At 38.9% G+C, this 72089-nt stretch overlaps 1 protein-coding gene across 4 annotated transcripts; it reads left to right on the forward strand.

Annotated features, from left to right (window-relative positions):
* Positions 1-13488: 13488 nt before the first annotated feature.
* TSNAX (translin associated factor X) lies at positions 13489-50543 on the forward strand. Of its 4 annotated transcripts, XR_001495323.3 has the most exons (7): positions 13489-13625; positions 14064-14168; positions 17273-17387; positions 23776-23906; positions 44970-45097; positions 47649-47813; positions 48709-48796. XR_001495323.3 is itself a non-coding variant. In NM_001076006.4 (6 exons), the coding sequence occupies exons 1-6, from the start codon at positions 13610-13612 to the stop codon at positions 49084-49086; spliced, it is 873 nt and encodes a 290-aa protein (NP_001069474.2). In that variant the 5' UTR covers positions 13489-13609; the 3' UTR covers positions 49087-50543. The 4 variants fall into 4 exon arrangements, 3 of the variants coding, with proteins under 3 accessions (NP_001069474.2, NP_001300991.1, XP_059738530.1); NM_001076006.4 differs by lacking the exon at positions 47649-47813 and having other exon boundaries at positions 48709-50543; NM_001314062.2 differs by lacking the exons at positions 44970-45097; positions 47649-47813 and having other exon boundaries at positions 48709-50543.
* The last annotated feature ends 21546 nt before the right edge of the window (positions 50544-72089 follow it).

The following is a 72089-nucleotide window of genomic DNA, read 5'->3' on the forward strand; positions in this document are numbered from 1 at the left end:
CACTGACTCAGTGGCCATGAGTTTGAGCAAACTCTGGAAGATAGAAGGGCAGGGAAGCCTGGCATGCTATAGTCCATAGGGTCACAAAGATTCAGACAGGACTTAGCAACTGAACAACAACAACTTATTAGCTTTTGTAAGTAATGTAAAATTTCATAGCTTGACAAAAGTATTATATTATAACTCTGTGATAAAAACACTGAAGTGTTTTTGTCAAACGTGTTTATAATGGTTACATAATTACCATTCCGATGGATACACCATAATTTATACAACTAACCCTTGCTTATTCTTACACAGAAAATTGTTTCCAAATTTAGCTAGTCTCTAGTACGTTGAATCCATATCTAAGTCTTTGTTTACATTTCTGAGTAGCTGCCTAGGATAAATTTTAAAAAGTGTAATTGCTCAGGTCAACTGGTATAAACATTTTTAAAAGTCTCTTTTTTAATTGAAGAATTGTTGATTTACAATATTATAGTGGTTCAGGTGTGCCGCTGGTGCTGCTGCTGCTAAGTCACTTCAGTTGTGTCCGATTCTGTGTGACCCCATAGACGGGCAGCACCCCGTCCCTGGGATTCTCCAGGCAGGAACACTGGAGTGGGTTGCCATTTCCTTCTCCAATGCATGAAAGTGAAAAGTGAAATAACTGAGAAGTTATTTCTGAGAAGTCACTCAGTTACGTCTGACCCTCAGCAACCCCATGGACCGCAGCCTTCCAGGCTCCTCCGTCCATGGAATTTTCCAGACAAGAGAACTGGAGTGGGGTGCCATTGCCTTCTCTGAGTAATTCAGGTGTACAACATAGAAATTCAATATTTATAGATTACATTTCACTTAAAGTTTTACAAATTAATTTCTATCTTTCTTTGTGCCGTACAATATATCCTTGCATCTTATTTATTTTATACATAGTATATTTTAACCCCCTCCCGCATCTTGCCCCTCCTTCTGACTCTCTCCCTATTGGTAACCAATAGTTCTTTTTTAATTGGGGAATAGTGAATTTACAATGTTGTGTTAGTTTCAAGTGTACAGCAAAGTGATTCAGTTAAATATTTTGTTCTTTATATCTGTCTGTTGCTGTTTCATTGTATTGATTTCTCTTTTAGATTCCACATATGCGACAACATACGTTTCTCTGTATGATTTATTTCATTTAGCATAATACCTTCCAAGTCTATCCCTGTTGTTGCAAATAGCAAAAAAAAAAAAGATGCTGGGAGAAATATCAACTACCTCAGATATGCAGATGATACCACTCTAATGGCAGAAAGTGAAGAGGAATACCTTCATTTCATTATATCACATTTATTTATCTATTCATCTATTTTCTGTGTTGATGGGCATTTGGGTTGCTTCCATATCTAGGCTATTGTAGATAATGCTGCTATGAATGCTGGGGTGCATGTATCTTTTTGAATTGGTGTTTTTTTTTTGTTTTGTTTTCTTTGGGTATATACTGAGGAATGACATTGCTGGATCATAAGCTCATTCTATTTTTGGTTTTTCTGAGGACTGTGTTTACTGTTCTACACAGTGGCTTCTCCAATTTACATTCTCACTAATAGTGTATGCGGGCTTCACATCATTTTAAAAAGTCTTAGTACCAATTGCCAAAGTGCTTTCTAGAAGAGTTGCTCCAAAATGTATTCTCATCAACTTTGTCTCCAACTCATTATACACATGTGAGCAAAACACATTAACATGTTTTTCTGTGTATTTTTTAATACTGCTTGAACTTTTTTTCACTTAACTAATATACACTTCTCTGTGTTACAATACCTTAATATCATTTCCAAATTCCCACTTCAGTCTTTCATTTATTATTAGACACTCGTTTCCCCTCTGTTGTACTGCAGCTATAAATATCTTAAACATCTTAAAAGTGTACCTTTGTGCATAACACTGCCCTCGATACTGCACAAGATAACTACACAGACTTAGTATTCAAGCTTTGCTGACTCAGAATAATGTCTACCTACTAGTCAGATAACCAGTTTAATATAAAAAAAAACCCCACTCATAGCACTTCAAAACTGTAAAGTTCATTAGCTCTGTTGCTCAGTCGTGTCCGACACTTTGCAACCCCATGGACTGCAGCACACCAGGCTTCCCTGTCCATCACCAACTCCTGCAGCTTGCTCAAACTCATGTCCATCCAACCAGCTCATCCTCTGTCGTCCCCTTCTCCTCCTGCCTTCGATCTTTCCCAGCATCAGGTTCTTTCCCAATGAGTCAGTTCTTTGCATCAGGTGGCCTAAGTATTGGAGTTTCAGCTTCAACATCAGTCCTTCCAATGAATATTCAGGGTTGATTTCCTTATGATTGATTGGTTTGATCTCCTTGCAGTCCAAGGGACTCTCAAGAGTCTTCTCCAACACCGCAGTTCAAAAGCATCAATTCTTCGGTACTCAGCCTTCTTTATAGTCCAACTCTCACATCCATACATGACTACTGGAAAAACCATAGCTTTGACTAGATGGACTTTTGTTGGCAAAGTAATGTCTCTGCTTTTTAATATGCTGTCTAAGTTGGTCACAGCTTTTCTTCCAAGGAGCAAGTGTTTTTTAATTTCATGGCTGTAGTCACCATCTGCAGTGATTTTGGAGCTCCATAAAACAAAGTCTCTCACTGTTTTCATTGTTTCCCTATCTATTTGCCATGAAGTGATGGGACCAGATGCCATGATCTTTGTTTCCTGAATGCTGAATTTTAAGCCAACTTTTTCACTCTTCTCTTTCACTTTCAAGAGGTTCTTTAGTTCTTCACTTTCTGCCATAAGGGTGGTGTCATCTGCATATCTGCAGTTATTGATATTTCTACGAGCAATCCAGTTTGTGCTTCATCCAATCCAGCATTTCGCATGATATACTCTGCATATAAGTTAAATAAGTAGGGTGACAATATACAACATTGACATACTCCTTCCCCTATTTGGAACCAGTCTGTTGTTCCATGTCCAGTTCTAACTTTGCTTCTTGACCTGTATACAGATTTCTCAGGAGGCAGATCAAGTGGTCTGGTATTCCCATCTCTTTAAGAATTTTTCACATAGCATAAAGCTAATAAAAATATAATGAACCTAGGAAGCAGATCAGATCAGATCAGTCGCTCAGTCATGTCCGACTCTTTGCGACCCCATGAATCGCAGCATGCCAGGCCTCCCTGTCCATCACCAACCCCTGGAGTTCACTTAGACTCACGTCCATTGAGTCAGTGATGCCATCCAGCCATCTCATCCTCTGTCGTCCCCTTCTCCTCTTGCCCCCAATCCGTCCCAGCATCAGAGTCTTTTCCAACGAGTCAACTCTTCGCATGAGTTGGCCAAAGTACCGGAGTTTCAGCTTCAGCATCATTCCTTCCAAAGAAATCCCAGGGCTCATCTCCTTCAGAATGGACTGGTTGGATCTCCTTGCAGTCCAAGGGACTCTCAAGAGTCTTCTCTGACACCACAGTTCAAAAGCATCAATTCTTCAGCGCTCAGCCTTCTTCACAGTCCAACTCTCACATCCATACATGACCACTGGAAAAACCATAGCCTTGACTAGACGGACCTTTGTTGGCAAAGTAATGTCTCTGCTTTTGAATATGCCATCTAGGTTGGTCATAACTTTCCTTCCAAGGAGAAAGTGTCTTTTACTTTCATGGCTGCAGTCACCATCTGTAGTGATTTTGGAGTCCAGAAAAATAAAGTCTGACACTGTTTCTACTGTTTCCCCATCTATTTCCCATGAAGTGATGGGACTGGATGCCATGATCTTCGTTTTCTGAATGTTGAGCTTTAAGCCAACTTTTTCACTCTCCACTTTCACTTTCATCAAGAGGCTTTTGAGTTCTTCTTCACTTTCTGCCATAAGGGTGGTGTCATCTGCATATCTGAGGTTATTGATATTTCTCCCGGCAATCTTGATTCCAGTTTGTGTTTCTTCCAGTCCAGCGTTTCTCATGATGTACTCTGCACAGAAGTTAAATAAACAGGGTGACAATATACAGCCTTGACGAACTCCTTTTCCTATTTGGACACAGTCTGTTGTTCCATGTCCAGTTCTAACTGTTGCTTCCTGACCTGCATACAAATTTCTCAAGAGGCAGATCAGGTGGTCTGGTACTCCCATCTCTTTCAGAATTTTCCACAGTTTATTGTGATCCACACAGTCAAAGGCTTTGGCAAAGTCAAAAAAGCAGAAATAGATGTTTTTCTGGAACTCTCTTGCTTTTTCCATGATCCAGCGGATGTTGGCAATTTGATCTAGGAATAAATATAATCAAAGTTAAGCAAAACTCAATCAGTGAAGGACTTTAAAAAAAGAAATAAATCAGGAGAAATTACCATAGTTAATAGAGTTAACTCATTGCCATAAATTCTCCCCCAATTACTCTATATACCCAGTGCATTTTAATTAATAGATTGACAAGTTTTTTCATAGACCTTGGAAAGCCAGTTTCAAAGTAAGTAGGAACCATATGATTTAGCAGTTCTATTCCTAGGCCCATACCCAAGAGAAGTGAAAGCGCACGTTCACACACAGACTTGCAGGCAAATGTTCACAGCAGTGGTACTCATAAGAGCCAAAAAGTGGAAACAACCCAAGTATCTATTATCTGATAAACAGATAAAGCACAGCACATATATATATATATTACATATACACATCTTTACAAATGAATATTATTCAGCCATGAAAAGATTGAAGTACTGACATATAGTATGAGGTAGATGAATTTGTAGACATTTTGCTGTGTGAAAGAAGCTAGACGCAAAAAGACACCTATTGTACCATTCCATGTGTATGAAATATCCGGAATAGGCAGCTCCACAGAGACAGAAAGTAGATTAGTGCTTTCCAGGCACTGAAGAGGGAGGATGGGAAATGACTGCAAATGTGCCACTGGTATATAGACAGACAGACCAGTGGGACAGAATAAGAAACTCGAGACAGAGCCAAGCATGTACGCAATACTGATGACCTCTGTGTTGCTCTAAATCAGTGGAGAAACGATAAAACATCAATATGTGGTCGTAAGATAATCATTTATCAATATATACACTTATTTCAGGTAGAATAAAAACATAAATGGAAATGCAAGTTTTATACTTTTATAAGAAAATATAGGGTGATATTTTCATAACCTAATGTGAAAAGTGAAAGTGTTAGCCACTCAGTTGTGTCCAGCTCTTTGTGAGCACATGGACTGTAGCCTGCCAGGCTCCTCTGTCCATGGAATTCTCCAGGCAAGAATACCTGGAGTGGGTAGCCATTTCCTTCTCCAGAGGATCTTCTTCACCCAGGGATTGAACCCAAGTCTCCTGTTTTGCTTCTTTACTATCTGAGCCACCAGGGAAGCCCCCAACCTGATACAGGAAAGACTATTAAACCAGGCATCCAATACACAAATACAAAGGAAAAAATTGATAAATTTGACTACATTGAACTTTAAAGCTTCCTTTCAACTAGTTACTATAACAAAACTGTTACCATCACAAAAGATGATCTACAGATGGGGACCATGTAGCTGCATATCATTTGCTCATTCTTTCAACAAATGTTGAATGCGCATGCTGTACCAGACGCTATATGACAGCCAGTTGTCTGGTGGTGGGAATGATGCAGAAGAAAACAAACAAAAAGTATACATAGGAGAGAAAGGGAAGAATTCCTGGCACACAGGGCAGGGCAAATACCCCAGATATTTGCATGGCCCATTTGTTCTGCTCCTTCAGACCTATAGCACATGCCCCCTTCCCAAGAAGGCCTTTTCTGACCATCCTCTCGCAGATGCAACTCTTAACCCCATCCCAGGAAACCTTCATCTCTCTTTTTTTTTTTTCACTTTTTCTTTATAGCCGTTATCACTTCCTAGTGACAAATACTTTATTTATTTCGTCCTTCACTCGTCTCCTTTCACTAAAAATAAACTTTATAAGACCAGGGATCACCAGTACTTAGAACAGCATCTAATAGGTTGGTGCAAAGGTAATTGTGGTTTTTGCATTGTTGAAATTTGCCATTTGATATTGGAATACTTTCTGTATAAATTTGGTTTGATATACATCATTTTAATGTGCATTTCTCACTTTATGTTTTTTTCCTAATGACTTATTATTTGCTGTTTATTTTATATTTATTTTAGATTATGGAAATGTTGTTAGACAAAAAGCAAATTCAAGCAATTTTCTGATTTGAGTTCAAAATGGGTCATAAAGCAGCAGAGACAGCTTGCAATACCAACTACGCATTTCACCTAGGAACTGCTAAGGAACATACAGTGCAGTGGTGGCTCAAGTTTTGCAAAGGAGACAAGAGCCTTGAAGTTGAGGAGCACAATGGCAGTGGCTGGCCATTGGAAGTTGACAATAATAATTGAGAGCCATCATCGAAGATGATCCTCTTACAACTACATGAGAAGTTTCGGCAGAATTCATCAACCACAGTTGATGTTGTGGTTTACAGTTGTTCAGTATTTGAAGCAAATTGGAAAGTTTAAAAAGTTCCATAATTGGGTGCCTCATGAGCTGACCAGAAATTTTAAAAAAAAATCATTTTGAAGTGTCATCTTTCCTTATTCAACATAATACAATGAACAATTTCTGGATCAGACTGTGATATGTGACAAAAAGTAGATTGTGTATGACAACCAGAGATGACCAGCTCAGTTGCTGGACTGAGAAGAAGCTCCAAAGCACTTCCCAAAGCCAAACTTACACCAAAAAATCATGGTCACTCCTTGGTGGTCTGCTGCCGAGCCACTGCTGGTGGTCCTCCGCAGCCTGCTGAACCCCAGTAAAACCATCATGCCTGAGAGGTATGTTCAGCAAATTGATGAGATGCACTGAGAACTACAATGCGTGCAGCCGGCACCGGTCAACAGAGGGGCCCGATTCTCCGCAGCAGTGCCCGACTGCACACTGAACCACCACCACTTCAAAAGTGGAACATTAAGGTTTTCCTTCATCCACTGTATTCACCTGACCTCTGGTCAATTAACTACCACTTCTTCAAGCATCTCGACAATGTTTTGCAGGGAAAATGTTTTCATAAAGAGCAGGAGGCAGAAAAATGCTTTCCAAGTGTTTGTTGAATCCTGAATCATGGATTTTTATGCTATAGGGATAAGCAAACTTATTTCTCATTGGCAACAATATGTTGATTGTAATGGTTCCTATTTTGATATAAGATGTGTTTGAGCCTAGTCATAATGATTCAAAATTCATGATCCAAAGCCACAATTATGTTTGCACCAACCTAATATAATATGGTAGGTGCTCAACAATACTTATTGAATAAATAAGAAAATACTTGTGTCCTTAATGGCACAAATCATATTGCTAGGAATAAGCTATGCACAGAAATATTTGTTGAAGATTACCTGATCCTTAAAGGAAAAATATTTTATATATATTTTATTACAATTATAACTGTGGTGTTGGAGAAGACTCTTGAGAGTCCCTGGACAGCAAGGCAATCAAACCAGTCAATCCTAAAGAAAATCAACCCTGAATATTCATTGGAAGGACAGTTGCTGAAGCTGAAGCTCCAATACTTTGGCCACCTGGTGTGAAGAACTGACTCACTGGGAAAGACCCTGATGCTGGGAAAGATTGAAGGTAGGAGGAGAAGGGGACAACAGATGATGAGCTGGTCGGATGGCTTCACTGACTCGATGGATGTGAGTCTGAGCAGTCTCTGGGAGTTGGTGATGCACAGGAAAGCCTGGCATGCTACAGTCCATGGGGTTGCAAAGAGTCAGACATGACTGAGAGACTGAAAAACAACAACTAATAACATTGAAGTATGTCTACATATCTACATGTATATATTTACAGAATCTGAACAGATTGTTTCTCTTCACTTTTCTAAAAAACTTTTCATAGCTTTATTGAAATATAATTCACCTATTTACAGTTCATCCAATACAAATGTTTTTACTATATTCACAGATATGTGCAAGCATCATTAGTCAATTTTAGAACATTTTCATTACCTCAAAAAGAGATCCAATGCCCTTTAGCTATGATTCTTCTATCCCCTGCTCCCCACTTCTCTCAGTCCTAAGCAATGAATTTTCTGTCCCTATGGATGTCTGTTCTAAACATTACAAATGAATGGAATCATATGTATGGGCTTCTGTGACTGACTTCTTTCACTTAGTATAATGTATCTGTGTAGTAGCATGGATAGTATTTCATTTCTGTTTGTTGCCAAATAATATTCCATTGTATTGCTGTTGTGCAGACACTAAGTCATGTCTGACTCTTTGTGACCTCATGGACTGCATCACACCAGGCTTTCCTGTCCTTCACTATAACCAAGAGTTTGCTCAAACTCATGTCCATTGAGTCAGTGATGCCATCCAACCATCATATTCTGTTACCCCCTTCTCCTTCTGCCTTCAATCTTTCCCAGTTTTCTAATGAGTTAGCTCTTTGCATCAGGTGGCCATGGTATTGGAGCTTCAGCTTTAGCATCAGTCCTTCCAATTCAGGGTTGATTTCCTTTAGGATTGACTGATTTGATCCGCTTGCTGTCCAAGGGACTCTCAAGAGTCTTCTCCAATACCACAATTCAAAAGCTCAATTCTTAGGTGCTCAGCCTTCTTTACAGTCCAATTCTCACATCCCTACATGACTACTGGAAAAACCATAGCTTTGACTACATGGACCTTTATTGGCAAAGTTATGTCTCTGCTTTTTAATACACTGTCTAGGTTTGTCATAGCTTTCCTTCCAAGGAGCAAGTGTCTTTTAATTTCATAGCTACAGTCACAGTATGCAGTGATTTTGGGGCCCAAGAAAATAAAGTCTGTCACTGTTTCCCCTTTTCCCCCATCTATTTGTTATGAACTGATGGGACCAGGTACCATAATCTTAGTTTTTTGAATGTTGAGTTTTAAGCCAGCTTTTTCACTCTCTTCCTTCACCCTCATCAAGAGACTTTAGATCCTCTTCACTTTCTGCCACTGGAGTGCATCTGCATATCTGAGGCTGACATTTCTTCCAGCAATCTTGATTCCAGCTTGTAATTCATCCAGCCCAGCATTTTCATGATGTACTCTGCATATGAGTTAAATAAGCAGGGGACAATATACAGCCTTAATGTACTCCTTTCCCAATTTGGAACCAGTCTGTTGTTTCAGGTCCAGTTCAAACTGTCGCTTCTTGTCCTGCATACAGATTTCTCAGGAGACAAGTAAGCTGGTCTGGTATTCCCATCTCTTGAAGAATTTTCCATAGTTTGGCGTGATTCCACACAGTCAAAGGCTTTAGCATAGTCAATGCAGCAGAAGTAGATGTTTTTCAGGAATTCCTTTGCTTTTTTGATAATCCAACAGATGTTGCAATTTGGTCTCTGGTTTCTTTACCTTTTCCAAATCCAGCTTGTACATCTGGAAGTTCTCAGTTCATGTACCGTTGAAGCCTAACTTGTACATTTTGAGCATTACCTTGCTAGGCATGTGAAATGAGTGCAATTGTCCAGTAGTCTGAACATTCTTTGGCATTGCCCTTCTTTGGGACTGGAATGAAAACTGACCTTTTCCAGTTCTGTGGCCACTGCTGCATTTTCCAAGTTTACTGACATCTTGAGTGCAGCACTTTAACAGCATTATCTTTAAGGATTTGAAATAGCTCAGCTGCAAATCTAACGCCTCCACTAGCTTTATTCATAGTAATGCTTCCTAAGCCCCACTTGACTTCACCCTCCAGGATGTCTGGCTGTAGGTGAGTGACCACACCATCACAGTTATCAGGGTCATTAAGACCTTTTTTTGCATATTTCTTCTGTATTCTTACCATTTCTTCTTAATCTCTTCTGCTTCTGTTAGGTCCTTGCTGCTTCTGTCCTTTATTGTGCCCACCTTGTATGAAATTTTCCCTTGGTATCTTCAACTCCATTGTTCTGATATACCATATTTTGTTTCTCCAGTCATGTGCTGATGTAAATGTGGGTAGTTTCCACCTTTTGCTTATTATGAGGAGTGCTGCTATGATCATTTGTGCACAAGGTACACACCTAGAAGTAGAATTATTGGGTCATATGCCAACTCCACGTTTAAGTTTTGAGACTGCCAAACTGTGTTCTATAGTGATTGCACCTTTTTACATCCTTCCTACCAACATATGAGACTTCTAATTTTTCTGTATCCCCACTAATACTTGTTATTTTCTGTAATTTTTTTTATTATAGCCATCCTAGTGGGATGTGAAGTGGTATCTCATTGTGGTTTTGCCCATCCCTATTACTCCCTCTAATATCAACTTCCTTCTTCAGTAAAGATCTAGAACATTAATTTCCTATTACTTTCTAGCATTGCTTGAAAAATATATCTGTGAAATGGTATGTGTACACTTCACGATACCACTTTAGATCCTACAAGTATCTTTTAAATATTGTAGTTATCATTTTCGAAATGGTCACTCAAGTTTCTGGCAGTTTCTCACAGCTCCCTGTCCCACCTCGTTCCCTGGTCCCCCGCCCCCCGTGCTTTATGTAATAAACACACAATAATGTAAACGCGGAAGCGCAGACCCTTGTGCTGGCCTGCGTTTCATCTCTTACTTGACTTTGTGCTTTCTTAAGTAACCAAAACCAGTTTTTGCATGCAGTACTTTTTCCTGTAAAGGTGACAAAATGTGAGGATTTATGGACTGAATAAAAACAGGTGCATTTAAAAGGTGTAGGACTTTATTCAGAGTCAAATATGGCCAGATAGAATGCAATATGAGGAGGAAAGAACACCATTCCAGATGTGGACTCCTACTGAAAATCTTTTACCTTCCTTTCCCCAACTTAGGGTGGTAGCTTTCCCTTAAAAACAAAAGAAAATATGTCCCACTAAGTACCAAAACTATGTTTATGCATTTGAAGCAATAAAACAAGGAGACACGGTGGAGATACCTTCTGCAGGTGCCACACAGGTTGAGAGGCATTTCCTGCCAAAGGAGTAGCTACGTTTGGGACACCTGGGGTAACGACATATGCAAATGAGTACTGGGAAAGTATTCCTGGGATTCACCTCCATTAAGTATTATACTCTGAGGCATCATTATAGGTTATGAAACATTATAGGTTAGAAACTAAGTTTCTAATGAGAAAGAAGTGAAAAGCAGTTCAATGAAACCCTGCTGTAGTTGAACAGATGAACAGGAGTGGTGGTTGGAGAAAGAAAAGGATATGATAGATCCAGGTTTTGGAAAGTTGAGGTCTTATAAGCTGCTATACCAGTGGAGTGGGGAAAAATACCCTTTTCCCACTATGTAGTTCAAGTAAGCACTGACTCTAATAATGTTGTAAATAACTGGCTTCCTTAGATGTAGAAGGAGTCACGTTAAAATGATTACAATTACATGAAAGTTGTCTCTCTCTCTCTCTCTCTTTTTGTCATGGTCAAGTAGAAGACCACTGGCAGATAAGGGTCAGTAGGATCAGACTTCACACAAACTCGAAATTTTATGACCAACATCATCAGCAAAGCAGTTCAGTACATCAGCAAAGCAGTTCAGTCCAGGTCTTCAGGAGCCTACTTTATTCACAAGAAATCTGGCTAATTGATGCTGCTGCTGCTAAGTCGCTTCAGTCGTGTCCGACTCTGTGCGACCCCATAGACGGCAGCCCACCAGGCTCCCCTGTCCCTGGGATTCTCCAGGCAAGAACACTGGAGTGGGTTGCCATTTCCTTCTCCAATGCATGCAAGTGAAAAGTGAAAGTGAAGTCACTCAGTCGTGTCTGACTCTTAGCGACCCCATGGACTGCAGCCCACCAGGCTCCTCCATCCATGGGCTTTTCCAGGCAAGAGTACTGGAGTGGGGTGCCATCGCCTTCTCCGTGGCTAATTGATACATGTATTCAAAGCTGCAGAGACGAAATGAGTGTTTCCCAAGCATCTTGCTCCAGAGCTGAAGAGACCCTAGAGATGAGCTAGAATAGAAAATCTTCCTATGACACAGGTCTGTCAGGTGCTTGAAATCACTGCCAAGTTATTTCATTTCAATCACTGTTCCTTTTGTTAGGTAGGTAGAATAGGGAAAAAGAGTCCAAAATGGCGGTGGCTAAAAGACAAAGGGAAAAGCCCGCGAAAATAGATCAAAAGAAGGTCCGAGGACCTGAGTGAGGACCTCAGGTAAAACAAATAACACTCCTGGCTGGCCCAATTTACATAGGACAGACCCAGGGAGAGAAAAACATATAAAAAGAGGAGCCAAAGCTAGCTCTCTCTCCCCTACACGCTGGGCGCTCTTCTCTTCGGGTCTTTGGATCTACATGCCCTTACGCCTCAAAGATGGATTTTCCTGCTATCTTCTAAATAGAGCTGTAACACTGATTTGTCTAAGAGCTATAACATGGCCCTTTTGAGACCTGAGAGCTATTAATGTCCGTCATTCCAAATCTTTGTTGTGATGAGACAAAGAACCGAGGAACATACACTCGCGTGACACTTTGTTACTAAATAAACAAGGAGCAAAGACTGTGTATATAAAGTGTCTACAATAAAGAGGTTATTTAGGGAAAACGTACTAAAATATAGTACTTGTGTTTTCCCAATCAGCCCCAGGCCGTCCAGCCTCAGCCTGAGTCCTACCCTAGAGGATGCTGTAGCACATGTTCCTTTTGGAAAGCGACGGTGGGAGAAGGGTATCAAAGCTAATCTTTAACTGAGACTTTACTATGTGAGAAACTCTTCTGCGGTTCTTAGTGGTAACTCATTTAAGGGTCAAATAATCCTACGAGGCGGGTCCAAATTTACCCCTATTTTTCAGATGAAGAAATTGAGCTAGAGATGAATTACTTCCTTAAGGTCACACAGTCACTCAGCGACGGAGACCACTGCGAAAGCAGGCATTCCGGAGAGGAGCATAACCGAGGCCACAAGAAGAGGGAGGGAAAGGGGGAGAGGAAGGGGCGGGAGGGGGACACACAAGGGAGAAATAACCAGCAACGTCTTGCACTTATTGATATGCATATTTTCATCACTTTAGCTTCTGGCGTCACCTCCCGAAACGGAAAAGACTTCTTTCTCTGTAAGGTTCAGCCTCGATAACAAAACCCTTGCAGAGGAGACGCAGGGAAGCTCCTTTCCTCATCCGCAGGTTCCCCGGCGCCGCAGAGCGGCCTCCAGCGGCGAACTACAACCCCCACTATGCACCGCGCGGGGGCCAGGGGCCCATGCGGGTGCGCACGCGAGGGTGTTCCAAAGGCGCCTTGAGAAAAAGAAAAAAAGCATACATCTTCCGTTCGCCTCCAGCCTTCACACTGCTCTCACTCTCAGAGGGATGCAGTCGTCTTTTTTATGATCAGTTAATACGGAAAAGCGTGTAAAGTCGCTTCTGTTTTCAGGCACAACAGAGGGCAGCTGGGACAACAGCACCCGGGAGCGAGGTCCTCGGGCCAAGCGCGGGGCAGAGCCAGCCGAGGCGGGGCGGGAACGCGGCCGGAAGTGTGCGCGGGCGGAGAGAGAAGCCTGAGTGGTTGCCGGCGCGCGCTTCCGGCTAGTGCGTTGACGTCGGCCGGCTGTACTGGGTGCCGCTGAGGGCTCTTCGGCCGCCGCCGCTCGTACCCTGTTCTCCCCCAGGCGCTTAGTCTCCTCTCTTCTCGCCGTAGGCCGTGACGACATGAGCAGCAAAGAAGGTGGCATCCTCAACAGCTTTGGGCGTGATTTATTTATTTAATCCAGGCTTTTTGTCGCATTTTCCACTTCCCACCCTTGAAAGATGCTTTCTCCCCGCGCAGACTCGGGGGGCGGCGGCCCTGGTGATTTCCCCGGCCACATGGGCCCTATTTACCTCTTTTCCTTAATCCTGGAGCCATTTTTATCTTAGTTCGGTAATTGCCCCACCTTGTTCCAGATCAGGGAACCTATTATGGGAGGTTTGGATGAGCTTAAGGTTTGGGAGGTGGTGGGGGAAGGTAGGGCTGCTTTTCTGTCCGTTTGCTGAGAAAGTCTCTGCGATGACGGCCCAGGGGAGGTCTGGTTTTAAGGAAGAAAGGGGTTTACCTCTATTATGTGTTGTCAAGTCCTGGCGATGGGAGAGCCCTGTCCAACCTTTTTTTCCTTCTCTATGTAAGGATCAGGAGGGTTCAGGAAAAGGAAGCATGACAATTTCCCACATAACCAGAGAAGAGAAGGGAAGGATGTTAATTCATCTTCACCTGTGATGTTGGCCTTCAAATGTAAGTTCTCTATCATGTACACTGGTGAAGGGAAGAGAACTAAAGACGTTGTAAAAAGGATCACTTAACTATGTTATGCTTCAGTCTCAATTTTCCCAGAGGTTTTGCAGTGGTGCTCGGTCTGTCATGAAAAATTGAGATTACAAAAGTCTTGACTTTATTTTTCCCTTTTAAGTTTCACAGGTAAACATTAACATCAGACCTGCCACATAACTGAAAATTACTGTGCACCTGATACAGAAGCATACATATCAACTATATATGTACGGATATTTTAACGTGTATTGGTTTTCTTTTCTCCGCTAGGCTTTTGGAGACTTTTTGGGTTTTTTTTTTTTTAAGATTTTTTTTTATCTGGAACATTTTTAAAGTTTTTATTGAATTTGTTATAATAACTGCTTCTATTTTATGTTTTGATGTTTTGATCATGAGGCATGTGGGATCCCCGACCAGGCATCGACCTCACACCCTCTTCATTGCATGGTGAAGTCTCAACCACTGAACCAGGAGGGAAATGCTGTATTTTTGTTTTCACTATATCTCTTTGCAGAGAGTGGGCACTCAAGTGCATGTAAATTATACGTGTATATTTATTCCCAGATTCTCTTTTCTCAGTATATTAACTTGGGAAAATTGTTCCTCATTGCAAAACAAAGTATAAAACAAAATTCACATAACTCTTGTCTTCTGTCCAGCATCCTATTTTTTTTGGACACATCGTGTGGCAGGCAAGATCTTAGTTCCCCTACCTGGTATTGAATCCATGCTCCTCTGCAGTGAAATCGCAGAGACCTAACCACTGGACCAGCAGAGAATTCTCCCAGCATCCTATTCTTTATAGTTTCTGTAGTTCAGGAATCCAAGACAGGCTTAGTTACCTGTTGGTTCAGATAACTTGGAGTCATCTGAAGACATGACTTGAGTTGGAGGATCCACAACTATCAGTCACTTAGGCCTTCTGCTAGCAGCCAGCTCTGTGTTCCCCCATGTGGACCCCTCCATAGTACTACCTGAGTGTCCTTGTGTTACAGAGTTTGGCTTCCCCAGATAGAGGGAGGGAGAAGACCACAGTGCTCTTATGTCCTAATCTTGGATATCATACATGTCACTTTTGCTATAGTTTATTAGTTAGAAAAGAGGCAGTTTTAAAACTCAGCCTCACGTTTGAGAGAGAGGGAATTAGGTGCCATTTTTTGAAAGGAGGAGTATTAAGTAAATTGTGGACATATTCGAAGATTTTCATAGCACATAACAGTGATCTTAAGTGGTGTAAGACCACTACTTGTGACTGAGGAAAGAGTGTATTGACAGAGCTATATGCACAGTGGAGAAGCTGCACTGGGTCAAGTGCTCCCTGTCATGGGCTCATGCACTCCATTGCTTGTTTCCAAGCATGTTTTGCGGTCTTATGTTTCTTCCTGCCTTTGTCTTTGTAGCTCGTTAGGCCTGGAATAGCTTGTAGCTTGGTGCCCCATTGCCCCGCTGATGTACTGCTCTTCAGGCCTGGAATAGCTTCTAGCTTGGAGAAGGCAATGGCAACCCACTTCAGTACTCTTGCCTGGCATATCCCATGGACAGAAGAGCCTGGTAGGCTGCAGTCCATGGGGTTACTAGGAGTCGGACACAACTGAGTGACTTCACTTTCACTTTTCACTTTCATACATTGGAGAACGAAATGGCAACCCACTCCAGTGTTCTTACCTGGAGGATCCCAGGGACGGGGGAGCTTGGTGGGCTTCCGTCTATGGGGTCGCACAGAGTTGGACACGACTGAAGCGACTTAGCAGCAGCAGCAGCAGCAGCTTCTAGGTTGGTGCTCCATTGCCCTGCTGATGTACTGTAGTTTTTTTAAAGACCCATTCCAAGTAGCTTCTTCCTGCTTTCCTGATTTTTTTCTGATTTTTCTCCCAAGCAAATTTGGTGACAGACATTACATTCATTGAACATCCATCCATTTACTCAAGATGTATTTATTGAACATCTGTGTTCTAGCAAGGGCTTCCCAGGCGGTGCTAGTGGTAAAGAATCTGCCAGCCTAGGCAGGAGATGCAAGAGACATAGGTTTGATCCCTGGGTCGGGAAGATTCCCTGGAGTAGGAAATGGCAACCCTCTCAGGTGTTCTTTCCTGTAAAATCCCACAGACAGAAGATCCTGTGGGGCTACAGTCCATGGGGTCTCAAAGAGTCAGGACTGAGTGACTGAACACTACTAATACTGTGTTTTCACATATGTTGATAGTGAACAAGAAAGACATAATTCCTCCTTTACTGAACCTTTTCTATATATTTATTATAGCATGATCACATTCAATTCTTTCTTTCCATCTGTCTCATACTGGACTGAGCTTGAGGATAGAAACTGCCTTATTTAACTTTTTATTCAGAGTATCTAATTCACAGTGGTCATTAATACAGTCAAAATGTGAATGCATTTGATTGTCTTCAAATATTAGGCAAAATCCTAGCCTAACTATTATCTCAGTAATAAACGACCGGATGTATTTAGGCCTTTGTCAGCTGCTAATTTGGTTAATAGTTCATTCACGTTCTGAATACACTTTTGTATTCAGGTTCAAAGTATGTCTGTGGACTGCCAGACAACTTGCTAGTTCTTTGGAATGATAATTCTTCTAAAATAAAGTGATTATTAAGTAAGTGCTGTATGGGTATTTCAACAGCTAGGGCTTGAGAATTCAGAAAGTTGATGTTATGAAGGTTTAAAGCATAATTTGAAAATCCTGGTTAATTTTTTGTGGATATTTACATTGTACATGGTAAGGTAATTAAAAATAACTGTACATAATTTAGTGAAGTAGTTGAAAGTATTTTTTGTAAGTAGTTATATGTGATAACAATCTCTTTATTAGAACAGATAATTTGTTACACTATATATACATCTCATTGTGAGGCTCTTGAGTGGTAAAATCTAGTTAAGGCATACCTGTATTTAAAGAAAGAATATCTTGGTTAGTAGCAGAGTTTTTGATTTCCAAGTATTTTAAAAGTAAATAAGTTGATTTTTCTTCTATATACTGACAATATTGTTTCATTATACTTTCAAATGTAGAACAAGCATGCTTATGGTCATAATAATGTGTTTTTAGCATTTCAACAGGAACTTGATGCAAGACATGACAAATACGAGAGACTTGTGAAACTTAGTCGAGATATAACTGTTGAAAGCAAAAGGACAATTTTTCTCCTCCATAGAATTACAAGGTAAGTAAATATCTTTAAATTTGTTACAGTTGGATACAGGTTGATATGTATTTTATATTTATCAGGAAGTCAGTGGGCAGTAACTAGCTGATTTTTTTTGAACACCAGGATCAAGAGGATGTTAGTAGCAGGTGGATTTTATTTTAAGAATAAACATTTTTTTAAAAATAGGAAATTTTTCTTATTTTTAGAACAGCTAAGGATTTGTCTTGTTAAGATCATTCACAGAGATAGAACTATTGTTTATGAACATATTTAAACTTTAATGGTTTATTAGAGCCTATTAACATGAAAGCTTTTCTTGGATGATATGTGCAAAAATTTTAGTATTGGGTAAACATTGCATTCTGCTTATCTTCCCATTCATTTTTTCAGTTCATTGGACATTGGGCTTTCTGCCTCACCGAACTGAAATTGAAATTGCCTTTGTTCACTCATATTGATAAATCTAGTATATACTCTTCTAGTGTTTTCTTATTTAATTTTTGCAGCCTGTGATAGTGTTGACTGTTTAAGTCTTTGGGGGAATTCTGAAGTTCTTCCACCTTCAGCTCTGTGATATTCTTAAACTATGACTTGACTGTTTTTCTAGGTGAAAGTATTAATTGCTCAGTCCTGTTTGACTCTTTGTGACCTCACGGACTGTAACCCACCAGGATCCCCAGGCAAGAATACTGGAGTAGGTTGCCGTGTCCTCTTCCAGGGGATCTTTCCAACTCAGGGATTGAGCCCCGTGTCTTCTTCCAGGGGATCTTTCCAACTCAGGGATCGAACCCCGGTCTCCTGCATTGCAGGCAGATTCTTTACCGTCTAAGCCACCAGGGAAGCTTAAATTCTTTGCAAGTTCCCCCACCTTCAGCTCTGTGACATTCTTTCTGTAGGACTTTACTGTTTTTCTAGGGAGCTCTGTATATTTGATAGATTTCTTTGTTGCAAATAAAAGAAGCGAACTTGAACTAGCCTAGATTAAGAGGAGGGAAGTGGAATATTTTATGAATGCAGCTGGGTATCTCCATTTTCTCATCTTGGTTTTTGTATTTCATTTGACTAGCTTTCTTTGCTTTTCTGTTCTTCATTGAGGTAGAAATCATCCATCCTGTAGCTCACAAAGAGAGATTTTTGTTATATTGCCAATTCCAAATGCCTCCAGAAGGCTAGCAAGGATTGGCTCCCCACTGTGTGTGTGTCCCACTGTGTGTGTGTGACAAAGTATTTAAGCAAGTCCAAGTGTAATTTATGAGCTTTTTATTGTTAAAGTAGTATTGAAGTATTCTATTCACACACAGCTTTTAAGGTAACTCTGAAATACTTGAATTTTTATTCCATTAAGTGGAAACAATTTGCCATATGTAGATTAGTGGAATGTGGCACTATTAACCTTTTCTTTTTTATACTTGGTTCTAAAATTAGTTTTTTGCTTGTTTTTTGAACCAGTTTTCAGATAACTTATACACACTTGAGCTTGTATTACGAAAAAAAGCAACACTGATCTGGTGAATTATGAACACTTTTTTCAATAGAATTTTCAGTTCTAAAACAATTGGCAATATTCAGCAGTTTAAAGAAATAGTAGAGCTGTAACAGGAGAATTTCATATTTTGGAGAAAACCATATTACTGTGTAACGTCATCTTATGGTTGTCTACCAAAAAATAATAAATATTCATTATAGTAAACTTAGAAAATAATAATCTTTAGAAATATTAAAAATGACAGAGAAGTTAAGGTACTGAGTGAAAGAAGTCTGAATGAAATACACTGACAGCCATTATCAGTAAGCAGATTTCGTATGTTATACTTTTTTATCCGAATTGTTTCTGTATTGTCCATAACGTTTTTTGATTAGTAAACTAATAGTAAACTTCAGAAAAATTATAAACTAGAGAAAGTAAAACACTTCATGAAAGAAATCAGAGTACATAAAGATAACTACTCTTAATGAGTACTTTTCATACTTTAACTATACTTTCATTTTCTTTAATAGATAAAGGCTAAAATAAATAGATAAAGGTAGATTCCACTTTCATGCATTGGAGAAGGAAATGGCAACCCACTCCAGTGTTCTTGCCTGGAGAATCCCATGGACGGAGAAGCCTGGTAGGCTGCAGTCCTTGGGGTCGCACAGAGTCGGACACGACTGAAGCGACTTAGTAGTAGTAGTAGAATAAGATTCTCTTTACCAGTGAGCTTTGGTATTTTGATCTTTTAAAAAAAATTTTCCATTTTGTTTCATAATGTTCTTTTATTTCTGTAGAATCTGTTATAATATTCTCTCTCATTCCTGAAGTTGTAATTTGTATCCTCTCTTTTTCCTGATCTCTCTGGCTAGAGGTTTATCAATTTTATTGATCTTAAAGGACTACTGTTGATTTCATTGATATTCTGTATGGTTTTCTGACATACTGATTTCTACTATTTCCTTCTTTGTGTGTACTTTGGATTCATTTGCTCCTTTTCTGAAGCATTTCTTAAGGTGGAAGTTGGGGTCAAAGAAGAAACTGAGATCATTTCTTATTTTCTAATACAGTGCTGTCCGTTTCCTTTTTACATCTCTAAGTACATTTTAGCCACATTCCACAAATTTTGATAAGTTGTTTTTCATTTTCATTCAGTTCAACATACTTTCTAATTTTCATTTTCATCTTTGATTTCATCTTGGGTTGTTTAGATGTTGTTTTGTTTCCAAATACTTGGGAATTTTCCAAGCGTAAATTTTTATGATTTGAATTCTTTTAAATTTACTGAAACTTGATTTTGACCGAGAATATGGTCTCTCTGGACCTTGTACACTTGAAAAGTATATGTACTCTGCTGCTGTTGGGTGTAGTGTTCTCTCGTGTCAGCTAAGTCAAGTTGGTTGATGATATTGTTCAATCATCTATGACGTTTCTGATTTTTATTAACATATACTTGTTCTGTCAATTATTGAGCGATATTGAAATCTCTTGACTAATTGTGAATTTGTCTGTTTCTTTTTGCAGTTCTATCAGTTCTTGCTTGATGTATTTAAGTTCTTTCATTTGATGTATTAAATGACATTTAGGATTGTTCTGCTGGCTTGACGTGATGAATTGACCCATTATTATCATGATTATATCCCTGGAAATATTCTTTGTTTTGAAATCTGCTTTGTTATTAATAACTACTCTCATTTTCTTTCGATTACTGTTAACGGGGTATATCTTTATTCATCCTTTTATTTTTAATCTATTTATGTCTGGACTTCCCTGGTGACTCAGACAGTAAAGAATCTGCCTGCAATGCTGGAGACTGGGTTCGATCCCAAGGTCAGGAAGGTCCCTTGGAGAAGGGAATGGCAACCCACTCCAGTATTCTTGCCTGGAGAATTCCATGGACAGAAGAGCCTTGTGGCTTCAGTCCATGGGGTCACAGAATCAGGCATGACTGAGTGGCTAACACTTTAACACTGTATATATTTAAAAAGGCTTTCTTATCTTTCTTGCTTTTTAATCCATTTATCAATTTTATCTAATCTCTACCTTTTACAGAGGTGTTCAGACCATTTATATTTAATGTGATTATTGACATGGTTGGAATTCAACCTGTGATCCGTTTTCCTTTTTTTTTTTTGCCTTATTTTGGATTGAGTATTTTTTATAATTCCATTTTTTATCTTCTTTGTTGGCTTATTAGTTGTACCTTTTTTTGTTTTTGTAGTGGTTGTTTTATGGTTTATATGACTTGTCACAGCCTGCTGTCCTTACTTTGTACAATACCATGTTAACTGAAACTTGTGCATTTCCGAAAATCATGTCTTTCCTTTGCATGGTTCTGTGGTAATAGTTACTTTGTAAATTGAGGTCACAGTGTTGATATGCACAGACTTCAGTTAACATGATGCTGTGCAGAGTAAGGATGGCTTGCATATCACTTTGCCTGTAATATATGAACCCTATATAATTCTGTTCTTTCTTTTCCATTTCACTTTTACAAGCTTGGCTGGCCTTTGTAATACTTCTGAAATACAGCTACTTCTATCTTATTTATAATCCCTTTGAGTGTATACTCAGTCATGTCTGACTCTTTGTGGCCCTGTGGACTGTAGCCCTCTGTGCATGGAATTTTCCAAGCAAGAATACTGGAGCGGGTTGCCATTTCCTACTCAGAGGGATTTTCCCAACCCAGGGGTGGAACCTGCACTCCTGCATTGGCAGGCAGATTCATTACTACACTGCCACCTGGCTTAGCCTATAATCCCCATAGTATACCAGAAATGGTAAATATCTGGAAAAAGATAACTTTTTAATGAAAAAATCATATTGTTTAAGTAAAAAATAATAATTATTTTGGGAATTATTATTTTTTGGAGAAGGCAGTGGCACCCCACTCCAGTACTCTTGCCTGGAAAACCCCATAGACAGAGGAACCTGGTAGGCTGCAGTCCATGGGGTCGCTAAGAGTTGGACACGACTGAGCGCCTTCACTTTCACTTTTCACTTTCATGCATTGGAGAAGGAAATGGCAACTTACTCCAGTGTTTTTGCCTGGAGAATCCCAGGGACAAGGGAGCCTGGTGGGCTGCTGTCTATGGGGTCACACAGAGTTGGACACGACTGAAGTGACTTAGCAGCAGCATTTTTACTTAAAATTTAAAAATAATATTCTTTAAATAAAAGTACTAATCCCCATAATACATTATTATTTTTAAACAGTATGATTTTTCAAATTAAAGTTATCTTTTTCTATATATTTACCATTTCTGGTGTCCCTTATTCCTTTATTAATAGAACCATGTTTTCATCGGGCATTATTTTTCTTTTGCCTAAAGAACTTCCTTTAACACATTTTGTAGTGTCAGTGTGCCAGTGATGAATCAACTATTTCTGGTCTTGTATGGGCTCTTGAGATTATTTTGTGTGTTCACTTAGAGTGGGCCTTTTTTCAGCCTCACAAGTTCGCACTAATCGAAATTCAGCTGAAGACATGAGTAGTCCCCTTCTGTAGATCTCTGAAACTCTCTGCATGTGTGTTCTTTGTTTCTTTGCCTTGCAAGTTTTAGCCATCTTGACCACTGTGAACTCCCATCTCCTCCACCTCCACTGCAGGAGACTCCCAGGGTCACCTAAGTTTCTCATGCCTACACTGTCACTTGGAAACTCTGCAGGCAGTCAGATGCAACAGTCATAGGGCACATGTCCTTTTTTTCACTCATGTCTCATGCTGTCCTATGCTGCTTGTTTCACAATGTCTGAAAACCTTTTTATTTGTTTATTTTTTATATGTTTGTTTCTCTTTAGTTGTTTATGGTGGGATGACAAATCCTGTTCATGTGCCATCTGACTAAAAGTAGACCTCTCTAGATGTCTTGTTGTTGAGGATAACTGCTTTACAATGTTGTGTTAGTTTCTGTTGTACAATAGCGTGAATCAGCTGTGAGTATACATACATCCCCTTGCTCTTGAGCCTCACTCCCACCCAACCCCAACCCACCTGTCTAGGTTGTCACAGAGCACCAAGCTGAGCTCCTTGTGCTATACAGTAGCTTCCCATTAGTTATCTCTTTTAAACATAGAAGGAAATCAGTCCTGAATATTCATTGGGAGGACTGATGCTGAAGCTGAAGCTCCGATACTTTGGCCACTTGATGCGAAGAACGGACTTATTGGAAAAGACTGTGATGCTGGGAAAGATCGAAGGCAGGAGGAGAATGGGATGACAGAGAATGAGATGGTTAGCATCACCAACTCAATGGGCATGAGTTTCAGCAAGCTCCGGGAGTTGGTGATGGACAGGGAAGCCTGGCATGCTGTAGTCTGTGTGGTCCCAAAGAGTTGACATGACTGAGCAACTGATCTGAACTGAGTATATATATGTTAATGCTACTCTCTCAGTTTGTCCCACCATCTCCTTCCCCTGCAGCGTCCACAGTCTGTCCTCTACGTCTGCATCTCTATTCCTGCCCTGCAGATAGGTTCAGCGGTACCACTTTTCTGTACTCCATGTATATGCATTAATATACAGTATTTTTCTCTTTCTCACTCACTTTCTCACTCTGTATGACAGACTCTAGGTCCATCCACATCACTGCAAACAACCTTATTTCATTCCTTCTTATGGCTAAGTAATATGTACCACAACTTCTTTATCCTTTCATCCATATATCATTTTTATGAACATAATTTCTCTTGTAGTTATGGTTATGTTATAAATACAGCTTCTTATACTTCTTTACACTGAATATTGCGGTAAAGCATTTTCCATTTTTTAACCTATTTTTAGTAAATTATAGTTGTACTTTTGAGTTAGAAGTTTCAAGATACATAGGATATTTATTTAGCTGTGCATTTGTTGATATGTATTTTATTTCAGTTTTTCACTATCAAAACATCTGACTGATATTTTAAAAGTTCCCAATATCTTGATTGTAGTGCTCCTGATATGGAAGAAATATTGACTGAATCAGAAGTTAAATTGGATGGTGTCAGACAAAAGATATTGCAGGTAGCCCAAGAGCTCTCAGTAGAAGACATGCATCAATTCCACAGAGCCATTACTACAGGTGAGTCTAGGTTTACTTTAGTGGTAACATTTAAAAGAAAATAGTATGTTCAATGATTTATGTATGCATTGCATGAATTATAATTAACACTTAGTGAAATACTATTGGCTTTAAAAAATTGGGACTTCCGAGTAGTAATATAAAGGTAATTTCTTGCTTGGCTTTATTTTCCTATGTAGTGATGATTATTGATAGATTTTGATAAAGTAATTGAGGAGACACTCTTAATAGAGAAACTTCATTCTTGAATGAGTAGAGTGTATTCAGACAGGGTGTATCTCATTCCCCACTGAGTATATTTCACTTGTGGCTCTAAGTTTCAGTCACAAAAGGTTCATGAAAAGAGGATGTATCACCTAGCCAGATGGACCAAAACATCTCATAGTGCGACTCCATATTGGGAATTCTAGGATAATACTGCTGCTGCTGCTGCTGCTGCTGCTGCTAAGTCACCTCAGTCGTGTCCGACTCTGTGCGACCCCATAGAGGGCAGCCCACTAGGCTCCTCTGTCCCTGGGATTCTCCAGGCAAGAATACTGGAGTGGGTTGCCATTTCCTTCTCCAGTGCATGAAAGTGAAAAGTGAAAGTGAAGGCGCTCAGTCGTGCCCGACTCTGGGTTTTATATATTCATTTAAAAAGTTTCATGGAGTATTGGATCTTGGTGATTATCACTATTTATAAATCAGTTGCACAAATGTTTAAAGTACTTGATCTGATCCTCTTCATCCTTTTCTTGTTGTGAGTTCACTGATAGGAGAGAGAACTGTATAATTTAGGCATACCCTAAAATCGGCAGAAAGACAAAGTCAAAGTTTGATTCATATTTACAGAAGTAAATGTTAAGTTGCTTTCTATCAAAGAGCTGATTCCATTGAGCTCAGGTCAGTTCAGTAGTAAGAAATGAGTTCATTTGGTATCTGTTCAATATATGTTCAGGTTTAGTCTGAATATTTATCGTTTCAGCACTTGTTTTTCAGAAATGTCAACCTATGGTTGTTGAAATGTCTTAATATTAGAGAAAGTGCCTGCATACATCAGTTAAAGTTGAAGATACGTTATTATAAGCTAAAGTGATAAAATAGTTTTATGAAGAGTCATTATGGTATCTTCTGAAAGGAGATACATTTCCATCCTCATAATTTATTATTTACTATCAGGGATTTATTTGATTTTTAAATTAATAGCACACATAATTTAAAAGGCTTTATGAATTCCGTTTATGTTGTCAGGCCGCACATCCCTGCATATGACAAATTTGGAAGGATTGGGAGAGAAGATCAGAGGTCATGATAGGAAGAAAGGTGAAGTGAAAGTTAAACAAGCCTCTAGAAGAAAACATATGAGAATGTCTTTATGACCTTGTAGTAGGAAAGGTTTATTTTTTAAATGACAGAAGAAAGTATTAACTACTAAAGGAAATTTGGATCAATTGAATTTTGTTAAAATTAAGAAATTCTCTTTATCAAAAGACATCATTAAGGAAGCAAAAAGGCAAATTGAAGTCTGAGAGATGACGTTTAAATACATACTTTAGATAGAGAACTCATATAGACTATGTGGAGAATTCCTACAAATCAATAAGAAGTCAATTTTAAAAATGGACAAAAAAAGTTGAATAGGGGCCTCAGAATGTGAATATTCAGATGACTATGAATATTCACGAAAAAGTGCTCAGCATCATTATTCACTAGAGTAGTGTAAAGTGAAACCAAATGAGGTACCATTCAATCACCAGCATAACTAAATTGTAAATACTGACCATACCATTTAAAAAAACAGTTTGGCAGCATCCAGCCAAAAACCTGCGTCTACCGTATGATTACTTCTGAGTATGTACCTGAAAAAAGTGAGGGTTATATCACCAAAAAACATGTGCAGGAGACCTCAGAACAGCTATAATCATAATATCCTGAAAGTGAAAGATCAGCAGGTCAGTGGGTACGCTGTGGTGTAGTTGTCCAGTGCATTACTAGGTAGCATTAGAAACGGTTAAAGGTGTGCAGCATCAAATACGGATTTCTCATTCTGTTGGACAAAATAAGCAGACACAAAAGAGTATCTAACTGTATAATTCCATTTGTGTGAAGTTCAGAGAGGCGTAATTAATCTAGAGATGTTGATTTGCTTCATTTGGCCCAGTAGGTCCTTCATTGATCAATGAGTAAAGTATGAGGAAAGGCTTTAAATAAGAGCAAGGACCACATGGATAGTGACACACAGAATGTTACTTAAGAAGTCATGCTTGGCTTTGAGAACAAAACCGAGGAATGGGGGGAAAAGGCAAAGGGGACATTTCATTGAATCAGTAGAGTGTTTCTTAAATCAGGAAGGAAGCACTAATTCTTGGAAAAAGTTTAGTTGGGGCATTAGTAAGAATGGAGGAATCTTTCTTCAGATAGTCCCACTTCAGGATCACTGAGGATTATGAATTATTAAATCATAGTCATAGGATTATGAATTTTATGACGATTAGTGCTTATAAGCACTATATTTCATTTAGGGCTTCCCTAGTGGCTGCCCACAATGTGGGAGACCTGGGTTCAGCCCCTGGATTGGGAAGATCCCCTGGAGGAGGGCATGGCAACCTACTCCAGTATTCTTTCCTGGAGAATCCCGTGGATAGAGGAGCCTGGTGGGCTACAGTTCATGGGGTCACAAAGAGTCAGACACGACTGAGTGACTAAGTACATATTCCATTTAAGACCTTTGTTTATGATTTGTACGTTTTGAGATTACCTACTCATGAATTAAATATCTAAGGATTCTCTGTATCTCACTTTTCTTTAGGAAGTCTTTAAAATAAAATGAGGTCCTTTAAATTGATGCAATAAAGATTTATTTCCTTAAAGTTAAGGAATAAAACAGTCAAGAGAAGTGTCTGGGACTTAAAAATTTGCTCATAGATATTTTACTTGATAAAATAAGTTTATTTATAATTAGAGTAGCAGTAACAATGTGATGCTTATGAATAGCTTGCTGCTTGTAATTGTTAAATGCTTGTTTTGGTGTTACTCCAAATAGTTGTTCTTTTGACTTGAAGATAAAACAATTCTGGCATTGAACTAAAGGAGTTCCGTGCTTTTCCTCATTAAGAATAGTGCTAATGGCACGCAGAGCATTTCCCTGAGGGATACTTGTGTGAGCTCAAACATTGAGTATCCTACTAATAACTGAACAACAACAAAAAGTTAGGTCTGTTTTCTACACATTTCTTATCAGAGTACATTACAGATTGTCCCAAGGGATTGTTAAACAAATGACAAATAATTAGTTACTTGAAATAAATCACTTAAAACTTTTTGGTGCCCTGTCATATTTTTAGTTTTTTTTTTTTTCCTCTTGTTGAAAAATTAACAGTTGGGAGAAATGTCCTCCATCTCAAAGAAAAAAATATTTTTTTGGTTTAATTTATATCATTGTGATAATATTAAAAATTGTCATTTAATTTTGAGACATCCTAGTGCAGAAAACTTAAGTTCAGACACTAACTAATATTTCAGTTCTCTTATCCGAGAATGCGAATGATGGGTTTAGTGAGTGTTTTGGGCCAGCTACAGATATTTTTTAAAACTGTTGTTCTTTATATATTAAATATTTATGTGACCTTTACAGTATCCCTGAGTCATATTTTTACCACTTCATAAGTGGGGAAATTGAGACTTATAAGAGTTAAGCAACTTGTTCAAGGTCATAAGCTAGTAAGTGGTACCACTGCTTGCGTATTGTGTGGATTTAATTTACCTGTTGAACTTGAGAACCTTACCCCAACTAAAGGCTTTATATTGCTTAAATTTCTCTTTGCCCAAATATGAAGGTTTTTCTTAAATAAACCAGGACACATTATAACTCTTGTGTTGCTATTTTTTCCCCCATAGCACTTAACAACTTTGACATACTCTCTAATCTCCTTATTTATTATGTTTCTTTATTGTTTCTCTTCCTCTACTAGAATGTGGACTCTTAGTTTCTACAAAAAGTTTCTTGTTATTGTTAACTGATGTATCCCAGACACTTAATAGCTGTTTGATAAATGTTGACAGAATGAAGAGCAAAAGTATTTTAAAAGGGCTTTTTTGTTCTTGTTGTTCAGCCAAATCTTTTATCTAATGATTTGCTTTTGCAGATTTTTGTTTGACTGTTTTTTGTTGCTTCCAAAAGGAAACATGTTTCCAGGGGCTGTTGCTTAGATATAATACAAAAATAGGATCAATATTAATCTTTGCAGACATTCTAAAGCTTATATCAGTACAGAAAAATTTGATATCGTTTCAGTATATTAGCACAATTGAGACAGCTTAGTGAAAAAGTGAACATGAAGACACGAAGATCTGCAAGCTTTTGGAATAAATAATGGAAGAATTTAGTGAAGGGAAAAAGATATAGCTAAACATTGAATTTTTCTTTTTGTGAGATTTTTGTATGCAGAGATGTTAGTTCAGGTCCTTTACCTGAACTAATGGGAATGAAGCGTCCCATTCATTCACAGGAAACAAATGGATAAACTTACGGTATTTTGGTGGCTTAACAAAATAGGAATCATTTCTTTCTCATATGAAGTCCAGGCTTTGCAATGGTGGTTTGAGTGTGCTCTGCCTACTTAGTCATTCATAGACCCAGGATCTTGGGGCTCTGATATTACCAGTATGTGGTTTCCAAGATGAGCCAGGACATCAACATACAGCTGGCAGGTTGTGGAAAGGATGAGTACAGAGTCATGCCTGAGGTTTTTATGGCCAGCTCTTGAAATGGCATCCATCACTAGTGCCCACATTTTATTGGCCAGTTACATGTCCACACCTAACTTCAAGGAAGAATGGGAAATACGCCCTCTGTGCCAAAGACAATGAAATATGTTTGATGGATAGTTAATTTTTCTTTGCCCAGTTCAATAATTTGATGTCCATTTGGTTTAGTGGGAAATCCAGGCATATGCATGTTGATAGATTTATGGTTTTTTTTTTTCATGTATTTTAATTTGGTTTGAAAGCATTCATTTGCCTAATGTGAAAATAATTTTAAAACTGAAAGAGACATTGGAAGACATCTTGTGCTACCATCTCATTTTGTAAATGAGCTTAGAGATGGTATTGGAATTGGCATCTGACTTGTTTATTTACCCTGATAAACTTTTTATACTAACTCACTTTGCTAATTAGTATTTGGTACTTTACACTGTAATTGTTTTCTGCAAAGCCAGCAGCTTTTATTTGATGATCTTAGATCCTATATCTGGTTAAAGAGTCTCACTTCCTTTTGTTTTACATAGATAAAATATTTTAATAAAATATTAATACATTTTATTACATTTATTTAATAAAAAGTTTTAATTACATAAAAATACGTAGTTTAAATTTGCATTAAAATGTGAGATGATTCAGGGTACATTTCTTGTGACTGCTTTGATTGCAATTGTTTATATCATACTACAAACTTTCGCGGTGAGTCCTGTGACCGTGAGAAAATCTCTCATAGGCATTTTCTGGGTCAGAGACTGTATGTGACCATTCTTTTAAGGTAGATGTTGGATACACACTACTTAGACTGTCCAAGTGTAGGCAGGTCTTTTCACCCAGTTTCTCTTTTCATCTCTGAACATTCTTACTGCTTTTCTGAAATCCTGTTTCATCAGGTTACTCTTGACATCTATCAGTTGGTAAGGCTTGGGGTGGGAATGCTAAGTAGGAAGCATGGATGAGACAACTTCCTACTCAGTTTGAACATGCATGCACCAAGTCAGAGATGTCCTTATTCCAACAATAGTGTCCCTTAAAGTAATTTATTATTACTTCTTAATATGATAGTGCACATTGAGCTAGGGTAACATTTTGAAAGAATAATGGCCTCTAAACTGTGAGCTAATGCATTGGAAGGAAGAAAGAAAAACCCTGAAAACCATTGCTTTGTTTAAGGAAGTTTTAAATATTGTCTTATACAGTCAGGAAAAGCAAGACTTGGAGCTGACTGTGGCTCAGATCATGAGCTCCATATTGCAAAACTCAGGCTTAAATCAAAGAAAGTAGGAAAAATCCCTGGACCATTCAGGAATGACTTAGATGAACTCCCTCATGACTAACAATGGAGGTGACAAATAGATTCAAGGGATTAGATCTGGTCAACAAAGAGCCTGAAGAACTGCAGATGGAGGTTCATGACACTGTGCAGGAGGCAGCGACCAAAACTGTCCCAAAGCCACAGAAATATGAGAAAGCAAAGTGGTGGTCTGGGGAGGCTTTACATATAACTGAGGAAGGAGGAGAAGCAAAAGGCAAGGGAAAAAGGAAGAAATACACCCAACTGAATGCGGAGGTCCAGAGAATAGCATGGCGAGATAAGGCCTTCTTTTTTAATTTAATTTTATTTTAGTTTTTAAATTACTTTACAATATTGTATTGGTTTTGCCATACATCAACATGAATCCACCACGGGTGTACACATGTTCCCCCTCCTGACCCCCCTTCCTAACAAGGCCTTCTTAAATGAGCAATGCATAGAAATAGAAGAAAACAATAGAATGGAAAAGACTAGAGATCTCTTCAAGAAAATTGGAGATAACAAGGGAATATTTCATGCAAGGATGGGCATGATAAAGGATAGAAACAGTAAGGATCTAACAAAAGCATAAGAGATAAGAAGAGATGGCAAGAATACACAGAACTATACAAAAAAAGTCTTAATGACCCTAATGTGTGGTCACTCATCTAGAGCTGGACATCATGGAGTGTGTGAAGACAAGTGAGCCCTAGGAAGCATTACTATGAGCAAATCTAGTGGAGGTGATAGAATTCCAGCTGAGCTATTTAAATCCTAAAAGATGATGCTGTTAAAGTGCTGCACACCATACACAAAAATAAACTCAAAATGGATTAAAGATCTAAACGTAAGACCAGAAACTATAAAACTCCTAGAGGAGAACATAGGCAAAACACTCTCTGACATACATCACAGCAGGATCCTCTATGACCCACCTCCCAGAATATTGGAAATAAAAGCAAAAATAAACAAATGGGACCTAATTAAACTTAAAAGCTTCTGCACATCAAAGGAAACTATAAGCAAGGTGAAAAGACAGCCTTCAGAATGGGAGAAAATAATAGCAAATGAAGCAACTGACAAACAACTAATCTCAAAAATATACAAGCAACTCCTACAGCTCAATTCCAGAAAAATAAACAACCCAATCAAAAAATGGGCCAAAGGACTAAATAGACATTTCTCCAAAGAAGACGTACAGATGGCTAACAAACACATGAAAAGATGCTCAACATCACTCATTATCAGAGAAATGCAAATCAAAACCACTCTGAGGTACCATTTCACGCCAGTCAGAATGGCTGCGATCCAAAAGTCTACAAGCAATAAATGCTGGAGAGGGTGTGGAGAAAAGGGAACCCTCTTACACTGTTGGTGGGAATGCAAACTAGTACAGCCACTATGGAGAACAGTGTGGAGATTCCTTAAAAAACTGGAAATGGAACTGCCTTATGACCCAGCAATCCCACTACTGGGCATACACACTGAGGAAACCAGAATTGAAAGAGACACGTGTAACCCAGTGTTCATCGCAGCACTGTTTACAATAGCCAGGACATGGAAGCAACCTAGACGTCCATTGGCAGATGAATGGATAAGAAAGCTGTGGTACATATACACAGTGGAGTATTATTCAGCCATTAAAAAGAATGCATTTGAATCAGTTCTAATGAGGTGGATGAAACTGGAGCCTATTATACAGAGTGAAGTAAGCCAGAAAGAAAAACACCAATACAGTATACTAACGCATATATATGGAATTTAGAAAGATGGTAACAATAACCGTGTATACGAGACAGCAAAAGAGACACTGATGTATAGAACAGTCTTTTGGACTCTGTGGGAGAGGGAGAGGGTGGGATGATTTGGGAGAGAGGCATTGAAACATGTAAAATATCATATATGAAACGAGTCACCAGTCCAGGTTCGATGCACGATACTGGATGCTTGGGGCTGGTGCACTGGGACGACCCAGAGGGATGGTATGGGGAGGGAGGAGGGAGGGGGGTTCAGGGTGGGGAACACGTGTATACCTGTGGCACATTCATGTTGATATATGGCAAAACCAATACAATATTGTAAAGTTATAAAATAAATAAAAGAAAAAATAAAGTGCTGCACTCAAGGTATCAGCAAATTTGGGAAACCCAGAAGTGGCCACAGAATGGAAAAGGTCAGTTTTCATTCCAGTCCCAAAGAAGGGCAACGCCAAGGAATGTTAAAACTACTATAATGTCATTTCATATGCTAGTAAGGTTATGCTCAAAATCCTTCAAGCTAGACTTCAACAGTTCATAAACCAAGAACTCCAGATGTACAAGCTGAGTTTTTGAAGAGGCAGAGGAACCAGAGATCAAATTGCCAACATGTGTTGGATCGTGGAGGAAAAAAGGGAGCTCCAGAAAAACATCTGCTTCATTGACTAAAGCCTTTGACTGTGTGGATCACAACAAACTGTGGAGAATTCTTTAAGAAATGAGAGTACCAGACCACCTTACCTGTCCATTGAGCAACCTGTATGTGGGTCAAGAAGCATCAGTGAGAATCGAACGTGGAACAACTGACTGGTTCCAAATTGGGAAAGGAGTGCAATAAGGATGTATATTGTCTCCCTGCTTATTTAACTTCTGTGTACAGAGTGCATCGTGTGAAATGCCAGTCTGGGTGAATTGCAAGCTGGAATCAAGATTGCCAGCAGAAATATCAACAAACTCAGATAATGCAGATGATACCACCCTAATGACAGAAGGTGGCAGAGAGTGAAGAGGAACTAAAGAGCCCCTTGATGAAGGTGAAAGAAGAGAGTGAAAAAGCTGGCTTAAAACAACATTCAAAAGACTAAGATCATGGTATCCAGTCCCATCACTTAATGGCAAATAGATAGGGAAGAAGTAGGAATAGTGACAGATTTTATTTTCTTGAGCTCCAGCATCACTGCAGATGGTGACTACAGCCATGAAATTAAAAGACGCTTGCTCCTTGGAAGGATAGCTATGACAAACCTAGACAGCATATTAAAAAACAGAGACGTCACTTTGCTGGTGGAGGTCTGTATAGTCAAAGGAATGGGTTTTCCACTAGTCATGTATGGATACGAGAGCTGGAGCATGAAGAAGGCTGAGTGCCAAAGAATTGATGCTTTTGAACTGTGGTACTGGAGAAGACTCTTGAGAGTCCCATTGTCAGCAAGAAGATCAAACCAGTCAATCCTAAAGGAAATCTACCCTGAACACTCATTGCTGAAGCTGAAGCTCCAAAAGACCCTGATACTGAGAAAGATTGAAGGAAAAAGGGAGAGGGGACGGTAGAGGATGAAATAGTCAGATAGCATCATCGACTCAGTGGAAATGAATTTGAGCAAACTCTGGGAGATAGTGGAGGAAAGAGGAGCCTGGTGGGCTGTAGTCCATGAGGTCACCGAGTCAGACACGACTTAGAGACTGAACAGTAACGGCAACAACAAAATATTGTTCTAACAAAAGTTAATGCCCAGCATTCTTATTTTAATAATTCCCACTTCAGTTTAATTCAGTAGTTACAGAGGGCTCTTGTACCAGACACTGACATACTATTTTATATAAAACCTACAATATAGGTAGATGTTTGTATTTTACAAATGAGGAAATTGAAGTGCAGCAACTTAATAGACTTCCATTAGTTTATACACCTAGTAAGAGACCAGTTTGACTTTTGGACCTCAGATATCCTCACTTCAAGTCTGCTTTCCCTTATGATTTTATCATATTTATTTGGGAGGAAGGCTGGAGGCAGGGAGGTGAGTCAGGAGGCTCTGGCAGTCATTCCTGGTGTGGAGTTAGGACGTCTCCATTTTGTCTTAGCAGTGGGGAGGAAGAGGAAAGGGCATGTTCTTAGAATATGGCCTTTTTAAAAAGTACAAAGAAAAGGGAATAAACTAGGAAAACCTTTAGGTTTCTGGTTTGGCCAGCTGGTTAAGCACGGATGTTATTTATTAAGAGATAGAAGACAAATTGGGTTTTGGATGTAGTTAATATGGCACCCAAACAGTTTCCTAATGGGTTTAGAGACTCGGGGTGCAGTCACAGCCATGGAGGTATCAGTTATAAGCTATAGTTGCATTTATAGACAAGGATAAAATGGTCCAAAGTAAGCGTAGAGTCAGAAGAAAGCCAAAGACCTATGGAGTCTTAACTGAAGGAAATAGAATAGAATATTTGATGGACTAGGATCCCAGTAGCAGAAGCCTGTTTCCTCAGGTTGCAGTAACAGGTTGTGAGGTCAGTTCAGGGAACCTTGGTTTGTGTGAGACACACTCCTGGAGGAGAGGGGAGCAGCTGTTTCACACAGAGGAAGGGGTCTGGGGAGGGGACTCTGCCCTGGGTCCTAGCAGACAATCAAAGGACACACACACCCAAATGACATCATGTGCTTCCTTTCTTTTCTCCTCTGCTCTCTTCATCCTCCAGTGGTTAAAAGAGAGTGAATGATGAGAACGGAGCAGAGGTTTGATGACCGATAGGGAGATATAGCGGACATGGAGGCAGGCCTGGAAGTCCCACATGGGCAGGATCCCCAGTCACCTAGTGACCATCATTTTAGTGGAAGAAGTCATGGGAAAAGTTTGATGATGTTCCCAATATCAATCATGGCTCATTTAGCTGAAAGACAAATCAAATGAAAGATCACCCTAACAACATCTGAAAATCAAGAAATGACTGAAGAATTATCAGGATGGTTTGATGGATTGTTTATGATGTATCTTAAATCACTTGAGAAGCAGGTTTTATAATACATGTATTTTAATATTGTAAGGGAATAAAAGAATATATTTAAAATTCTAGGTTTATATTGATAATAATTTATATTCCTGTTAAAATATTTTGACTATCACTCCAAAGGACAAGTGAGTTCAAAGTGCTGACAAGAATTGTTTCAGGAAGTATTATAGCGATTGCAATAGGAAAAGAGTCTGATCCTCTCCCAGGATCCCAGAGTCCGCTCTAGGGGATTCAGAAGCTCTCAAGATTGCTATTAACTTTTCTGCTCATTCAGATTTGCTTTTAACAGATAAAATTTACTCAGTGAGGTGAAGCAGAGAAAGAGACTTTGCTGCAAAAGCGACCTGGGCTTCTTTGTTGGGGAACTGTAACAGCTGCATGGACTGCTTTGAAAATTAAATGGTATATGTTCGTGGAAAGCATTTTTTACTCTGGGACATAACTGTTAACAAAAGTTCTCTCTCTTCCCTGTGGAATTTAGCAAAATTAATCTGTAATAGTATGCTAAATCCTAAAATTTATTTTCATTTTAGGTAAAAACTCAGTAATACCGATTTGCCCAACATACACTCTTCAGTGCTAAAGTAAAAGCCTTGCTCAGATAGACAAAAATCCCAATTAGTGGATTTGCATTTGTTTTACTGTTGGTAGTACATATTTATTATCTGTATAAAAGTTACATGTTTGAGAATACATTTTATTAGCAGAGTGGCCTGTGAATCAAACTTAGATGTAATTTTACTTTAATGTTTCAGTGATCTGGTAAAGGTAACTTTTGAAAAAATTCAGGTTGTACTCTTTAAAATAGCTATAAATGCCATTTTAAAGATTGAGATATAATTTGTGTATCATAAAATTAACCTTTTTAAATTGTACAGTTCAGTGATCTTTAGCGTAACCACAAGGTTGTGCAGCTATCACCACTAGCTAATACCAGAATATTTTCATCATCCCTAAAGGACACCCCTTACCCATTGGCAGTCATTCCCTATCTACCTTCCCTCACCCCAAGGCAAGCATTAATCTGCTTTCTGTCTACATGGATTTGCCTGTTCTAGACATCTCATAGAAACAGAATCATACAGTGTGTGGCCTTCTGTGTCTGAATTCTTCACTTAGCATAATGTTTCAAGGTTAATCTATGTCATTGCCTCTATCAGCACTTTCTTTTTTATGGCTGAATAGTATTTCATTGGGCATATATACTACATTTTGTTTATCCATTCATTAGTTTTTGGACATTTGGGTTGTTCCTGCTTATGATTACTGTTAATGATACTGTTCTGAATGTTCGTATAAGTCTTTGTGTGAACACGTGCTTTCAGTTCTCTTGGGCGTATACCCAAGAGGAATTGCTCGGTCACATGTCAGATCCTGTAACACTAGATGCTTGGGAAGAAAGTTGAGGTTTGTAGTTTGAGTTATGATGAAATTACTCTATGATTTTTGATGGAGATTTGGGTGGAATGTATATTGCTTAAATATTATAAGAATAAATAAAAATAATCAGAAGCCTTTCATTGGGTTTCCTTGTACATGTTCTCATAGAAAAAGATGGAAAATAACAAATTACATAAAAGCAACCTACAGACTTCTCTCTTACTGGCAGCTGATTTTGTAAATAATTCTAATTGGATTTCATCCAAGGCAGAAGCAGAAGGGGAAGGCATTGTTTGATAGAATATGGCAGTAGATTGAAAATTTTCACCTTGGGGATTATTCACTGGAAATAGCGGATGTCCTTTTCATCAAGTTGAAGCATAACTTGTTTAAACATCCTTTTACCTTGGGGCCAGACGTCCTTGAACTTTCTCTATGGTATATATTGAAATCTAATTTCTGTGGAGTAGAAGTTGGTTCCCTTATCTCTGAGGTGACTTAATCAAACACGTCACAAGGACAACTTAAATAATGACTTTAGATATACTTGAAAATGTAATATTTGACAGCCACCCACCTTAATAGAGATTAATACCACAGATGCATTTTTAGGGCTCTTATTCCATATCCTTTTTTTCCTGTATGAAAATAAATCAGATAAGCCCTCTAATTCTGAACTTCATCGGTTTAAACTCTATACGTTTGTAAGAATATGTCTTTCTTAGTGGACTTAAATCCAAAGTACTATAGATAAAGGATAATTAGATAGTTCTAAACATTTGAATACCAAATGCCAATATTTTTGTCAAAACACTTGAGTTTCATAAAGCTATTGAGGAGGAACAGTCATTATAAATTGCATTAGAAGCAGTTTACTAAGCATTTGAGTCTGTTTTGTATATGAAGTACTATCGTGGGGAATGGAGGAAGGAGCAGAGTTGTATCAAAGGGAGGATTCTTGTCTTCATAGTTCTAGGGTGTAAAATAGGTGATCATGCAAAGCCTACTGAAGCATTTAATTGAAGTATAAGCTTTATGTAGTAGGTTTGAAGAAATGAGTGCTACCTTGATTAGAATGTATCAGAACATTTAACTCTTTTTACAGGTAAAAAAGATTTGAGAGAGAGCAACATAGGCACAGACTAGCACAGAATCGTGAAAGAATATAGTATCAGAGGCAAGAGAACAGGTAAATGAAGCATGGAGAAAAACTGACCTAGGGGTTTAGTGGGGGAAAATGTGAGAAAAAATGGGTATGTTTTACATGGAGTTGAATAAGGTAAAGTGGGAAGGGCTTGAAGTTACTCCTTAAGTGGTCTGAGTGGATTTCTAGCCACAGTTTGTTCATCCATAAAGTAAGGATAGTAATACAGCCATGTAAAGTTACAGTGAGCTTTGAAAACGTGGATGTGTAGACTACCAGATACATTATCTTATATTGACACTCGACTTAGACACTACCAATGTTTTTTTTATATATTTTAAAAGATTTTTGTTGGAGACTTCTGAGTATATACCCAAAAGAATCGGAAGCAGGAATCAAGCAGATATTTGTACACTCATCATCATAGCACTGTTAGTCACCATACCTGAAAGGCGGAAGCAACTCAGGTGTCCATTGATGGGTAAATAGATAAAATTTGGTATATTCGTGCAGTAGAGTATTGTTTGGCCTTATAAATTGGAAAGGAAGGGCATTCTGACACACACTACAACACAGCTAAATGCTCAGTGAGAGAAGCCAGTCACAAAGGGACAAATACCATTTGTTGTTCAGCTGCTCAGGCGCGTCCAACGCTTTTGCGACCCCATAAACTGCAGCCTGCCAGGCTCCTCTGTCCATGGGATTTCCCAGGCAAGAATACTAGTGTGGGTAGCCATTTCTTCTCCAGGGGATCTTCCTGACCCAGGGATCCAATCTACGTCTCCTGCCTTGGCAGGCAGATTCTTTACTACTGAGCCAACAGGAAAGTCCGACAAATACCATATGATTCCATTTATACGAGGTACCCAGAGGAGCTGAATTCATAGAGACAAAGTAGAATACTGGTTGTTAGAGGCTGAAAGAGAAGGAATGAGAAGTCATTTAATGGGCATAGGGATTCAGTATTTTGTTTTTGTTTGTGTGTGTGTTTTGAGGGGCCAAACCATGTGACTTTGTGGGATCTTAATTCACTGACCAGAGGTCGAACCTGAGCCCTCAGCAGTGAAAACATGGAATCCTAACCACTGGACCTCCAGGGAATGCCCAGTGGTGGGAATTGGTTGCAGAGCAAAGTCAGTGCACTTAATGCAGCACACCTGTACACTTAAAAATGGTTGAAATGTTTAATTTTATGTTCTTTACCCTGTTTGGTGAATTATATTTTTTTATGTGCATTTATTCATAAAATGGCAAAATTTTAGCAACATCATTCAGGGAAGTGCTTTGTTCTAGAGGCAAATGGCATTCCTCTTCAGTTGCCACATAATTTGGTTTCACTAAGATGAATTTTTTTTGATATTTCAATAGGAAGAATAGTTCATACCAGTCTAAATTTGAGAAGTACCACAAAGATCATGGTGTCTAGTACTTTTGTTTTATAGTTGAGACATAGTCCAGGAAGTTGGTTGTACTTAGTTGATTTTATTAACTACAAGTCATTTTTAAAAATCATTCATTAAAATAAATTTCCATGATTTGAATTGGCTCATGTGAATAAAACAATTCTACAACTAATGAATTCAGCCAGGTATCTTTTTCTATTCATAAAGAAGTGATGTTCTACCAATATGTTCTCTATACTAACTATATAGTTAGTATCTTTTTTAAAGTTCATTCAGTATTAGGAATGGTATTAAAAATATTAATTTGCTTTTTCATGCTTGTTTCCTTTTCTTTTTAAAAATTCTTATTCCTTTCCCACTGCTGAGCTTTGAAACTTGAAATATTTCTCTTCAGGTATGGAGGCCGTTTCACCTCTGTGGTTCTTGCCCTGAATTGAGCTCCACTTCTCCCCTTGCACATCCAAACATTCCTGAAAGGACATTTACTCTGGGATGCCGTTCTTAAGCATTGTGGTAGATAGGTCCTGGAATTTCAGTCTTTCCTTGAACAGAATCAAATTCCTGGACATAATTTTCCCCCAGTGATTTCTGTAAGCAGACTGTCTCAATGTAACAGTATTTCCTCTAGGATGATTTAAACCCCCTTACTTAGAGAGCCAAGATGGTAAGAGTTCTTGTGACATTAAGTCACAAATTTTTCCTGTTTCCTTCTGTCTTTATAATCATAGTGTATATATTGTGTTTTAATTTTTACTTATTTATTTTGTGCTTTTTTCTGACATGTACAATTTCCTATTTATTAACTGTCCCTGTAAAACATTTTAAATTTTAAATTATGGAGTAGGTCTTCAAAAATGGATCTACCTCATTTAACTATATTTTTGTACCTGTTATATCAGGCACAGAGGGTAAGTAGTGAACAAGGTAGTCATGGTATTGCCCTTCCAGCAAGGGATGGAAGTGGACATTTGTTAGAGATTGTTATGTTATTTAAATATTACAGATTTGACTAATGCCACAAAGGAAGGGCTTATGGCACTAGGAGAACATATAACAAGGCCTTGACTTAGAATGTGGTGGCGTCAGGCAGTTTCTTCAGAGGTGCTATTTGATGGGACTTGAAAGGATTATTAATTCATCAGGTTGAAAAAGAGGAGAGAATGGAATGAAGGCTGAGGGAGCAGCATACAAAATCCCCTGAAGTCAGAGAGGGCACAGTGTGGGTGAGGAACTGAAAAAATCTAGCACAGAGTCAAGGAGAGAAGACAGAAATATGTGCATAAGTTATGTGCACACTTAGTTATGTGAGCATTCTATCTCACCAGACACACAATTCCCAGAATTCTCCAGGGAAGCAGAATCAATAGGACTCATGAGGTAGGGGCATGGGGCGGGTAGGTAGTAATTTATTTTAAGGGCTTGACTCACATGATTTGGGGGTTAGCAACTATGAAATTAGGAGAAGGCAATGGCAACCCACTCTAGTACTCTTGCCTGGAAAATCCCATGGACGGAGAAGCCTGGTAGGCTGCAGTCCATGGGGTTGCTAAGAGTCAGACATGACTGAGCGACTTCACTTTCACTTTCACGCATTGGAGAAGAAAATGGCAACCCACTCCAGTGTTCTTGCCTGGAGAATCCCAGGGACTGGGGAGCCTGGTGGGCTGCTGTCTATAGGGTCGCACAAAGTCGGACACAACTGAAATGACTTAGCAGCAGCAACTGTGAAATTTGTAGAGCAGGCTAGCAGCCTGGAATTTCTTTAAAGAGTTGATGCTGCAGTCTTGAATCTGAAATCGGCAAGCTGGAAACCTAGGCAGCATTTCTCTACCATAGTTTCCGGCAGAATTACTTAGTTGGGAATCCTCATGCTTCATCAGGTTGGATGGGTGTTCCCTCCACCCCCACCCCTCACCATCTTGGAGGGGTATCTGCTTCACCCAGAGTCTTGATTTAAATGTTAATCACATCTTGAAAGTACTCTCACACCCACAGTTAACAGGTGTTTGGCCTGAGCACCAGATGAACCATCACATAGTGTTACCATGAGAGAGCAGGGAAGAGACTGGCTCAGTGTAAGTGGTAACCTCCCTTCTGACTGATTTCCTCTACCTTGAACTACGCACTGGGATTTGTATCCTGTGTGTCAAATCAGCTTGAGATTATAGGTGTACAGATAAAGTCATCCTTCACCTACAGGCTTACACTGGCTTATACCTATTAAACTGAGATAATGCTTGCTTGATGAAATCATTGAGCCTTAACCATAAAGCCCCAGGGAAGCTCGCTTGCACCACCTTCAACTGATAGAATCTTACATGACAAGAACTTTGCTGCTTGTATTTGCAGCATTTAAAATACTATTTTTGTTCAATATGACCCTGAAATGTAAGCCAACTTTAGGAATTTGGGGGCAAGGTTATGCCTAGAAATACTGAAGAAGTAGGAAAATTCAGAGAGTGTATTCAAACAATGTACTTTTGTTAAAGGATTTGTATGGATTTACATATCCGTCTTTGAAATGTATAACTACATGAGTATAGTTATATACTATATAAATGTATAACTACCTGCCCATGGCATGAGTTGATGTAAATAGGGGTTGAAATTAAGCAGGTGCTTATAAACCATGTTAATGATTTTCCTCTGTATTCTAAGAGCCATGGAAAGCTATTTAGGCTTTAAGCAGGGTGGTGATGTGGTCATTATTATTAAGCTGTTATTAATTATAGTTATTAAATAGGCAAAAAAGACTATTTACAAGACTATTAAAAACTCTGTGGTGTGAGAATGGACGAGAAAGGGGGGAAAATAGATGGCGGTAAGGCCAGGATCCTCTTAGAATTGGCAAAACAAAGAGGGCTAGGTTTAGAAGGAATATTGTGAATTCATTGTTGATTATGTTGATTTTTGAGGTCCCTCTGATGGGATTGTCAAATATGCATTTGGATATATGTGATTCTAAACCAGAGATGTAAAGTTGGGAGATGGCAGCATTAATTGAAGCCAAGTATAGGTAATTTGCTGGAGAAGGAAATGGCAGCCCTCTCCAGTGTTCTTGCCTGGAGAATCCCAGGGACGGCAGAGCCTGGTGGGCTGCTGTCTATGGGGTCGCACAGAGTCAGACACTACTGAAGTGATTTAGCATAGGCGATTTGAGAGCCTAGGACTGGCACAGACTAAGAAGACATGGCCAGAGAGGTAGAAAAAAGGGGAACTAGGAAAATATGCCATAAAAAGAACCAATGGGAAGCTTGTTGAAGCAAGGGAAAAAGTGGTCAAAATGCTGAATGCTGCTACATAATTAAGACTGAAAACATGTCCATTAGATTCATTAACTGGCATAATTTTAAGTTAGAGCTGTTTTGGCCTAGAGATGTGCTCAAGCTGGAATGAAGTAGGCTGAGAAGTGTGAGATGTGGTTATTAAGAAATTTAACTGTGGAGGGGAGTAGAGATATCGGGCAATAGTTGCGAGGAAAGGTATGGCTTATGGATGGGAGAGATCTGAGTGAGTGTAAATGTTGACAGCATCCAGTAGAGAACATCAAGTGGAAAACCTCAAATAAGGAAGGGAGCATCTGTGTTAAGGTTCCTGCTAGGATTGCGTCTTGATTCTAAGGACAGGCACCTTCGCCGGCCTTTCACGCTGGAATACCTGTCTGTAGGGTACTAGGGGTGAAGGAGATACAGTACCACTGTTTATTTTTCTTAAGAGCCTACGGTAGTTATCAGTGTCCAAACAGGAGATAAACTGCGTTGTTGTTCAGTCGCTAAGTTGTGTCCGACTCTTTGTGACCTCATGGACTGCAGCGCTCCAGGCTTCCCTGGGCTTCACTATCTCCCAGAGTTTGCTGAAACTCACATCCATTGCGTTGGATGAGATGTCCATCCAGCCATCTCATCCTGTCACTCCCTTCTCCTGCCCTCACTCTTTCCTGGCATCAGGGTCTTTTCCAATGAATAGGGAAGGTTTAATATAAAGAATTGACTGTATAGGGGACTTCTTTATAAGAGGAAACATGAACTCTAAAGAGTACAGGAAATCAGAGGAGGAATCCACATCCATGGAAGGAACACATCTGGTGAAGTCACCCCTGCCCCCAGCTACCCCGTTAAAGTCATGGGCCATTGGATGGCTGAGATGTTGCGCTGATGCATCAGTCTCTCCATGGGGAGGTGCTGCACCATGACTCCTTGCCCATGGAGGTGGCTCACTGGGAACCGCTCTCTGGGTCACAGAGAGAACCTGCCTCCAAGGAGAGGCCTCGTGCTGCTGCCCGCCTCCAGCCGCTGGCTCCCCACGCTTAGATGGCTGCCGCAGACTGGGCACACCGGGAACCAGAGCTCGTTCCTCCTGTGCTGTCCTTCCAGGGCCCTCTAGCAGCTACGCTTGATGTGTGCCAGCGGGCAAAAGAGAGCCGTTTGGAGGTCCACCTCCATTCTGTGCGTTGATAAAACTGAGACAGTAAGTGGACAAGTGGCACTTCTGTTACTGATCTTGTACATTTTCCCATTTTTGTGTTTATAATGATTGTAATAATGGATATCTTTATACATAAATCTTTGTGCACATATCTTCTTTAGCTCCCATTAGTAAGAGCTAATCATGGTAAAGCTATTTAGTTATGTAATGAGTGATTCTTAAGTTTTGCTGTTTGCTTTTGTATGCCTGAAGTATTTCTGGAAGGAAATGAGAAATATAGGTTGTTGTTAGGAAAGGAAACTGGATTTTATTAACCTATTCCTAAAACTGAAATTTTACGAAAGTATTTTTATTGTAAATGTTAAAAGATGTTATCTGCTGTGTTAAACTCAACTGTATTGCTTCATTTCGCAGCATGTTATGGTTTATTGAACAAAGTGCTCTATTGTGTCTTGCTCTGGCAGCACCTGTTTTCTGACTTTACTTCAGCATCATTTGCTGTTCAGAATGAGTCAGGATATTTTCATTTAGTTATTTCCTTTTATTGCTGTAAGAACCAGGTCATCTATCTCCTTTTTGTCTTTGACCCTTGCTTGGCACGTGATGTGACGATACGGCAGTGGTCAGCCTTCTGACACTGTTGCCGCCGGGCCTGGTTGTTAGTGTTAGCTACTGGGAGGTCATGTGAGCGCAGGACTCTCAGGAGAAGTGTTAGAAAGAGAACTTAAATACAGATGACCCTACCAGGTTCTGATATTTATCTGAACTTATTTTCCTCTTCCTATTTTTTACAATAAAGCCTTCAAAAAGAAGACCAAGTTTCTTAAACTGGCAGTAATGATAATAATTTTAAGAAACACTTTTTTCCCTGTAAGTACTACCTTATAGATTAAGACATAATAAAATAATGCTGAAAAGTATGGTTATAGAATTTGGTTGTTTTAAATAGCACTATTTTTGACCTTTGCTGCTGCTGCTAAGTCGCTTCAGTCGTGTCCGACTCTGTGTGACCCCACAGACGGCAGCCCACCAGGCTCTGCCGTCCCTGGGATTCTCCAGGCAAGAACACTGGAGTGGGTTGCCACTGCCTTCTCCGTTGTGTGAAAGTGAAAAATGAAAATGAAGTCGCTCAGTCGCGTCCGACTCGTAGCGACCCCATGGACTGCAGCCTACCAGGCTCCTCTATCCATGGGATTTTCTAGGCAAGAGTACTGGAGTGGCTTGCCATTGCCTTCTCCGATTTTTGACCTTTATCGACCTTTAATTCAGAGTGGACTCTGTAGGATTTACATCTGGTGCAACTGGTATTATTACTTGTTAGGTTTTTTTTTTTTTTTTAATTCAACTACTGAAGCAGAAAGGATTTAATTTGAAGTATGAGGAAAATGTTATTTTGAATTTTGACACTTTAACCTTCATTATTTACAGTGTTTTGGGTTTTTGACCTAGGAACATTTTAAGGAAGAGCCAAATTATCTTTAATTTTATCTCATGTGATTGTCTATTTTTGCTGCTTAAGGGAACAAAGGCTAATCTGTATAAGTTCTATTAAAGCCTACCAGAATTTTGGTAATAGCCCTTTCTTAAATCCTTTAAAAAAGTATTTTTCGGAAAATCTTTGCCATTTCTCTGTAGGAGAGAGTAGATTTGTAAGACTAAGGGACTCATGAAATACAAGGAAGACCCTGAACGCATTTCTGTCTGAGCCGCCTTACGTTCAGCCCCAGGAACGTGCGCTGTGTGCAGCGCTAGTCCCCAGCGGCTGTCCCCAGTGGTGTGTTCTCAGAACCCAGTCTCGGGCTGATGGAATAGATACCGTTAAGCTTCTGTTGAGCTAGATGATGATTAGTTTGAAGTTCTTTACTATGATATTCTTACTAAGTTAGTGGTTGTTCCTTAGTAATTTTCCTGTTGGTTTTTCAGGACTGCAGGAATATGTGGAGGCTGTCTCTTTTCAACACTTCATCAAAACACGATCACTTATCAGTATGGATGAAATTAATAAACAGTTGATTTTTTCAACAGAAGACAATGGGAAAGAAAATAAGACTGTAAGAATTTAAAATCATATTTCACATTTATTACATAATTTACACAGCAGTGTGATGATTGTAGGAGATTCATTGGCTTATAATGCAAAGAATATTGCATATTGTTCTTTCTAAAGTGTGATTTCATAGATTCCCAGCTAGGGAAATGGTCTTTCTAAATACATTAGTTAGTGGCTCAACGACTGTGGGTAGGTTGGGGGGAACAGTACCCTTTTATGTAAAGCATTACGGAGTGGTTATTGCGTTAAGTTCACTTTTAGTTTTACTGTGTATTTGCTCTGTGCCCTTTATAAACACTGTGTCATTTAATCCTTTTATTAAACTTATGAGGTAAGAATTACTACCCTCATTTCACAAAAGGCTTTTACAGAGTTTAAGTAACTTATCAAGCCCTAGTCAAGCAAGTGTGACAGCTAACTTGGAAACCAGGCGTCTTGAATCCAAAGCCAGGAGTGTCCTTGTCACCCTTCCAGTGTTTCTCACCATGTGCCACGGGGACCCCGTGCCAGGTATCTACCTCAAAGGAGTGTTTTAAAGGATTTGATTTAAAGATTTTAAATTAGGTAGTATACAGCACATGCCACATAGGTGCCCAAAAGTTAGTAGTCATTATAAGAGCCAATGTAAAGTTGTTATGATATAGTGAGAGATGTTAATCTAATCACTGAGTTCATAATGCTTGTATCTGAAATAGTGTAATTCATCTTTTAAATAAATACTGTTTTTTCCCCCCTGAGTTTCAAGACATAATATTTAGGCCATGAGATAAAATTTTGAGTATTAGATAGTCTCCTAAGATATTAATACACTTAAAGGTACAATTAAACAGTTTTTTTCTTTTCTTTATTTTTCATCAGTTTTTCTTTCATTATTATTTTAAAAAATCTGTCAAGTAGGCAGAAAGTGGAAGAAGGTATGGAAATCATATTTTCTTGAATGTTAATAAAATATTAATACTGAAAAGTGAGATAATTTGGCATGACAGGTGTAGCTTACTTCAGGGAAACCATATATTTTCTCAATTTTAAAAATTATGCGAATTTTATTGAGGAAATTCATCGTGAGAAGTAAAATTCTTTCATATTTTTAGTTCATTTAGTAAAGATTGAATTACAAAAAGAAGTAAGGGGAGCCTATGTGACCCTGCTTTTTAAATATATTCTAAGATTAGGATGTCATAATCATACACACGTGTCTTCTCAAAATGTTAAGACCACGTTCATAAATAATATTTCCTTTTAGTGCTAGAGATTCATTTTGGTGCTGAAATTTCTGGAAATCCAATAGGGGAAGGTATTTTGCTCTGACTTACATATTGAGAGTAGTGTCAAACCATTTAATTCTTTAAAACTTCTTATGAAAAATTCAAATGCACAAGAAAAGTGGAGAGAATAGTCATACATGAACACCCATGTACCCACTATCTGGGTTCAATAATTGTTAATATTTTGCCTTATTTGCTTCATCTAAATGTTTTTTGCTCAGTTAGTTTAAGTTATAGGTATCCTGATATTTTTCCCCTAAATACTTCAAGTCTATTGTGAAAAATTGCATTTTAAGTAATTTTATTTTCCCTGGTTTCTAATATATATTATCAGTAAAGCAGAATTTATTTCCTTGACAGTTTGTTGATTTTCTTAACATGCCTTTTTCTTCAAAATCAACTTTTTAATTATATTCAGGGAACTCCTAATGATGGAAACAAAGAACAGTAATGTTTTCTTAAGCAAAAATTATTTGTATAAATGACTTATAAAAACGCCAGCCGCTTCCCCACCCCCCCACCACTCCCACCATAATCTATGCTTTCCAAAAAGATATCAGTTCTCTTAACAGTTAATAGAAATGAAATATAGCAGGTCAGACTATACTTGGGGAGCTGACTTTGGATACTTACCCAGTTCTAACCATTAACTAGTGATATTACCTGCAGTGTTTCTGGGACCTCATTTCTTATACTCCATATTGAGAAGATTGGAACATATGGTCTCTGAAAAGTCCAACAGTGTTATGAGTCATGTCCTTAATACAAAGCAACCAGAATCATCTATAAGACCTAAATTTCACTCTGTCATTTGCTCACTTAATTCTCAGTGTCTCTGTTACCTGTAGGTAAAGTTCTAATTTCTTATCGTGGCTTTCTCCCCTTGCTCTATCCCTTGTTCTGTCTTTCTAGACTCATCCCATACTACTTCTTACTTTAAATTTTACTCTAAAGAAATACCTCACTTGTTCCTCATGTACACAGCACAGTTCTCATCTGCATGCTATTGCAGTTTCCTCTGCCTGAAATGTCCTTCAGTATAATTGCAACCCACCTAAGTCTCATCAGACTTTTAATAACAGTTCAGACATCGCCTCTTTCAGAAAGAATCCATTAGAGAGAAGTTGATGTGGAGAGAGGAGATTGGTGTGGTGACGGTAATGGTGATAGCAGCTAACATTTATTGAGTATTTACTTTGTGTTGGGCATTATGCCAAGAACTTGGTAAATGTTATCTCATCCTTAAAAATAAACCTCTGAGGTAGGTACTGTTATCCCATTTTACAGATGAGGAAACTGAGGTTTAGAGAGATGAAATAACTTGCCCAAGGGCATACACCTTATGAAGCAAGGTCCTGGAAGAGGTGGGAGGAGATGGGTCAAGGTCATTTGGAAGAGTTAACCTCAAACAAGAGGAGGGACAACTCATCATCTGAGACTGAAGGATAGAAGGTAAAGATGGATGTGGACATAAATAAGTTTTTTTGTTTTGTTTTATTTTGTTTTTAGGGATAAGGTAATTGAGTGAGCTTATGCCAGGGGATCTGGCAGATAACCAGGCCAGTGAAAGTAGGCAAGATTGTTTACTGAGAGTGAAGAGGTTTGGGATTGAGTAAGGGGCTGAGGAGAAAAGTAGTGAAGGTTTGAAATAGTGTTCAAAGAGACGGGCGAGAACCATCTAGGAAATAAGTAAAGGATTGGTGAGTAATTTGTAGTGGTACAAACGCTATACAGTTGTGATCGTTATTATTATTTTTTAGCCTAGTGGTACTCAGTACTTGAATAAAGCACTAACAAGAATAGTTTTTAATACTGATTCAGGGTGTGTTTTTGCTGGGCAGGTGCAGTAGAAAAATAGGAGTCTGAAGAAACTGAGGAGGATATAGCAAGAGAGTGTTAGTGTTAAATCATGATGGTCAGTGCCGAGTGGGGACAGAAGAGAGGTCAGAAAAGGACTAAGTGACTGAGAAAATCATGACTGGATCATAAACCTGGAGGGCTTTATGATTTGCCATTTAAATATGTAAGCCATTGTCATGTGATGAAGTCATTAGGCCTTAAGAATGTCTTTATTTTATATGTCAAGTGAAGTTGGAAATGGTTGATTTTATAATGATACAATATTAGATTTCAGAATTATCTTGAAGTCGTAAATTCAACTCCTTGCTGAGGGCATGAGTTCTTCTTGTAACATCTTGAATGGTCATTTAACAAAATGGATCATTTTATTTAGAGAAGATTAGTATGGTTGACTCGCTGTTGATTTTGTGCCTTATATGTATACATAGTCACTCTTTTTCACAGTGTATTTTCTTTGTGTGTGTGTGTGTTTATTTTTTTTTACCAGCCTTCCTCTGATGCACAGGATAAGCAGTGCGGAACTTGGAGACTGAGAATCACGCCTGTTGATTACCTTCTGGGAGTGGCTGATTTAACTGGAGAGTTGATGCGAATGTGTATTAACAGTGTCGGGAACGGGGACATTGACACTCCCTTTGAAGTGAGCCAGTTTTTACGTCAGGTTTACGATGGGTTTTCATTCATTGGCAATACCGGACCTTACGAGGTTTCGAAGAAGCTGTATACTTTGAAACAAAGTCTGGCCAAAGTGGAGAACGCTTGTTATGCCTTGAAAGTCAGAGGTTCAGAAATCCCAAAACACATGCTGGCAGACGTCTTTTCAGTTAAGACAGAAATGATTGATCAAGAGGAGGGCATTTCTTAGGATAACATTACTCAGTTGTTTTTCTCTTAAGAACTCCTAAGAGAGACCAATTTGTAAGACTGTTATTTAGTATATCATTTGACTTTATTGTGGCTTTAGAAATGTTTTCAGTTGTACTTGTTTTAAATTGTATACAGGCTGTACATAAAATTACCAAAATGAATCATTTCTTATATCTTACTCATGAAAATTTGCATACAGATGTGTTTGCATATATGCCTATTTGAATTTTTGTTGGCTAAACTTCGTCATTTATCTTTGTTAAATGTGAACATGCTTCAGAGTGCACTTTCTGCCATACCTGTTTTAATTTACTTTGTGTGAATTTTGGAGTGGTAATATTTAGTGGAAGACATTTATAGTTTAAGTTGGTGATTTTTTTAATATATAGAAAGATTTCTTAATTACACATCTGGACTTGAGTTTCCTATTTAAATTTCTTGGTAATATTGTGCCAAGCCTCCAAAATAGGCTTATTCCATAGAATAAGAATTAAAATTATTATTAATGTACTTTAATTCTATGAGGTATTGTAGTGAGAATTCATACTATATTCTGGCTAATTTTAGGTCATTTTGAATCCATATGAAACAGCCTTCCAGAAAAATTGACAGGTACCCAGATGTTAGTTTCTACATTTAATTTTTGTCCTTTATCACAGAAAGTCTGATAGAGAATTGGCACTAACATTGTAATATTGCCACTAATGTTTGAATTGAATTATATAATTGCACACACAACTGAAAAGCTAATGATTATTTAGTAATTTTTCTTGTTATTGTATTTCATTAGGCATGTGTGGAGGCTTTCCTATTCTAACATCTATAAGAAATTACATCTAAATATTATAATGAAGTTTTGAAATCTTTGAAATATTAAGTTAACCCAAATCTTTATAGTTGTCCAGTTGTGTTAATTGATACATAAAAAGTTGCCAAAGAAGATTTATCACATACAATTCAGCAATAAGACAATTGTCAACACAGTTGGGAATAACAAGTAGTATCACTAGTAATAGAAGCAGCCTCACTAGTAATATTTAGAATTGGAGTTTGCCTACTAAAGTTAGTTGTAGATTATTCCCTGTGGTGTGAAACTGACTTGAGCATGGCACTGTTGGCTGACAACTAGACATTTTCTTTTGGTTTTGTGAGTTTTGAGAGTCTAGATATTGGATTTTATTTTTGGAAAGATTAGCCGCTCTGTTTGCAAGGGCTTATTCTTGGAAAGTGTAATTTTCCAAAAATTATCACCTAAAGGAAAATAAAATATATACATGCCTAATAGACTAGGTTTGTTTGTTGTTTATTCTGGTGGTAGTATGTATTTTTGGTTTCCCTATTCAAAGATACTGAAATAGTTTTATTACATATTTTTGTTTCTTTTGCCACTTGAAGTTGATGGATATCTTATAGATGTTTAAAACTGAACTCTTTGAATAAAATATTAAAATATAATAGTTTAGCTTATTTTTTGATCCGTTGAGAAATATTTCATCAAACTGTTAAGAAGTTTTAGCCTTAACAGGAAACTTGATACAGACTTGCTTAATATAGAGATTTATGATTTCTTAAAATGGGTCCAGAAGTAGTGAGAGTTTCAGGAAAGACACCTCTCATTGACGCAAACTGGGTCACTTTCCTATCCCTTTAAACCAGCTGGTGGAAAGGAAGATGAGATCACCTTAATGTATCAAAGTGTCCATTATCTGAGAGAAGAGTGAACACAAGAAACTGAATTAGGGTGTTACCATCATAGGGGAAGGGGAAATGGCCTTTGGGTTCATAGTCAGCACTATCTGCTACAGGTGGATTGGTGCCATGGCTATTGATGCATTTCTGCGTTACATGTTACACTAACACAGTAGGTGTTAGGCCTGGATGGTAGAGGATCTCTAAGTATATCCTGAATGTCTCTCAGTTTTAAAATGGTTGCTCTGATACCATCACCTGTGATAATGTTTTTCATCTTTATTATAAAAAGAAGCTGGTTCTAGGTAACACCGCAAGTTCCTGAAAAATTCTAAAATAAAATTGGGTATTTCTTTCATAAGTAATTGCTGCATGTATTAAATCAGTGTTTTTTCCATAATAAAGATTGCAGAACCCTAGGGCTTTTTGAAGGTGCCTCAAAGAAAGGTGTTATTTAAATGAGAGATTGATGAAATGGATTAAAAAACTTTATCCAAACTCTCTGCTAACTGCAAAAGACTCACTTTAGATTGAGACTAACAAATAGATTAAAAGAATGGGAAAAGACATTCCATGCAAACAGTAACCAAGAGAGCTAAACAAATAGACTTCAACACTTTTTTTGGCTAGAGACAAAGAACAACATGGAATGGTAAAAGGCTCAATCCACTGGGAATATATAGCAATCAAAAAAATACATATATATAAAACAACAGAGTCCCAAAATACATGAAGCAAAATCTGAGATAACTGAAGGGAGAAATAAACAGTTCAGCAGTAATAGTTGGATAATTTAATACCCAGCTTCCTATAATGGATGGGCCGACAAGACAGATGAGTAAGGAAATGGAGGACATGAACAACACTGTAAACCAAACTAGACCCAGCACCATGATTGTGTACCATGACCAACACTGGAATTCCATCTCAGGAATGCAAGGTTGGTTCAACATGAAAATCAGTACATAAACCGTGTTAATAGCATGAAGAGGGAAAAAACATGATGCCTGTCAGAAACAGGAAAACCATTTAACAAAATCCAACACCCTTTCATGACATAAACACTCAACAAATTCACAGTAGAAGGGAAATTTCTCATCCTGGTAAGTGCATGCATGCATGCTTAGTCACATCCAACTCTTTGCAGCCCCATGGACCTATGTAGCTTGCCAAACTCCTCTGTCCATGGCATTCTCCAGGCAGGAATACTAGAGTGGGTTGCCGTGCCCTTCTCCAGGGGATCTTCCCAGCCCAGGGATCAAACCCAGGTCTCCTACCTTGCAAGCGGACTGTACCATCTGAGCCAGCAGGGAAGCTCCTGGTAAAGGGCATCTGTAAAGCACACACCATTGTAATGGTGAAAGAACTGAAAGTTTTCACTCTAAGATAAGGAACAAAGCAAGGATGTCCAACGTTGTACTGGAGGTTCTAGCTAAGGCAATTAAGCAAGAAAAAGAAAGGGCAGATTGTAAAGAAAGAGGTAAAACTATCTCAATTTGGAGATAACATGGTATTATATGTAGAAAACCTCTATAAAAAATCCTTGAAACCCCTCAGACCATTAGGACTAATTAACGAATTAAGCAAGGTTGAAGGATACAAGATCAATATTTAAAAATCAGTTGTATTTATATACACTAGCAATTAGAAATCTGAAAATCAAGACAATAATTGCATTTACAATAGTATTTTTGTTGTTGTTTAGTCACTGAGTTGTGTCTGATTCTTTGTGACCCCATGGCATTACAAAGAATAAAATATATAGAAATAAATTGACCCTAAGTGCAAATTGTACACTGAAAGCTATAAAATGTTGCAGAAGAAAAAGGCACCCTGTGTTCTTGGAATTGTAGATTTAATATTGTTAAGATAGCAATACTCTGCAAATTGATCTGTAGGCTCAGTGCAGTCCTTATCAAAATTGCAACTTCACTTTGCAGAAATAGAGAGTCTGATCCTAAAGTTCATTTGAAAATTCAAAGGACACAGAATAGACAACAAAATCTTTGAAACAAAGGACAAAGTTGAAGGATTCACATTTTTAAAAATTTGAATCTTAAGACAAAGGTACAATAATCAAGATAGTGTAGCATTGGTGTAGGAACAGATACATAGATCAATGCAATAAAATTCAAATTCTAGAAAGATCCATATATCTATGGTGAATTGAATTTTTAATTAAAGATTTTATTTCTCTGGAGCAGTTTTAACTTCAGAGTAAAATTGAGAGGAAGGTACAGATATTTTCCATACATCCCCTGACCCACATGTACCTCTCCTGTCATCCCCCAGCAGAGTGGTTGGTGCATTTGTTACAATGAGTGTGACTACATTGACTTGTCATAATTGCCCAAGGCCCATAGTTTATAATACAGTTCACTTCTGGTGGTGCACGTTCTGTAGGTTTGAATAAGTCAGTAGATTTTGGACAAACGTGTCAAGACTATTCTATGGGGGAAGAATAGTCTTAAAAAAATGGTGCTGGGACATCTGAGCATCCCTTGAAAAGAATGAAGTTAGATTCTTCAAATTCTACAGAATTTAAGGGCTTTCCTGGTGGCTAAGTGGTAAAGAATCTTCCTGCCAATGCAGGAGACACGGGTTCTATCCCTGGTCTGGGAAGATACCACATGCTTAGGAGCAAGTCAGCCCGTGAACCACGAGGATTGAGCCTGTGCTCTAGAGCCTGGGAGCTGCAGCTACCGAAGCCTGCATATTCTACACCTGTGCTCCGCAACAAGAGAAGCTATTGCAATGAGAAGCCCGTACACTGCAGCTAGAGAGCCCCACTCGCTGCAACTGGAGAAAAAGCCCTCTCATCAACAAGACCCAGCACAACCAAAATAAATAAAAATTTTTTTAAAATTTTAAATAGAGCAAAGACAAATATAAAAACTAAAACTATGAAATCCTTAGAAACAGGTGTACATTTTCTTGACCATAGATCAGGCAGTGGTTTCTTAGGTCTGACATCAAAAGCACAAGCATCAAAAGAAAAAAAGTGAAACATCCATCAAAAGAAAAACTTAAGTGTCAAAGGACACTATCAAGAAAGTGAAAAGGCAGCCCACTGAATGGGAGAAAATGTTTGCCCATCATAATCTGATAATGGTACAATGATAATAGATAAATGCATCTAAAATATATAAGGAACTCAATATAAAGTGACAACCTCATTTAACAGTAGGCAAACCAATTGTAAAGATAGTTTTGTAAAAGTGACATGCAAATGGCCAGTGAGCACAGGAAAAGATGTTAAACATCATTAACCATTTCATGTGTGTGTACTCAATTGCTTAGTTGTGTCTGACTCTGTGACCCCATGGACTGTAGCCTGCCAGGCTCCACTGTCCATGGAATTTTCTGGGCAAGAATACTGGAGTGGAGGGAAATGCAAATCAAAATCATAAAGTACCACTGTACATTCACTACATATATATTTTTTATGTCTTCTATATAATGAAAGAAGGAGAGAGAGAAGGAAAAGAAGGAAGAAGAGGGAGGGAGAGAAGTAAAAGAAAAAAAAACAGAAGGAGAGGGAGGCTTGTGTATGAATGTTTCCAACAGTGTTACCTTCAGCCAAAAAGTGGGAACAACCCAAATGTCCATCAACTGATCATACTCCTGCCATGAAATACTTATTCAGCCATAAAAAATGAAATGCTAGTACTTGCATCATGGATGAGCCTGGAAAACTGCTAAGTGAAACTACATATACTTGGACCCAGAAGTCAAGAAAGTACCTCATGGTCAATAATTTGTTCAAGTCAATAGGTGTCACATTTGCAACTCATAATCTTTTTTGCTGTTGAGACTTGGAAGGTTTTAAATGATTTATACTTTAAATTCCAACCCATGAAAAAAAAATAAATTCCAACCCATGGGTTAACAGTGGGACAATAGGACTTACTACCTTTTGTCTACAAGTGCATTTATATAAATTCAGTTGATTCTTAGAGCTCTGATGTAGGCAGGACATGGTAATATCTGCTCCTCAATACCCCTTTTATACATAAATAAATATACAACTAGTGTGACTAAGACCTAGAGAGAGGTTAAGTAGCTTGCTCAAGGTTACCTACTACACTAGACAAAGATTTGGAATTAGAAACCATGTTTAATGAAACTTAAGTGACAGCCTTTCTGCAATAGCACACCACTTTCTGAACCTTAGTTTTATTATCAAATAATGCCAGCCTTACTTTTCTCAGGTGTTTTTATGACTGGACGGTATAATCTATGTGAAAATGGTTTTCAGGGCATGAAGAACCCAGGAATGTCACTTCTTGAATAGTCTATATGTGCAAAATTTTGCATGTAATTTAAGGAGATGCATACGCCTTCAGGAGTCCACCTATGGACACTGTAAAACTAAGTCCCTGAGACCCAGATTGAGAGACCTTGTTTCTGTTTGGTTTGGCTGTGCCGTGTCTTTGTTGCAGCGTGTGGGCTCTCTAGCTGTGGTGTGCGGGCTTAGTTGCCACTAAGCAGGGTCTTAGTTCCCCAACCAGGTATCAAATCCACGTCCCCGGCATTGGAAAGCAGATTCTTAACCCCTGGAGGGCCACCAGGGAAGTCCCAGGAGACCTTGTTATTGGAGCAATTCAAAAGTGTCTTTCACATTGTACACTTGCATAAGCATGCAGTTTCCATTGTGATATTCCAAAAGGGGCAGATACTCAATTTTGTTGTGTGAGTGAAATGCTAATATATTAGAGAGTTTCTCTCCTGAGAAATGCCTGTGACTTTCATGTCATTCTCAAATGGGTCTTTGACCTTAAAAAGCCAAGAATTACTGGTCTAGATGTTTTCTTGTTACCATGCATCATAAAAGACTATAAATCCAAAGATCCTAAGTAGATGAAGCAATTTCTAGGATTTATGAAGTAGTGGGATTTTCTTTGGCTCTTTTGTTTGTTAAACCATAAGTGAAGTTCTGTTGAAGAATGTTCCAGTTATTGCTTCCCTTGTCCCCTAATGAAAGTTCTTATGGCTGAATAATATTCCATTGTATACAGTCAGCTCTTTTTTATCTTTAGGTTTTGGATCCATGAATTCAACCAACTACAGATCAAAAAATATCAGGGAAAAAAATTCCAGAAAGTTCCAAAAAGTAAAACTTGAATTTGCTGTATACAGGCAACTGTTTACACTATATCTATAACTATTTGCATAACATTTACATTGTATTAGGTATTATAAATAATGTAGAGGTGATTTAAAATATTTGAGAGGATATGTATGGGTTATGTACAAATACTATGTTGTTTTATTTAAGAGACTTGAATATCCATAGATTCTGGTATCTGCAGGAGAAACCAATTGCCTTTGGATACTGAGAGTGACTATATATGCCACATCTTTATCCATTTATCCATTGATGGACACTTAAGTTGTTTCCATATCTTGGCTATTGTGAATAATGCTGCTGTAAACAGGAAAGTGCAGATACTTTTTGATATCCTGTTTTCATTTCCTTTGAATGTATACTTAGAAGTGGGATTGCTGGATCATATAATTCTATGTTTAATTTCTTCATGAAACTCCATACTGCTTTCTATTATAATGGCTGCACCAGTTTGCATTCCCACCAACAATGCACTAGGGTTCTGTTTTTTCCCCACCCTTACAACGTTTGTTATCTCTTATCTTTTGATAATAAATAGCATTTTCTAATGGGCATGAGGTAACGTTGTGGTTTTGATTTGCATCTCCCTATTCATTAATGATGTTGAGCATTCTTTCAAGTATCTGTTGCCATTTGTTTGTCTTCTTTGGAAAACTGTCCAATTCCTCAGCTCATTTTTAATGTTTGTTATATCAATAGTTTTCTTGTTATTGAGTTGTTTGAATTCTTTATATATTTTGAATATTAACCCTTTTTGGTTATATGACTTGCAAATATTTTCTCCCATTCAGTAGGTTGCTTTTTCATTTTGTTGATGGTTTGATTGTTTCTTTTGATGAGCAGAAGCTTCTTAGTTTGATGTTGTCCCATTTAATTGTTTTTGCTTTTTAAAATTTTTAATTGGATGATAAATACTTTACAACGTTATGTTGATTTCTGCTGTACAACAGTGCAAATCAGTAAGTGTTTTTGCTTTTGTTGCTGTGCCTTTGCCATCAAAAGTACTTTTTTTACTGGCCTACAATTTGGGAGGAAAATCCTATTTGTAACCCATCTCAATGATCATTTGAATAGTAAGCAATTGCACATGCCAAATCCCAAGTCTTGCTTAAGAAACATGACGAAACAGCATCTAGGAAGTATAAGAACTCAAGACTCAAAGTCCAGAACTTTTTTCCATATTCATAATACAAATAAAAGCCTCCAAACCTCCTTGTCTACCTAATAGTACCCACAAGTGCACATGTGCGCATGCACGCACCCACACACCCACAGTACTTTGAACACCTCTTAGTACGTCCCTGCGTGGAGGGAGAATGGATAGAAGGCTTTGGCAACACCAAAGAGGCAGAATCCTAATGGCACCGATCTTTAGCAATCACGATTTGAGGCATCGCAGGTAAAGCATCTCAATTAACTGAGGTTCTGACTGAAGGCATAGGAACCATAGAAGGAGGTGTAGAAGAAGAAAATTATAAATATCAGCTCTCACCTTGGGAGCAGTTGCAGAAACAAGTCGTATTGAACTAAAAGAGGAACGGAGACCAGAGATGGGTAGAGACTGATGGGACTTCCTAAGGGAAGACAGTGAACCACTTTGGTTGCGTGAAGGATCATTGCCTTACATTAGATGGAAGCATGAAGTGGTTTGAAGGTTCAAAGCTAGCTGGAAGGGTGTGAGTGCTGCAAGCCAGAGGAGTGGACCATGCTGGGCATTGCCTATTGATACTCGGTATGAAGGTCTTCCCAGTTGGTGCAGTGGTACAGAATCCGCCTGCCAGTGCAGGAGATGCAAGAGACATGGGTTCAATTCCTGAGTCAGGAAGCTCCCCTGGAGTAGAAAATGGCAACCCAGTATTCTTGCCTGGAAAACTCCTTGGACAGAGGAGTCTGGTGGGCTGTAGTCCATGGGGTTATGAAGAGTTGGACATGATTGAGGGCACACACACACTCTTGGTACCAGGGCTGCCTTCTGAATTCTCCCTGTACTGTTGGAGGTGGAAGCTTAGAAGCCACACTTCCTTGATTTCCTTGCTAAGAGGGTTTATTTGCCATCTCCCAGTGAGAGGCACATGTAATATTTGAAGAACAAGAGAAACAGAAGCCATAATTGCTCTGCAGCATCGGAGGCAGAGAGCCGGGCTTGCTCAGAGGGCTTACGTGAGGATTTGCAGGAGCTTCTGCACTCTACTAATCACCTGCTTCAGTGCTGCCAGCAGCTGAGCTCATCAGCCATGGTTTCCTGCAGTTCCTGTGACTTATTGATTTCCTGAATTCACTGGCAGCGTTCCCTGAACTTCCTTTCACCCAGCCCTTCCAAGGTTTTGGAAGCACCTGTGTTAAATCCTGTCCTGTGTGATACTTCGAGTGCTTTCTGTTCCCGACTGAATGCTAACTACCAGGGAACAAGCATGAGAAAGAGGTGCCTGTTATCTCTTGCAAGAGAAATGCAAGTAGAAACTACAAGTTGGCCCTTTTCACCTATCAGCTGGATAGAGTGGACGACTGGTAGCAGTATGTTGAAGTGGGGGAAGTTGGCTTCCACGCTGCTGTAAAAAATGGAAATTGACATTAATCTATGAAACTGGTGATTCCCAGGTGGTGCTAGTGGTAAAGAACCTGCCTGCCAATGCCGGAGTCACAGGAGACATGGATTCAGTTCCTGGGTCAGGAAGATCCCCTGGAGAAGGAAATGGCAGCCCACTTCAGTACTCTTGCCTGGAGAATCCCACAGAGAGAGAAGCCTGGAGGGCTATAGTCTGTGGGGCCGCAAAGAGTCGGACACGACTGAAGCAACTTAGCATGCATGCTATGAAATTGACATTGATCTCTACAAGGGGTATTTTGGTAATATCTATCACGTTTATTCATACATTTGTGAATTACATGTTTAAAACATACTTATTATAGCATTGTTTTGAAATACTGAAATGTTTTAAATGTGAGTGTCCTTTTATGAAGGACAAATTAAATCCGTTATGGTGCAACCATATGATTAGATGCTATAAAGCCGTTGAAAACAATGAGGCAGGTCTGCATATTCTGTTATGGAAAGCTATTCATTTTATTTTAACTGAAACTAGAAAAATGTAGATATGCCACTGCCGTGCAAAGGTTAAAATAATATGTTTTTGTTAACATGCAGATTATTTCTAGAAGAATGCACACAAAAGGACAAGGGTGATTGTTCGCTGCCCTCCTTTCACACATGAATGGGTGAGGAGAAAAATTGGTGGCACATTCGTAGGCCTTTTGTGATGTAAAGAGCTTGAAACCAAGGATAATATTGGATTATTGTTTTTTATTTTTATTAACTTTGTCATCTCTTAGGAAGATTTGAGATTTAAAAAGATGTGATTTGGGGGCAAATAGACCAGAGAAGGGCTTCCCAGGTGGCACTCGTGGTAAAGAACCTGCCTGCCAATGCAGGAGACACAGTGAGACAAGGGTTCGATCCCTGGGTCAGGAAGATCTCCTGGAGGAGGGCATCACAACCCACCCCAGTATTCTCTCCTGGAGAATCCCATGGACACAGGAGTTCTTTAAAACTTTTTAAAACCACATTTGCTCCAGACTTCTTTCCAAAGAATTAAGATGTTACAGAGTTTCACCCCACCTCCACCATCCCCAGAGGCAGTTATCAACCACAAGATTGGAATACATACTCTTTTGATACTTATTTTCTTTTTTTACTGCCTATGTATTAATCCACAAACACTGCTGTTTTGTTTGCATTTTAAAATTTTGTAAATACTGTCATAGTATACAAATCTTTTTGCAACTAGATTTTTTTCATTTAGTATTTTTCATTTCATTTAATATTTAAAATTTTGAAATTTACTCACATGGATATATGTAAATTCCAGTTAATTCATGTTAGCTGCTACATAGTATTCTACTTTTAGGGCTTAACCATTTCCCCTAGACTATAGCTGTACCCCAGACCACCCTCCTGGTTTATTAATTTAGGTTTATTAATTTATTTAGCTCCTGGTTTATGCTCATTCTTTCTGTATCAGACCCATTTTAATTCAATGGCAAATTCAAGATACATGAAGATAATTCTTCTAACATACTGGGCTACCAGGGAAGTCCTGTTTACTACCATGTTGAAAGATCAGTTTACCCCTTTCTAGTATCCCAACTCTAGCAGTTCTTAAGACCCCACTGGACCCTTCAATTCATTGACCTTTCCACTACTCATTGACCTCTGAGTAGCCTCTTTCCCTTTATCTCCCAGCTTTAACGTCCTTGCTAATAATTCCCTTTCCTTTGCACACACCTTCAGCTCTCCTGCTTTCTCTTATTCATCATACTCATTGGTGAAACTAAATCCCAGATTAAGTCCATCTCTTTAACTCCTTTACACGTGCCCCTGTGGTGCTGAAGAAAATATAGGAAAAGTAGATGGGTCTCACTTTATGACCATGGATATCATGTTGGTCTCATGCTGCCTGGCAGTCATACTGTGTTTCCTCAGTCCATTCATTCTTCCGCTCTCATCAATGACATTTCACACTGTCTCCTCCTATATCGTCTCCTCCTATATCTCCTCCTCAGCCTCCCATTTGGCCAAGGGCTAGGAAGACTGAAGACGACAGAGGAGAATTTCCACAATCTCATCACACTTATCAGCCAGCATTTGGCTTCACCTCCTCTGCCTCCCTGCCTCCTGCTATCTGTGTTTTCTCTGAGGCCAGCCTCTCCACCTGTGTCCTGGGTCCGCTCTCATCTGTTCAGTGGCTCCAGCAAGTCTCATCTCTCTCCTTCCTGAATGATTGATTTTATTCCCTTTCTACTGGAATTTCCCGCCAACATACAAACATATCTTTAAAAACTTCCTGAAAGAGATATGTATACTTTCTGAATCTAATTCTTCTCCCATTCTCCGGGATCCACTCAGACTTGTCCCCAGCAATTCACCTGAACTTCAGCTCTTTTCCAAATGTTGGGTTTTTTTTTTCTTTCTTTAAAAATTTATTTTTAATTGGAAGATAATTGCTTTGCAATGTTGTGTTGGTGCACAACATATACACTGTGTTGTATGTCTGCTGTACAACAACATGAGTCAGCTCTAAGTGTACATACATCTGCTCCCTCTTGAGCCTCCTCCCATCCCTCCTTGCATATGTCTTTGTTTTGTTTAGTTTAATATATAACTGTCTGTCTTACTCAACCTGCAGCAGCATTTGACAGGTGGTGATGGATCTGTCCAGGACCTTCTCCTTGGATGCTGTTTTCCACTGACTTCCAGACACCCCGTTCTTGGTCTTCCTCCTGTTTCTCTGGCTGATTCTCAGCCTCCTTTGTTGATTCCTTCTTATCACCCTGACCTCACCTTGGAGGACCTGAGGCTCAATCCTTGGATGTCTTCTCTAATTACATTCATCCTCTTAATGGTTTTGTGCAGTCTTATGGGTGTATAAAACCATTAAGGGCATGTGTAACTCAATGAAACTAAGCCATGTCGTGTGGGGCCACCCAAGACAGGAGGGTCACGGTGGAGAGGTCTGACAGAATGTGGTCCACTGCAGAAGGGAATGGCAAACCACTTCAGTGTTCTTGCCTTGAGAACCCCATGAACAGTATGAAAAGGCAAAATGATAGGATACTGAAAGGGGAACTCCCCGGGTCGGTAGGTGCCCAATATGCTACTGGAGATCAGTGGAGAAATAACTCCAGAAAGAATGAAGGGATGGAGCCAAAGCAAAAACAATACCCAGTTGTGGATGTGACTGGTGATAGAAGCAAGGTCCAATGCTGTAAAGAGCAATATTGCATAGGAACCTGGAATGTTAGGTTCATGAATCAAGGCAAATTGGAAGTGGTCAAACGAGATGGCAAGAGTGAACGTTGACATTCTAGGAATCAGCAAACTCAAATGGACTGGAATGGGTGAATTTAACTCAGATGACCATTATATCTCAGAGAAGGCAATGGCACCCCACTCCAGTACTCTTGCCTGGAAAATCCCATGGATGGAGGAGCCTGGTGGGCTACAGTCCACGGGGTCGCTAAGAGTCGGACACAACTGAGCGACTTCACTTTCATTTTTTACTGTCATGCATTGGAGAAGGAAATGGCAACCCACTCCAGTGTTCTTGCCTTGAGAATCCCAGGGACGGGGAGTCTGGTGGGTTGCCGTCTATGGGGTCGTACAGAGTCGGACACGACTGAAGTGACTTAGCAGCAGCAGCAGCAGCAGACCATTATATGTACTACTGTGGGAAGGAATCCCTTAGAAGAAATGGAGTAGCTATCATGGTCAACAAGAGAGTCTGAAATGCAGTACTTGGATGCAATCTCAAAAACGACAGAATGATCTCTGATCATTTCCAAGGCAAACCATTCAATTTCACAGTAATCCAAGCCTGTGCCCCAACCAGTAACACTGAAGAAGCTGAAGTTCAATGGTTCTATGAAGACCCACAAGACCTTTTAGAACTAACACCCAAAAAAGATGTCCTTTTCATTATAGGAGACTGGAATGCAAAAGTAGGAAGTCAAGAAACACCTGGTGTAACAGGCAAATTTGGCCTTGGAGTATGGAATGAAGCAGGGCAAAGGCTAATAGAGTTTTGCCAAGAGAATGCACTGGTCATAGCAAACACCCTCTTCCAACAACACAAGAGAAGACTCTACACATGGACATCACCAGATGGTCAACACCGAAATCAGACTGATTATATTCTTTGCAGCCAAAGATGGGGAAGCTCTATACAGTCAGCAAAAACAAAACTGGGAGCTGACTGTGGCTCAGATCATGAACTCCTTATTGCCAAATTCAGACTGAAATTGAAGAAAGTGGGGAAAACCACTAGACCATTCAGGTATCAATCAAATCCCTTATGATTATATATATCAGGTATATATATATATATATATATATATATATAATGGTATATATATATGGTATATATATATATATGGTGTATATATATATATATATGGTATATATATATATATATATGGGTATATATATCAGGTATATATATAATATATATATATATATTATGGTATATATATATATATGGTGTATATATATATATATGGTATATATATATATGGTATATATATATATGTACATATATATGTATATATATGATTATATATATCAGGTATATATATAATATATATATATATTATGGTATATATATATATATGGTGTGTATATATATATATATGGTATATATATATATATATGGTATATATATATATGTATATATATATATATATGGTGTATATATATATATATCAGGTATAAATATATGGTATATATATATATATTATATATACCATATCTATCTATCTATCTATATATATATATGGTATATATATAGATATATATGGTATACATATGGTAATATATATGGTAATAATACATATGGTAATATATATACCATATATATCTATATATATACCATATATATATATATAGATAGATAGATAGATAGATATGGTATATATAATATATATATATATACCATATATTTATACCTGATATATATGTATATATATATATACATATATATATCATATATATATATACATATATATACCATATATATATATATATATACCATATATATATACACACCACATATATATATATACCATAATATATATATATATATTATATATACCTGATATATATAATCATATATATACATATATATATACATATATATATACCATATATATATATATACACCATATATATATATATACCATAATATATATATATATATATATTATATATATACCTGATATATATAATCATAAGGGATTTGATTGATACCTGAATGGTCTAGTGGTTTTCTGGTATATATATATATATATATATATATATATATATATATATATATATATATATATGGTGTATATATATATATACATATATATCAGGTATAAATCAAATCCCTTATGATTATACAGTGAAAGTGAGAAATAGATGTAAGGGACTAGATCTGATAGATAGAATGCCTGATGAACTATGGACGGAGGTTCGTAACAGTGTACAGGAGACAGGGATCAAGACCATCCCCATGGAAAAGAAATGCAAAAAAGCAAAATGGCTGTCTGAGGAGGCCTTACAAATAGCTGTGAAAAGAAGAGAAGCCAAAGCAAAGGAGAAAAGGAAAGATATCAGCATCTGAATGCAGAGTTCCAAAGAATAGCAAGAAGAGATAAAAAAGCCTTCCTCAGCGATCAATGCAAAGAAATAGAGGAAAACAACAGAATGGGAAAGACTAGAGATCTCTTCAAGAAAATCAGAGACACCAAAGGAACATTTCATGCAAAGATGGGCTCGATAAAGGACAGAAATGGTATGGACCTAACAGAAGCAGAAGATATTAAGAAGAGATGGCAAGAATACACAGAAGAACTGTACAAAAAAGATCTTCATGACCAAGATAATCACAATGGTGTGATCACTCACCTAGAGCCAGACATCATAGAATGTGAAGTCAAGTGGGCCCTAGAAAGCATCACTATGAACAAAGTTAGTGGAGGTGATGGAATCCCAGTGGAGCTATTTCAAATCCTAGAAGACAAAGCTGTGAAAGAGCTGCATTCAATATGCCAGCAAATTTGGAAAACTCAGCAGTGGCCACAGGACTAGAAAAGGTCAGTTTTCATTCCAATCCCAAAGAAAGGCAATGCCAAAGAATGCTCAAACTACTGCACAATTGCACTCATCTCACACGCTAGTAAAGTAATGCTCAAAATTCTCCAAGCCAGGCTTCAGCAATACGTGAACTGTGAACTACCAGATGCTCAAGCTGGTTTTAGAAAAGGCAGAGGAACCAGAGATCAAATTGTCAACATCCGCTGGATCATGAAAAAAGGAAGAGAGTTAAAAAAAAAAAAATTATTTCTGCTTTATTGACTATGCCAAAGCCTTTAACTGTGTGGATCACAATAAACTGTGGAAAATTCTGAAAGACATGGGAATAACCAGACCACCTGACCTGCCTCTTGAGAAACCTATATGCAGGTCAGGAAGCAACAGTTAGAACTGGACATGGAACAACAGACTGGCTCCAAATAGGAAAAGTAGTACATCAAGGCTGTATATTGTCACCCTGCTTATTTAACTTCTCTGCAGAGTACATCATGAGAAATGCTGGGCTGGAAGAAGCACAAGCTGGAATCAAGATTGCCGGGAGAAATATCAATCACCTCAGATATGCAGATGACACCACCCTTATGGCAGAGAGTGAAGAGGAACTAAAAAGCCTCTTGATGAAGGTGAAGAGGAGGTAGAAAAAGTTGGCTTAAAACTCAACATTCAGAAAATGAAGATCAAGGCATCTGGTCCCATCACTTCATGGGAAATAGATAGGGAAAAAGTGGAAACAGTGTCAGAGTTTATTTTTGGGGCTTCAAAATCACCGCATATGGTGACTGCAGCCATGAAATTAAAAGACGCTTACTCCTTGGGACGAAAGTTATGACCAACCTAGATAGCATATTGAAAAGCATATTACTTTGCCAACAAAGTTCCATCCAGTCAAGGCTATGGTTTTTCCAGTGGTCAGGTATGGATGTGAGAGTTGGACTGTGAAGAAAGCTGAGCACCGAAGAATTGATGCTTTTGAATTGTGGTGTTGGAGAAGACTCTTGAGAGTCCCTTGGACTGCAGGGAGATCTGACCAGTCCATCCTAAAGCAGATCAGTCCTGGGTTTTCATTGGAAGGACTGATATTGAAGCTGAAACTCCAATACTTTGGCCACCTCATGTGAAGATTTGACTCATTGGAAAAGACCCTGATGCTGGGAGGGATTGGAGAGCTGGAAGAGAAGTGGACAACAGAGGATGAGATTGCTGGATGGCATCACCGACTCGATGGACATGGGTTTGAGTGAACTCTGGGAGTTGGTGATGGACAGGGAGGCCTGGCGTGCTGTGATTCATGCGGTTGCAAAGAGTCGGACATGACTGAGTGACTGAACTGAACTGAACTGAACTGATGGATGTATATACTATCTACATGCTGACAGTTTCATATCTCTGTGTCGGCATCTCTTCTGAACTCCAGATGCACATGTGTGTTCTCAGTCATGTTCGACTTTGCCACCCCATGGACTGTAGGCTGCCAGGCTCCTCTGTCCATGGGATTTTTCAGGTAAGGATACTGGAATGGGTTGCCATTCCTTCTCCAGGGGATCTTCCCAACCCAGAGATTGAACCCACATCTCTTGCATCTCCTGCGTTGGCAGGCAGATTCTTTACCCACTGTGCCACTTGGGAAGCCTCCCAGTTATACCTGTCAATTCCCAATTCAAAATCTCCACTTGAGTGTCTGATGGATGTATCCAAGTTAACAGGTCCAGAACTTAGCTTGTTTCTCCCGTCAAACCTTCTCCGTCTATCTGCTTCTTCTCATTTGATGGCAACTTCATCCTTGTAAACGATCAGGCATGGTGGTAGTCATCTCAGTTCCTCTCTTTGGCTCACATTCCATATTTAATCTGTCAGGAATTTTGTAGGCTCTATATTTAAAATATACCCAATATCTTTTATCATCCTCGTCCACGCCGTCACCGCCTTTCACTTGGGTTACTGCAGCAGCTTCCTGCTTCCATCCTTGTCCCCTCCCGAGTAGGCAGAGTGGTCTGTTAACCTGCAGTCAGGTCAGCTTGCCTCTCTATTGAAATCCTTGCAGTGGCTACTGTTTCATTCAGACGAAAATGCCCAAGCCCTTGAGATGGCCACAGGACTCTGCACTAGAGGTCCTCGGCCTTTTTGGTACCAGGGACTAGTTTCATGGAAGGCAGTTTTTTTCACAGACCTGGGGAGTGGGAAGGACAGTTTGGGGATGATTCAAGCGCATTACATTTATTCTGAACATTATTTCTATTATTATTGCATCAGCTTCACCTCAGATCATCAGGCATTAGGTCGCAGAGGTTGGCGACCCCAGCTCTATACAATCTGCCTGCCTCCTCTTATTTTAGCCTAATATTCTCCCTCAGGGCTTCCCTGGTGGCTGCTCAATGGTAAAGAATCTGCTTGCCAATGCAAGAGATGCAGGAGATTTGGGTTCGATCCCTGGATTGGGAAGATCCCCTGGAGGAGGAAATGGCAACCCACTGCGGTATTTTTGCCTGGGAAATCCCATGCACGGAGGAACCTGGTGGGCTACTGTCCATAGGGTTGCAAAAGTCAGACATGACTGCACGCGCACGCGCACACACACACACCACACTCCCTTTGACTTACTGCACTCCAGCCTCACTGGCCTCCAGCTTGTTTGTTGTTTTAACAAGGTCTGTTTTTTCTTGTTTCTTTTTTTTCATTCAGATATCTATGCACTATTTTCCTCATCACTTTTAAGTTTGTGCTAACAGGCCACCTTCCAAATAAGGCCTGCTGCTGCTGCTGCTAAGTCGCTTCAGTCGTGTCCAACTCTGTGCGTCCCCATAGACGGCAGCCCCCAGGCTCCCCTGTCCCTGGGATTTTCCAGGCAAGAACACTGGAGTGGGTTGCCATTTCCTTCTCCAATACAAGAAAGTGAAAAGTCAAAGTGAAGTCGCTCAGTTGTGTCCAACTCTTAGCGACCCCATGGACTGCAGCCTACCAGGCTCCTCCATCCATGGGATTTTCCAGGCAAGAGTACTGGAGTGGGGTGCCATTGCCTTCTCCGAATAAGGCCTACCAGGATCTAATTTAATCGCCATTTGCAGCCTACACCCAATGCACTTTCAGAGGCTGGCCTCTACATGGAACACAGTACGAACAGTGTCCTTGGCACTGTAGAAAGTACCATTCCCTTCTTACATGGGTAACCAACCAAAGTATTACACTTGCTATTTTTCTCCCTTAACTAATATGTAAGCTCTCCAGGGAGAGGAATGTTTGTACTCCCTGGTGTATCCTAGATATATTGAACAATCCATGCGTACACATAATGGGTACTTAGTGAATACTTGTGCAATGAATAGACAAGGAGATTGTTTTCAGTTCTTTGGTATTACAAATAATATTTGTAATAGAGCAGTGAGTACCTGCGGAGAAGGCACCCCACTCCAGTACTCTTGCCTGGAAAATCCCATGGACAGAGGAGCCTGGTGGGCTGCAGTCCGTGGGGTCGCTAAGAGTCGGACATAATTGAGCAACTTCACTTTCACTTTTCCCTTTCATGCATTGGAGAAGGAAATGGCAATCCACTCCAGTGTTCTTGCCTGGAGAATCCCAGGGACGGGGGAGCCTAGTGGGCTGCCGTCTATGGGGTCACACAGAGTTGGACATGACTGAATCGACTTAGCAGCAGCAGCAGCAGCAGTGAGTACCTGTGATGATTAATTTTATGTGTCAAGCTGACTGGGCTAAGAAATGCCCTGACATTTCATCACACATTATTCTGGGTATGTCTGTGAGGATATTTTTTTGGATGAAATTGACATTTGAATCTGTAGACTGCATAAAGCAGCTGGCCCTCCCTAATGCAGGTGGACCCCATCCAACCCTGAATAGGACAGAAGGCTGGAGGGAATTCTTCCCTGACTGCTTGAGACTTTGGTCTTTTCTGGCCTTTGAACTCACTGAAATATCAGTTTTTCTTGGTTATTGAGCCTGCTGAATTTTGAATTGAAACTTATACCTTCAGCTCTCCCGGGCCTTCTGCTTGACAGCTGCAGTTCTTGGGACTTCTCAGCCTCTATAATTGCAGGAGCCAATTCCTTATAATAAATCTCTTTATGTCTACCTATATGCATGTTACATGTATATGTCTGTCTACCTACCTATCGGTAGTTACATACACATGCGCCCTATTGGTTCTGTTTCTCTGTAAAACTGATGAATACAATATTCTTAGCTTGTCTCCTTGTGAGCATACGTAAGAATTTATCTAGGTAGATGATATGGGAGAGAAATTGCTTGGTTTTAGAATGCAGACATTAAATTTTACTAGACATTATAAAGTGTTATACTAATCTATATTTCTTTCTGCAACTGTGTAAAAGTTTGTGTTCCCGCATCATTTTGCCAACCCTAATAACCAACCTGACGGTTTTCATTTTTCTTTATTTATTTATTTTTAAAATATTTATTTATTTGGCTGCACCGGATCTTAGTTGGGACCCTCAGAGTCTTTGATCTTCACTGTAGCATACAGGATCTTCAGTCGTGGTATGTGGGATCTAGTTCCCCAACAGAGCCTTAGACACTGAACCGCCTGAGAAGTCCCAACCTGATGGTTTTGAAATGGTATCTTTTAAAATGATTTTGTCCCTCACTGTACTCGTTTTACCTATATGAAATTGCATTTTTGTGAGCCAAAAACTATTGAATACTGATAATTCAATGGGGTCTAATCTGACAGTGACTATCTCTGCAATTACAAACTCTTTGCCATTCATATTTCTTCTTTTACAAATTACTTGTTCATATGATTTCAACATTTTTCTATTATATTATTTCCCCCAACCCCCTCATGGCCTTTCCCCATTTTTGCAATTCTTCTTTATATGAATACCCTTTCCTGGTCTATGGTTGGGAGTGTGTTTTCTCATACAGATATGTGTTATTTTAATGCCATCATATTTACCATTCTTCTATGATTTGTACTGTTATTGTCTTAAGAACTTCAACCATACCCTGAGGTCATAAGTATATTATCGTATATTTTGGTCTATCATTTACAAAATTTTTATTTTAAATTGAAGTATAGTGTCTCAGGTGTACAGCAAAGTGATTCAGTTTATACATATATGTGAATATACATATATATTTTTCAGACTTTTCCATTATAGGTTATTACAAACATTGAATATAATTCCCTGTAATATGCCATAAATCCTGTTTATCAATCTCGTATACAGTAGTGTGTATCTGTTAATCACAAATTCCAAATTTATCTCTCCCTCTTCTCCTTTGGTAACCATAGGTTTGTTTTCTGTTTGTGAGTCTCTTTCTGTTTGATAAAGAAGTTCATTTGTATCTTTTTCTTTTAGATTCCACACATAAGTGATTTTGTTGTTGCTCTTGTTGTTACTGTTCAGTCTCTCAGTCATGTCCAGTTCTTTGCAACCCCATGGATTGCAGCACACCAGGCTTCCCGGTCCTTCACTCTCTCCTGGAATTCGCTCAAACTCATGTCCATTGAGTCGATGATGCTGTCCAACCATCTCATCCTCTGTCACCCCCTTCTCCTCTTGCCCTCAATCTTTCCCAGCAGCAGGGTCTTTTTCAGTGAGTTGGCTCTTCTCATCAGGTGGCCAAAGTATTGGAGCTTCAGCTTCAGCATCAGTCCTTCCAGTGAATATTCAGGGTTGATTTCCTTTAGGATTGACTGGTTTGATCTCCTTGTTGTTCAAGAGACTCTCAAGAGTCTTCTCCAGCACCACAGTTCAAAAGCATCAATTCTTTGGTGCTCAGCCTTCTTTATGGTCCAACTCACATCTGTACATGACTACTGGAAAAACCATAGTTGATATGACATTTGTCTTTCTCTTTCTGACTTCCTTCACTTAGTATGATAATCTCTAGGTCCATCCACATTGCTACAAATACCATTATTTCATTCTTTTTTTTATGGCTGAGTAATATCCATCATATATCTGTATCTATATCTATCTGTATCTATATACTACCCTTTCTTGAACCAGTCCTCTGTTGATGGACACTTGGGTTGTTTCCATGTCCCGGCTATTATAAGTAGTGCTGCTATGAACATTGGGTTGCATATATCTTTTCAAATTAGAGTTTTCTCCAGATATATGCCCAGGAGTGGGATTGCTAGATCATATGGTAATTCTATTTTTAGTTTTTAAAGGCACCTCCACACTGTTCTCCACTGTGGCTGCAATTTACATTCCCACCAACAGTGTAGGAGGATTCCCTTTTCTCCACATCCTCTCCAGCATTCATTTTTTGTAGCTTTTTTCCCCCACATTGTATGACTTGTGGGATCTTAGTTCCCCAACCAGGGATTGAACCTGGGCCCTTGGCAGTGAAAATGCAGAGTTCTAACCACTGGACAACCAGGATGTCCCCTGCAGACTTTTTGATGTTGGCCATTCTGAGCAATGTGAAGTGATACCTCATTGTGGTTTTGCTTTGCATTTCTTTAATAATTAGCTACGATGAGCATCTTTCCATGTGCCTGCTGTCCATCTGTATGTCTTTGGAGAAATGTCTGTTTAGGTCTTCTGCCCATTTTTTGATTGGGTTGTCTATAAATCTTTAAAAGTTTTTCTTTTTCCATTAGGTTTGGGATCATTGTGGAAATTATTTTGGTATTCCAGGGTATGGTGTGTGATATGGATGAGAGAAGGGGTCTTATTTTTCCATATGGATTGAAAACTTTATCCTTTCCCCATCAGTTTGCAATGCTATCTCCATTATCCTAAGTTCTCCTAAGAAACGTGGGTTTCTTTTGGCTCCCTTTTATGGCCCACTGGTCTATTTGCCTGTCCTTGCACCAATAACACACTTACTAATCACTGTAAGTTTATACTGAGTTTTGATAAATGAGAGGGCAACTATTCTTGCCTTTTCATCAAATTTGTCTTACTGTTCTTGTATTATTTCTTCTTTCAGTATTGGATAGAATTTTGCAGTGTGTTTTAAACTGAATTTGCTAGTCACTTCAAATATACCTTTTCCATAAGGAGGAAAATATCTTTAACTTTGTTCCTTTGTTATGGTTGAGTTAGAGTGAGTTACGTGGAATTAGTGAATTAATTATCACCTCAGCCAGCAGGGAAAATCAACAGTCCATGACAACAAAAAAAAGGTTATGACAATAAGTGATCCATTCTCTACAGCAAATATTGTGACTTTCCTATTACAAGCATGTTCCCAGCAGCAGAGTTACAAATCAACAGTCTCTCGAACAATTTAAAATTAATATTACAGGAAAACATGATGACTTCATGATGTCAAGGTACAGAGTAAGTACACATTTAACTTTTTATAATCATAGGCCTTTATGTTTTTATTAATCTTTCCTTTACCTGCCTAACAAGATGTAAGGGCTCATTCAGGGTTTGGAAACAGACTTCCCAGTTCTCCCCGCCCCGCTTCTCCAAGTTCCTGACTAGCAATTGCTAGCTCTTCCTGGCAGCCTCTGCGTCAAATGAGCCTTGCTATCCAGTCAGTGAATTAGTTAGTATTCAGCAGTTTTCTTAATGATAGCTTGCAGATCTCTCATAATCTCTACTTTGGAAGTTAA

This window comes from Bos taurus, chromosome 28, assembly GCF_002263795.3.
Source record: "Bos taurus isolate L1 Dominette 01449 registration number 42190680 breed Hereford chromosome 28, ARS-UCD2.0, whole genome shotgun sequence".
In the NCBI taxonomy this organism is placed as follows: Eukaryota; Metazoa; Chordata; class Mammalia; order Artiodactyla; family Bovidae; genus Bos; species Bos taurus.

Excerpts from the sequence above, each read along its gene's own strand:
- TSNAX (NM_001076006.4), top strand. Across the intron at positions 14,169-17,272 it reads TGTGATGTTGGCCTTCAAAT|CATTTCAACAGGAACTTGAT; the intron begins GTAAGTTCTCTA and ends ATGTGTTTTTAG. Across the intron at positions 23,907-44,969 it reads CCACAGAGCCATTACTACAG|GACTGCAGGAATATGTGGAG; the intron begins GTGAGTCTAGGT and ends TTGGTTTTTCAG.